The 72,089-nt window shown below is 37.6% G+C and overlaps 4 protein-coding genes across 5 annotated transcripts; 1 reads left to right on the top strand and 3 right to left on the bottom strand.

The window, feature by feature from the left end:
- Positions 1–24,134: 24,134 nt before the first annotated feature.
- On the bottom strand, positions 24,135–24,512 carry LOC137714404 (uncharacterized mitochondrial protein AtMg00860-like). The gene has a single exon (XM_068453629.1). The coding sequence runs from the start codon at positions 24,510–24,512 to the stop codon at positions 24,135–24,137; it is 378 nt and encodes a 125-aa protein (XP_068309730.1).
- A 5,234-nt stretch (positions 24,513–29,746) lies between these two features.
- Positions 29,747–39,687, bottom strand: LOC137715856 (magnesium-chelatase subunit ChlD, chloroplastic). The gene is made up of 15 exons (XM_068455207.1): positions 39,313–39,687; positions 37,144–37,322; positions 35,975–36,059; positions 35,583–35,899; positions 35,359–35,482; positions 34,472–34,564; positions 32,797–32,892; positions 32,177–32,314; positions 31,830–32,054; positions 31,577–31,732; positions 31,190–31,297; positions 30,563–30,697; positions 30,321–30,482; positions 30,055–30,175; positions 29,747–29,967 (listed from the first exon to the last, which is right to left on the bottom strand). The coding sequence occupies exons 1-15, from the start codon at positions 39,613–39,615 to the stop codon at positions 29,882–29,884; spliced, it is 2,328 nt and encodes a 775-aa protein (XP_068311308.1). The 5' UTR covers positions 39,616–39,687; the 3' UTR covers positions 29,747–29,881.
- Positions 39,688–49,663: 9,976 nt separating this feature from the next.
- On the top strand, positions 49,664–50,074 carry LOC137714402 (secreted RxLR effector protein 161-like). The gene has a single exon (XM_068453628.1). The coding sequence runs from the start codon at positions 49,664–49,666 to the stop codon at positions 50,072–50,074; it is 411 nt and encodes a 136-aa protein (XP_068309729.1).
- A 2,585-nt stretch (positions 50,075–52,659) lies between these two features.
- On the bottom strand, positions 52,660–63,027 carry LOC137715016 (DDT domain-containing protein PTM). 2 transcript variants are annotated; one of them, XM_068454215.1, is made up of 11 exons: positions 61,009–63,027; positions 60,287–60,901; positions 58,466–59,426; positions 57,960–58,224; positions 57,730–57,854; positions 57,069–57,529; positions 56,579–56,607; positions 54,576–55,226; positions 54,166–54,377; positions 53,226–53,580; positions 52,660–53,077 (listed from the first exon to the last, which is right to left on the bottom strand). In XM_068454215.1, the coding sequence occupies exons 1-10, from the start codon at positions 62,646–62,648 to the stop codon at positions 53,566–53,568; spliced, it is 4,974 nt and encodes a 1,657-aa protein (XP_068310316.1). In that variant the 5' UTR covers positions 62,649–63,027; the 3' UTR covers positions 52,660–53,077; positions 53,226–53,565. The 2 variants fall into 2 exon arrangements, with proteins under 2 accessions (XP_068310316.1, XP_068310317.1); XM_068454216.1 differs by having other exon boundaries at positions 53,363–53,580.
- Between the last annotated feature and the right edge of the window lie 9,062 nt (positions 63,028–72,089).

Genomic DNA, 72,089 nt, shown 5'->3' with positions numbered 1-72,089 from the left:
CCTCGCCGTTGCCTGCTTCTATCAAGGTTTCCAGAATGGTTGGGTCTGCAGATCTGACCCACAACTTGGATGACTCGACAGGAATGTAAGGCTATTGCCATTCTTGCTTCGTCATCTCTCCTTCTACGCTCCTCATAATCTTCCTTCTCATTTTGGGCCACCTGGAGATTGAACATTCCTTCTGATTGGTTAAACAATTCTTCCCTCTCATTAGGTTGTAGATAAGGCCACGTGGCATGTCGTCATTCGTTAAAAATCTGATGAAAATCTATCCTCAAATATTGTAAACAGATTATGACACGTGGTGCGACGTGTTTGGTTAATAATCTTATCGGAAATCCATCACCAATAATTGTATTTTCGGATAATCACACGTGGCGCAACGAGTACGATTAAAAATCTTATCGGAAATCCATCACCAATAATTGTCTTTTTGGATTTTATGACAAGTGGCACAACGAGAACCATTAAAATCTTATTCGAAATTACAAATAAAATTATTTTGTATTATTTAATAACTTTTCGGATAATGACACGCGGCGCAACGAGAACGATTAAAAATCTTATCTGAAATTACAATTAATATTATTTTGTATTATTTTATAAATAAAAAAATACTAATATTTTATTGTCTATTGCCAGGGCTATTGAATTGCAACGGTGGAGATGCAAAAGGCGATTACTGTTCATTGGGTGGATAACATAGTGTATTGCCTGGGGGGAGGTTTCACACGCTGGAACTATTCTAAAGGGAACCCCCGATGCTGCGACATCTGAAGTGCACCGTGTGAAGAAAGAGTTGGCCCAGGTCAAACATGTAAGGGCCACTGAGTGCGGGATAAATGTAAAATAGATATGTAAGGACATGGCTTCCAGTTTTAGATTCGTTTGGGTGTAAAGCCAGCAGCATCAGGAACATCGATTTGAGCGATACGAGGGGATTGATCTTTAGGATTGAAAGTTGTCAGATGACTTTACTTCTTCCGATCCTATCCTAGACAACGGGTTTGCCTGAACCCGAAATAGGTCTAGTGTTAGTGAAAAATCCGTTGCTTAGGATAGGATAGCAAGAAACAGGTCGTTTAATGCCCTTCGATTTTTAGGATCCATCCCCTTGTACTTTTCATATCCACTAGGTTGAAACCCATACAACAATCGTAAATGTCAGGATCAGCCACAAATTGATGTTCCGAACACTACTGGCTTTACACCCAACCAAATTTGAAACCGAAAGCCATCTCCTTACGTATCTGTTTTATGTTCATCTCACGCTTAATGGCCTTCACAAGTTTGACCTAGGCCAACTCTTCCTTCACACGATGCACTTCAGATGTCACAGCATTGCGAGTTCCCTTTAAATCCGAGATCTTTTCCTTATGCCGTGAAGTTTAGCTTTGCATTCCTTGACCTGCTGCTAATTAAAGCTAAGAGACTCTAACCTAGCAACTAGTCTATTTGATTTTTCCTTTTAGAAAACAGCTATTTGAAAAACAACAAAAACGTTAAATCTTATGGAAATGGTGAGATATACCAAGAATAAGAGAATACCGCCGGAAGACAATAAGACTTATAAGAATCGAGGTCGCCATCAAGCATAGCCTCAAAGCGTCCAGCGTCATTAAGATGAGTCAAACCTTTTGCCATAACAGTAGTAGCACTTACATTGTTATATAGATCATCACTAAGAATGACGAAACTCTCGTCCCCTTTTGTGAACTCAGGTCTCTAAGCTTGAGATGACTCGTTGGAACTATTGCCACTAGCAGAGCCAAAATTGGGAGGGGCCGATTATCATTGCATGGGCGTAGGGTTCATATGAAGATATTCTGTGAATCACTCTTGGATTTTTTGGGTCTATCCACCAAAGGTCATTTATCCGACCTGCCTACAAATCTGGGCATTGGTAGGTTACGAGGAGAAGATGCAGCAAGGCTGGATATGGGAAAGTCAAGAGGCGATAAAGCCATAGTGGGAGAATAATCCATGTCGGAGTCCGCTTTCATTTACTTTGTCTTATCATCTTCCTCGCTTTCGTCTTCTTCTCCTAAGCTCTTTGTTTAGGAGCCCATCCTAAGAACAGAAGATTCTGCATTAAATCGATGCTCAATATCAAGGGCGAAGAGATATTTAAGTAGGGCATCAAAGGACAACAATCGGTCGACCAAATAGTACAGAAAGTAGATGATAGAGTCTTGGAGAGATGCGATATGAGTTAAAGTATTAACAACTTCTCTGGAGCTTCATACCTTCTTTGCCACGAACCTCTTTAACCAGCTTATGAGCCTTCTAATTCCCTGAAATCAAAAGAGGATGGTTCTTCCAATCTCTGGCTCTCAAGGGATCCAATGACAAGAATTTCTTGTGGTATCTAGGTTTAAAATTAAAGAAACTAGCTTTTCCCTTAATGGCGATCAAGTCGAAGAGACATAACAAATCTCCAAAACATAGAGATGCGCTCACTTTTAAACCTAAAAGCTAGGAAGGTCGACATAACCAAGTAAGAGTTCGGGTTCATCTACATATGGTGAATGTTTGTGAATAATAGGATGTGATGTATCATGGGGTGGAGCGGGAAATTAATGGCTCCTAAGTAGTCTGGAGATAAAATAAACCCGGGTGGAATACCAAAACTTGAAGACATATCAGCTCCAGCAAGAGATAGGTTATGGTGCACATCATCTAGAATGTGATATTGGTCATGAATCTTGACGATCTCGAAGTGTGGTGGGGTCCCACTATATTTAGACCAATACGTGCATTTTAACATGAGAAATAAGAGGCGAGGTTTGCCAGCCAGAATCAAGTCGAAAAGGTAAGAAGAGGAATTCGGACCCGTTAAAAATTAAGTGGAAGTTTTGAAGTATTTGACAGTTCCACAGGGAGAAGCTTGAAATAGAAAATTACTGTAAGCCAAGAGGCCACACAGAAATGAGAAATCACAGGCTCATTGGAGAATTGAGCGGAGGTTGTGAATAAAAGTGTGGGTAATCATGTGGAAATGAGAAGTGCAATTTATAAGAAGAGAAAGTCAATGGATGGAAGATAAGTGAAGTTTGGACTTAAACATTCATCCCTACGGAGGATGGATGATACTCCAATTGAGGGGATAAAGGTTATGGATAACCTGATGGATGAGATAAGACGTGTAAGAGGGGTGTCATTTTCTCATTTATATTTGAGTGTGTAGTCACAATCTTGGTCATTCCAACGGGAGACAACAATTTAACAACGACAACGATAGAAGAAAATAACCTCTGTTTGCTTTGGAGCACATATTCCAAAGTTGAAGAAGTGCACGTGATGGCAGAATTTAACTATGCAGGAAATTATGTAGCATGATGACCTGAGCCCGAGGTAATATGACACACCCCAACCTGTAATGTCTATCTGGACTCCGAATCGAGCTGTGTTGGCCAACACCCAGAAGGTGACGAAACCATAAAGTGTAGTGAGGTGGAAAATGTGAATAAATTAAAACCTAAAAGTGTAACATCCCATATCGACCAACAGAGAGGGGGTGATGTGCCTTATATGTACATGCCTACCTCCATATAGCATGAGGCGTTTTGGGAACTCACTGGCTTCGGGTTCCATCGGAACTCCGAAGTTAAGCGAGTTTGGGAGAGAGCATTCCTAGGATGGGTGACCCACTGGGAAGTTCTCATCTGAGTTCCTAGAAACAAAACTGTGAGGGCGTGGCCAGAGCCTAAAGAGGACAATATCGTGCTACGACGGAGCCGATACTAAGATGTGACAGAATGGTATCAAAGCCACTCTGCCGTGTGGTGCAAGTGTGCCGACGAGGACATCAGGTCCTTAAGGGGGTGGATTATAACATCCCACATCGACCAATGAAGAAGGGGTGATGTGCCTTATATGTACATGCCCACCTCCATTTAGCACGAGGCCTTTTGGGAACTCACTGGCTTCGGGTTCCATCGGAACTCCAAAGTTAAGCCAGTTCGGGTGAGAGCATTCTAGCATTCCTAGGATGGGTGACCCACTGGGAAGTTCTCATTTGAGTTCACAGAAACAAAACCATGAGGGCATGGCCAGAGCCCAAAGTGGGCAATATCGTGCTACGGTTGAGCTGGTCTGGGATGCGACAAAAAGTGCCTAAATGCAAGAATGACTTATGAGAGGGAATGAACCCATTTACATGTGTTGTCAGAGCATACGGTAGAGTAGATTGAGAATTACCAATGAAGGTAATCTTTTATACCAACATTGGCCAACAATCCTCGTCGACGCAAAGCTCTACCACTAAAACCATGAGGGGTGAAAAATAAGGGTGAGTGGGCCTAAAAATAAAGCTTTGTAAAAACCTTTTCGAAAACATAATAAACCCTAGCCGTAAAACAAGTATAGTTTCCATATATAACATACTACGTATAGTATGAAAATACTTACCATGGCTAGCAATATCTCAAGAATTCAACAATATTTTGTAAATAAACACCTAACATCCAGTAATCACATAATCTCGCATAAACACACATATCATATCGAGTGCTTATCAACATATGCTAACACATGAGTTCATGCTGAGATATTCTAACATGAACAAGACTGGGTGTAATAATGATATATGATCTAGTACTACAATTGCATGAAAACTGGTGTCATGCGCATCATATACGAGTCTTAATCGCCTAGAGCAATCTAGGATAGGACTGGCACCTACAATGGATCCAAAGTGAGCGTACGGTGTGCTGTGAACATACATGTGAAAGACTAGCCTTGGCCCAGGGCAAATACTAACACTAGTGCAGCACACGATGAGCAGATAATGTAAATATGATCAAGCAATGGTAATTCAATAATCCTAGTCAGTAAAATACTAATCATGGCTATAAATATAATTAAGGCATCTCATAATATTACGCATACCTGTGCATCCTGTAGGATTTATATTGATGTCACAATTCTCATCATTACGACAATTCTTATAAGCATTAATTTAATTATGGCATCACATAGAGAATTCATTAATAGATGTATATATGGAAACTAAACAAATATATATACTATATAAAAGAAAAAACCCACTCACAGATACTTGCGAAGTCGTAGCTATTTGAACAAGGGAATCAAAGTCTTTGATAGTAATTGCACATAAAAATTTGGGAAAACAGAGTGAATTTGGAATTAGGGCATCGAAATACGCTAAGTAGGGTCCCGGGCAATTTTCGTAAAAAGTCAACGGTCAATCCTTAAAAAACCGAGCCTCCCCGATGGTCAACTATGTTAAAACTTTGGGATTTCACTAAATGGATGTCAAAAATGGACTCAAGGTGTCGAAATTAGTCTAGGAGAGGTCCTGGCCAAAACCCCAAAAAAAGTCAATGTTGACTGGTCAACGGTCAACGCTGATCCAGAAGTCAACGGTTGACTCAGCCGAGCAAAGCCATCGGAGCTTACACCGGAATTTAGGATTTTTGACTAGAGATTTGGGCAAATTTCAAAGCTTTGTTACTTCGTCGTTTCTTAACCAAATTTGACCCATAATATATCAAAATGCATGTAGGGAAGTGTAGAACAAAATTATACTTATTTGAAGTTAAAAACAAATGGCCGGAGTTGGCCGGAAAACGCCTGCAAAGCATTGGAGGTTGCAGAAAACTTGGGAAAGTTCAAATGGTTATAACTTATTCAATACTCAACGAAATTGGGTGATATAAAAATAAAAATCATAACTATGGACGAGACAAAGAGAACGGTACCTTTTTCCATGACTGACTCGTTATGGTTCTGCTGAAAAATGGTCAGAAAATTCAAGGCCTGTTTGAGATGAACCTCGCGGTGCCCTTAGTTTGGACAGTGGTGGTCTGAAATTTGTGCACTTTGTGTTCACAATGACAAATTTAGAAAGAAAAAGTGGGGGAAAAGAGAAAATAGAGAAGTGAGGGTGAGAAGAGAGAGAGAGTGAACCGAGAAGTGAGGGAGACGAGAAAAAGAGATTGTGGGCCGCAGTTGCCACATAAATCCTACCTAAAAAAGTAATATAAAAATAAAATAATCATTAAAATAATTATTTTACAAAAATATCTTTTGGATTTGTAGTTCTGTAAAATCTTTGTTGTAACTCCGATTTCAATTTTGCTTGTGCCCACAAGTTCATACCGTCGAATACAACATAAATATGCTAAAAGAATGTTTGAACGTCTCTTTATACATTGGTCAACGAAAGTCAAATCATCGCCTCTAAGGGCATTTTCGTCAATTCACTCTTAAAATTCATAAAATATTTTGATAAAGGATTTTTGTGAAGTTAAAATAGATCCAGCCTTCATCTTCCTACAACTCTGCAACAACAACAAAACGGTGTGCAATTCATCTTTGTCTTTGATGCAGTGAATACTTCTTAACATGGCTATATAATATTATTTGTCTACCATGAAAATAAAAATAGGGCTAATAGGAAATCCAATCAAGAATATATCCCATTCCAAAATTTATTTCTTCTGCCAAGGAAATATGATTCGTCTTCCTCATTCAATTACAACTTTCCTCATAACATTTCAATATCCAACCATCATATGGTTATTTGTGTTGTAGTTTTGTAGACTGCGAAATTTCAATGAAATAAATGTGTCACAAACACATTAAATTTTGACATGTGAGGGCTTACGTGGCATACAAGGGCTTATGTGGCTTATGACTCATCAAGATCGGACAAGTCTCAAGGATACAAGTCACGATTGGTGGAAATTAATATTTGATTTTAGTTTAGATTAAACAAATTAATTAATTTAAATTAAAGAAAATAGAAATGCCGAATTGGACAAGATTGATTATTTGATTTTATTTAAATTAAATAATTGATTTATTGATTGATTGATGGAAATAAATCACAAACCAAGCAACAAATCAAGTACAAATCCATCTGTAGGCAAGGCTCGGAAAGTCTATAAATACAAGGCCCCCAAGGCAAAGGAAAGGGGATCCAAAAAATCATTCAAGCACCCAGACGTTGCCAAAGCTTAAGCACCCAAATCCCCAAAACACTTTGAAGAATTCAAAAAGCTCTATGCATTCTTCACCAAACCTTCGAAGAATCATCAAACACTACTACCCATGCCACTCCTTCAAATTGCCAAGAGTCAAAACCTGGCAGTAACCGTTCATTCGATATTAAGTCATCGCGACCCTTGGATTAACAACCTACACATCCACACACCTTCCGGAGATCGAATAAGAAGAAACTTGTAAAAAACAGATTGTAACATGATTTTCATGTTTACACATTTGGCACGTTGGTGGGACAATCTCTGCGTCTCATCTTTTTCTCCGTTCAAAATTCACACATCGTTGAAACTAATGGATTCATAAAGGGAACAAACTACTCTCGCAACCAAGGGAAGAAATGTTAACACTTTTGTTACAAGTGAAGAATTTGTCGGCATCACGACACAAACCAAGGCAAAGACGGTGACCATGCTTCATGCCACTTCCAAGATAGTGCTGCTAAAGAAGCAAGAGGTGTGTCAAAGGCACAAGCCCGTTAATAGCCTAGCCTCTATTGGGGCACCGAAGCATGCTTCTGCACCATGCGAGAAGACTTCCTGAAGTGATGAAAGCTTCAAAGAACTCAGACATAGACTCAAGCACAGGGTCATACCATGGATCACTGACTAACAACCATCTCAGGGATACTTCTTCATCATGTTGCGACTTATCTTTAATCCAAGTGATGGCCTCAATGAAGCCTCAAGTTGCACGTGTGCATGCAAAGAAGAACATGACTTCTTTGCAACGAAGCGTGACTTAGCTGGCATTGTCTGTTAAGGCAAGATGAATGCAACCCGACACACCACTTTGGCATCATTTCCACCAAAATCACTTGAAGGTCGTCGTGAGAATCAACCAGCCATTAACTTCATCGACTGAAGCGAGTCAAAAGCTATTGCTGCCATGACGTATCCATTAAGTCAAGTGAAAAGGGCAAAGAAGCTTGTCTCTCGAAGCAGTGAAAGGTGCTTGCCAAAAAAATTGAATAATTCAGTTGAGTAGTCACCATTACATATCTTTAGTGTCGGCTTAAAAGCGCGCCCATGCCTAGGTTTTATACAGGTGATGATGGTGGGAGTTACTTCTGTTGATGAACAACTGGCTCAAGCAATTAAGATGCTGACAAAGACTGTTGAGGAGAAAGATATGCAAATAGTGTCGCTCATGAGCAAGCTAGAAGAACGGCATAGCGGAGAGTCAAGCAAATGTACACCTCATCTAGAGTAAGAGACACGTCAGGGATTCACCTCTGACGGGAAAAAGCAATCAAAGCCTGATTTCGTTTCAGTGGCATCTTTGTCAATCCAACAACTCCAAGACATGATCGCAAACACTATCAAAGCACAATATGGAGGTTCTTCCCAAGATTCACTCATGTACATAAAGAAACTTGATAATCTTCAAATGCCAACTAGGTACCAGCTTTCCAAATTCTTGCAGTTTGATGGAAAAGGCAACCCTGAACAACACATCACCCATTTCATCGGAAAATACAATAGCACTGGTACAATGGAAATTACCTTGTGAAGCAGTTTGTCCGCTCACTTCAAGGCACCACATTCGACTAGTAGACAGACTTGGAACCAGAGTCAATTGACAGGTGGAAACAAATGGAGAGAGAATTCCTTAATCGTTTCTTCATCACATGTTGCACTGTTATCATGATAGAGCTCACAAACACAAAGCAATGAATGGATGAGCGAGTGGTCAACTACATCAATCGTTGGTGTGCTTTAACCCTTGACTGCAAGGATCATCTCTCGAAGCTGTCTTCCGTAGAGATGTGCACACAAGGAATGCATTGGGGTTTGCAGTACATCCTTCAAGGGATCAAACCTTGTACATATAAAGAACTAGCCACTCAAGCTCATGACATGGAGTTGAGCATCGTCCATCATGGGAAAATAGACCCGATTGCTGACTACAGAGAAGACGAAGTCCTTGAGCAGAAAATGGACAAATTTATGAGGAAGCCTACCAGAAAAGTAATGGTGGTTAACACAAATTCAGTCAAAATCCCTACACGAGACAAAGGGAAGCGAACCAAAGCTTTTCATGACCAAGAAAGGCGTAAACGTACTTTGAAAGAGCTTGGGGTGAAGACTTACCCATTCCCCAACTCCGCTGTGTTACCATGTTGGAGGACTAGCTCGACAAAAACGTGATCGATTTACCCGAGTGCAAATGGCCGGAAGAGATGAATCGTACCGACAACCCAAGATACTACAAGTACCACCGGGTCATCAACCATCTGGTTGAAAAATGCTATGTGCTGAAAGATCTCATAACTTACCAATACGTTCAAGAAGAAGTCATTTGAAATCGGGTACTAGGCGTAATTTCCTGCAAATAAAAATTAACTTTGCACAATAGACTAGTCAAATGAACTAGTCAACTACTAACAAGTTAGTCAGTGATATAAAGGGCAGCTGTAAGAACAAAACATAACTAACCAATACGTTCAACCAAAGTCTGCCCAGATTAGTTTCACAACAATAATTCCTAAGCTTGAACACATTTACATACCAATTCATTATGCAAACAGTAATAACAAAGCAATTACGAATTAAAGTATGTTGTATTGACTAATCAAGCTCTCTAGTCAACTAAGTACATATTCGTTAGTTGATCAAACGTAAATCTACGAATCAAACTTAGCTCACTACGAGTTATGTTAGTCAACAACAAATCAATTCATTACTCATAATATGCAGTGTAAACTTAGTCTCTCACACATATCAAATAAAAATTCCTAGGATGCATGAAACATATGCAAGTAAATAAGATATGTGGACAAGTTAAGAGATAAAGAAACAAGAAGTTTTTGGCCAGAAAACCCCACCTCTAGGTTAAAAAACCAAGGACTCTCCACTAAGAGTCCAATCCACTAGTGAAAACGAGACTCTTACAAAGTAACCACACAAGCTCAATTCCTAGATCCCTATCTACGAAGCAGCTTGTACCTTTGTGCAACCTTGCCTTTCAAGAAATTGACTCCTTTAGTCTTCACGAAGTGGCAGCTTCTCCTGAGCTTTTCACCTTGTGGCACCGAGACCTAATCAACTTATGCAAATGATATTATGATGAAGTTGATGCAAATCTGGATTTGTTGTCTAGTCAGTTTCACCAGTCAAACATTTGAAAGATGAAACTTACGCGAATCCAAAAAGTGGTTAGTTCAAAGATTTGAAACTTATAAAAACTTGACTTGAAACAAAGATCAAAATCACAAAAGCAATGCTACCCTAATATGCAATGATATGGGTGTTTAGTGCATATATGTGATTTTGTGGCTAGGGTTTTCAAGTGAGAACCAAAGGGCAGCTCTAAGCTAAAATCAACATTTTCTGAAAATGTAAAACACCTAGCCAAAACAAATGAGCATATAAAACGAATTTAAGCAAGCAATTTCAAAGATAGGTTTAGAAATATTCAATGAAGAACATTACCCATAAAATATGCTTGATGCTCCTAGGAGATCTGAGATGGAGATGAAAACTAAAACTTTCAAAATTTTCCAATCTCAAACCCCAAAAACAAAATGAACTCTAGCTTGAACTTTGTAAAAAGGGTTTAATGTTCAAACAGAAAGGGGACCAGAAAAGCCACGTGTCATGTGCAAAATCAATATGGAAAGATCTAGGCTGAAAAACCATTTTTGGGAAAAAGCTGTCAGAAAGCCCATGTGGTTGTCGTAAAGTATGTGCCCAGCTCGTGTGAAAGCAGTGAGAAGTTTTGACTAGACAGAACAACTAGACAGAATGAACTGTAAATAATGGCATGAAATGTATATGTATGAACAGACCTTTGATGAGAGAAGTTAAGTCTTGAAGTGATCTTTCCAGCAGCAAGATCTCAAAGTAGCATTTTAACCCTAAATTTAATTAGGGCATGGTGGTACAGCTTACAACATTTGACAAGGGAAGCTAAACAATAAATCTAGACTTCACATCATCGACCTAGGTCTTGATGATGTAGTGGAGTCAAACCATACCACCGTCACTTTTGGCTCATTCGACTCAACATCCTCACCTTGATCGTTAGGGGCATGCTCCAAAACCATGCCAGTCAAGCCCAGTGAATTTGAGGGATGGATTCTTATTACTCTAGAAAAACCGTGCAAGAAACACATGCCTTATTTACAGGCTGACCAATCAATGAGGAGGCAAAGAAGCTCTTGTCAACCTCCAAAGCACATGAAAATGTTGAAGATGATGAAATTTCAACACAAAGATTGTCCATCCCCATCACGATGTGCAATTTTTTCCCCGAAGACTTCTTTAATCAATCGATCAAGACTCATTGCTACAAAGTTTGTGAGGAACGCCTCTCCAAGATCGCTTGACAAATTCACATCAAAAGCTCCTTGCCTGGACGAGCTATGGACGAGCTAAAACTGCACTAGGCATAAATGCTCCTTGCCTGCATGAGCTGAAACTGCAACTGCATAAGGTATCAAATGCTCCTTGCTTGCACAAGCTGAAACTGCAAATGACATCGAATCTAAGCCAAATGCTCCTCAGCTGCACGAGCTAAAATTGTACTAGGCATAAGTGCTTCTTACCTACATGAGCTGAAACTACAAAACGACCAAATCCACACCAAACGCTCCTCATCTGCACGAGCCTAAAAGACGACATCAAAATGCTCCTCGTCCCCACGAGCCTAAAAGGCAACACCAAAACGCTCCTCGTCCGCACATTAACTGTGTCTCAAAATTTCATTGAAATAAATGTGTCTCAAACACATTAAATTTTGACAAGTGAAGGCTTACGTGGCATATGACTCATCAAGACTGGACAAGTCACAAGGATACATGTCACGATTGGTGGAAATTAATATTTGATTTTAATTTAGATTAAACAAATTAATTAATTTATATTAAAGCAAATAGAAATGCCAAATTGGGTAAGATTAACTATTTGATTTATTTAAATTAAATAATTGATTGATTAATGGAAATAAATCACGAACCAAACCACAAATCAAGTACAAATCCATCCATAGGCAAGGCTCGGAAAGTCTATAAATACAAGGCTCCCAAGGCAAAGGAAAGGGGATCCAAAAAATCATTCAATCACCCAGACGCTGACAAAGCTCAAGCACCAAAATCCCCAAAACATTTTGAAGAATTCAGAAAGCTCTCTTCGTTCTTCACCAAACCTTCAAAGAATCATCAAGCACTACTAACTGTGCCAATCCTTCAAATTGCCAAGAGCCAAAATCTCGCGGTAAATGTTCACCCGAGATCAAGTTATCACAATCCTTGGATTGACAACCTACACATCCACACATCTTCCAAAGATCAAATCAGAAGAAATTTGTAAACATTGTAATCCTACAAATTCATTAATACAATACAATTACTTTGTACACGTGTTCTTGTCTCATTTGTCACAGGATTTTTGTGTTTACAAGTTTCGTTGTAAAAAATCCATGTGATAAACATTATACATGCGATTGTGATGACTTACTTCAACAAAGCAATGGAGGGCTTCCTCCCTCCTTGTTCACATTTGCCGAGTTTACCACTTTAGTTTTTTCCTCCCAAATTTTAACTGCTTGCAATCATTAAATAGCAAACAATAAACTACTCAACATTGTACAATTAATCACATCGTTGGAAGTCAAGAGAATCCTAAACCCCCAATCTCCATAGATGTAGTATACTTTGGTTGCGAATCCACAAGAGTCGAATAGGCTTCTAAGGATTTTGCTATTTGAGCAAAATACCCCGTTTTGTTCGTTTAAAGTTTTAATCGTTATTTGTTTATTTATTATACTAATTATAGTCCACGTTAACATTTATCATTTAATGATTAAAAGTGGAGTCAACATCACTTTTAATTAGGATCATTGGATGTCATAAAATCTAAAGGCTCAAAAGAAATGTAAAAATATTTATCTCTTGATCTTATCCCATATATATGTGTGTGTGTGTGTGTGTGTGTGTGTGTAGATGCTTGTGTGCTTAGATGTGCAGAGATATATAATATACTAACCTCCTTGCACGCGCTCATGCGAGTACTGAAGGCTCTTTTATAATTACGGCATTCTACGCACGACTTATTCAATTTAAATGTATTTATCTACGTATATTTGAAAAATGAATTAAAGATTAAAAGAATGAATGTAACCTTATCATATATTTGATGGAAGCAAAATCTCTTTGTACACAACATTTCTTGTGAAGACTCCCATAAATTAACAAACACATAAAACACAATAAAACAACATAACACACTAATAATTAACAAACCGCCGAAACATGAAAGCACAATAGTTCGAAACTCTTTTTTTTCACAACTTGCAGAGTTGGAATTTTTCAAACACTTGCATTTGTCAAAGGAACTGATCACATTATATCCACTGAAAAAATTTGTTTTTTCAGAGGCTGTAGATAACCTTTTGTTTTTTCACAGCTCTGAAGTAATTAGTCACACACAAATGATAAATAAATTAGGCTAACACTATTAGTAACCCAAAAAAAATTGTAGAAAAATCTACAAAATAGCAAGATATGAGAAATCAAAACCACACAAAACCCGAACATTACAATGATCCTTTTTAAGAAAATAAAAAACTAAAACCATTGCATAAGTCATAAATTACACCGGGAAGAAAAATTAAGAGACCTTTGCAAATTGCAATTAGTCATAAACCTAACATTTATAAACAGTAACACTTTTCATTACAATTTTTTTCCCGTTACATGTTTCAACATAGAATTATTTCTCTGTTTTTTCAAAGCTTAAAATATCACTAACCTACAAAGAAAACATCCAACCATTCTGTATACCCGACAACTAACCACATAAATTTTAACCCATAACACTTATTTCACGACACAATTTACCGTCTTGCCTATTCTCATCTTCTCCCTAACCAAATAAAAAAGGGTATCCCTTAGTAAATAAAAAACTCCAATTTATCTTTTCCAAGCTGTGATAACATGATTTGAAACAACAACAAATAACAATTAACAAAACCAAGCCAACAGTAATGAAACCAAACAAAATAAAATCACAGCTAAAATTAAAAAGTTCAAAAAATGATTACCAATTTAATAAATCTTGAATGATATAACCAAATCTTATCATTTTTACCTTCTTTTATGACGCTTCACTTGACTGATTAAAAGGCTTCACTTCTTTTATGCTTGGTTATACAAAATAATTCTATGTTGTATCATTCACTTTTGCGAGGCTTTACTAAAAAACAAAGAACAACAATTAAGTATTTTGTATTTCCTATGAGCAATCACATAAATTCCAAGTTATTCAATACATTCATAAAACAACATGAAACACATTTAATGTTCAGATCATACAAAACTGAAACCTCAGAATATGCAAAAACAATTATTACTTTCTTACAGAATAGCCTAAAAAGAATAACTCTAAATTACTTATCTTTATTACGAAAATGTTATAATAGCAGAGAAAAAGGCCCCAAAAAATGAAGACCCACAACTCTTGGAATAAAAAAGAAAACCAAATGATACATTCAAACCACCAATCTAAACAACACTCACAAAAAAGGAATTCACAAACAAAACCCATGTAAACACAGAGAACAAATCCAAAAAGGGAACCCAACACATGAAGAAAGTCAAAAAACCGTCACAATTAAAATAAAAAAGTTGAATAACTCATTACCAATTAATAAACCAATAACCAAATAACCAAAATTTTGCATTCTTTAATTTATTCGAAATTAATTTCGTCTCAGTCTTTTTTCAAATCTGATAAAATCTCCAAAACACAAAAAACAGTAGCTAACTATTTTTTATACCCTGTAAACAACGATATACATCTTAACCCATTTAACATATTCATAAAATAACATCATACACATTTATGCACCAGATTATATAGAAGTGAAGTATCACAACATTCATAAAAAATTATTACTTTGTTAGAGAAAAGCTTGAAAAAAATGTAAATTACTCACCTCTATCACAAAAATGTTATAACAGCAGATAAAAAAAAGGCCAAAAAAAGGAAAAGCCGTACCTCTTGAAATTAAAAATAAAAAATAAAAAAAACAAATGACACATTCACAGTATTAATCTAAACGATCTCCATAAGAAAAAAAAAAATGAACAAACAAAACCCATGTAAATATACAAAACAAACCCAAAAAAAAATGAATTAAGCTACAGCAGAGATGATGCAGTTCCTGCGGTCCCTGCTAAAGGTTTTCTAAGGATGAAAAGTGAGAATAACTTTCTCTCTTTTTCTCTCTAGAATAGCCGGCCACCATGGGAGAGTTTACTAGCATCTAACTCTTCCATGGCCACTCATCTTCTTTCTCAACCATCCTTGGTGTCGGAACTTAGAGGTCTCCAACTTTAGGGACTTTTGGAGAACCCAATTCTTCCATCCATATCCAAGAAGACATGGAGCCAAGAAGCCAAGTTCCTCCTTCCACATCCATGGAGCCAAGGAGTAAGGTGACAAAGGAAAGAAGGCCCTCACATGGGTGATTAACCTTTGCTAAGCAAAGAGGTGCTTCAAAGGTATAAAGAAATCTCAACTCTTTCTCTTAGATCTTAAGTTGATATTGGTTCATCATAACTACTAGGCTTTGAATTTCATGGGTAAAGTTTTGTTTTGAGTGCATACAAGCATGATTCCGCCTTTAATTGTTAATTGCATGTTGTAGATGTTGCTCAAATGAACTTGTTCTTCACAATTTTTCCTTCAAGTGGTATCAAAGCCTAGGTCTAGTAGTTGGTGAATCCTTTTGGGTTTTGTAGTTCATAGTCTTTGATTTGAATGTTGTAATTGTTACAAGCTTTATTCTTGCTTCATATGAGCATGAATTTTGGAGCTAAAATTTGTTGCCTTTTGTTTGGGGAAATTCGGCCAAATCCATGGGTGGATTTTTTGGGTTCTTGTTTGTTTTGTTAAAAGTGTTTTAAAGTGACATTAGGAACCCCTAAGTACCCTAGTATGCTAATATGATATTTCCCTTAAGTTTGAGAGGTTTTGGGGTGTTTTTAGGTGAAAAAATGTTCATGGTGCTCTTATGGGTTTTCATGGATGTTCTTCATTGTTCTTGTTATGTTCATAACCAAGAACAAAAAGTTTGTTGTTTTGATTCATAAAGGTGTTTGGTTATTTATTTGTTTTTGTCAAGTGATGGATGGTATGATTTTTCAAACTACACCCATACCTTTTCTACTATTCACACCATACCGATCACTTACAACTTTCAAGCACCTTTCAAACCACAAATCAACTCATTCACACTACCATGACCGGCCACCCTATTAAAGTAGGGTACTTTTGGGGCTTTTATGTAATTACATAAAATTTTGATACTTTTGTGTATTTGTACTTTGACCCGAAAGTTTACATTTTTACGTAAAGGCCCAAAATCACTAAAGGACAAATTGTTTTGCTCCTTTAATGAAGTTTTTTTCTTGTGTTTGTTGAAAATTTTGAGATCTAGTTGTAATTACATGAAGTAGTGGACTTTTGTGTTTTTACAAAGTGACCTCAAAAGTTTATGTTTTGCAAGATAACCCAAAAGTTGAGGTTATTGCATTTGGCCCAAATTAGTTGAGAACAAAATAGTTTTGTATCTTTAAATGAGAATTGGATTTTCATTTAATTTAGCTCCATCTAAATCAATTCTATGGATACAAAAACCAAATGACAATGTTGCATTCAAGTTTAATTAGTTAAAGCGTTAATTAATTAAAGAAAGGGTGATTATGAACCTAAGCCTACGATAATTGAGCTATGTGAAAGGCTGTCTCTCAAATTTGTTTGAACCATGGGAATGTGTAGATTAAATTTTGGTTGTAATTTGATATGATCAAATGTTGTAAAAGAGCATAAGCTCTTCTTTACTTTAAGGTACTCCTTTCTTGTTTTATTTGATATGCATGAAATTGGAGTAGTAGGGTCCAACGCCCAATAAGAAAACACGCCTTAATGTGATTAAACGCGTAACTAAAATCAATTACCATCCCTAGACCGAGATCCAACACTAGGCTCTTGTTGGATCGAATCAAAGGTTCATAGTCATCCTAAGGCCCTAAGGCAACTATATAGTCCATCAATGAATGCAAAGCTTATGTTAGTATACCATATACTCTTGCTTTAAAAACTGTTTTACAAGTATAGTGGGAGTATCATATACTACTAAAACAATCACAAAATTGTTTTAATGAGATTAAAATGCAAGCTTATATGTGATGAGACCTAAAAACCCTCAACCAAACCATTATTAAGTTGATAAGCGTGAGAGTGCTTTGAACACTCTTTCGTGGCCTTCCATTGTGGTAGGCTCCAATCGTTTGTGACTCGTACACCGTATTCATCTAGTTTCTGGGGTATACAAAGTATGTGCTTACATTCAGGAAAAGCCTATAAACATATGATGAAGTGAAGATAGGCAATGAGTATGGTCAATATGATATTCTTTTGAGGCCATTCTTGAACCCCTACTTGAACTAGCATGGTAGAATGACTGATGTGAAAATTAACTTGACACACAAATTAAACCCTATTTGTGACAATTGTAGTAATGAAGTAAGTAGGGATCGTTCTAACCGGGGATTAACTAGGGGTGCTAATCTAATTTGAATTGACTCAAAAACACAAAAACTAAACTTAAAGACTCTTAACAAGACTACTATGACTCAGAACAGCTTTGAAACACTCAAAACTGCCTAAAACAATCAAATTGACTCAAACAGAAACTAGAACTTAATTTGGACGAATTTGAAAGTGTTTATGACTCCAAATGCTTAAGAACACAAAATAAAACAAATTCGAATGACTAAGACTCAGCAAAATATGGGGGGATTGTGGTTGGACGAATTTAAACTAAATGGGTAGATTGTAAAGAAAATAGATTTTAAGACAAAATTGTGATGAATCAATGGATGATGGAATAGCTAAGGGGTTCTTCTCCACACATGAAATATATGCAACGTAAATCAATTTCCAGTTATCAATTCAATAAGTTATGAACCTCGACACTCCAAGTTAATTAGGTCCGCTTAAATTAACCTTCAGATTTCCCTAGAATCATTGAATTGGATGAATATGCATCGCAAACAAATTATTCCTAACAAGTTCTCTATATGAACAGCATGATAAAGATACAAGTTAGAATCATTACGTTCTTTGGAAATCATAAGCATCGACAAGGCATTTGTAACTATGAAAAGCATGATACGCTTGCCAGGAATCTACTTAACATGATCGTGACTAGCAACCTTCACTACTTGTGAATATAAATTCATAACGATTAGGTGAAACAAACTTATATCCTAGCACCAAATTCAAGCATGCAAATTAAGCGTGCACTCTCAATCAATATACAAGAATAAGTTCTAAATCAAACGGTTAAGCAAATTGTATTCAAAACTTATGCAACGATAACTGGAAGTAATCAACTTATTTCACATATATAATCATGGTTTCGAATCACCCCCTAGCTAACTAGGGGGTTTAGCCTCTCATGTTCACAAAAAGAGAAATAAAATTGAATTTAAACATAAGGAACAAAGGATGGATTACACCCAAAACGCCCAAGAAATCCACTTGAATTTCTGCACGTTTTAAAGTCCTCTTTCTCCTTCTCCTTGCTGCGGCAGAGATGGTCTAGGGGTGTTTTGGATGTTATTTTGGGTTGGGGATGGATTTAGGGAGGTTTGGTGGCACGGCAAGGTTGTGGAGTGATGGAGGAAGTTTTGTATGGTAGCTGGAATGGTGGAGGAAGGCACGGCAAAGGCTGGGAATTGGTGATGAATGTCTTGCGGCTGAATGCAATAATATGGTGATGAATGTGTCCTCTTCCTCATGAAGAGTGAATGGGAGAATATATGTATGATGGTGGCTGAATTAATTAATGGGAGAGAATGGGAGTGACAGCTAGGGTGAATGATTAAAGGGTGCGGCAAGGTTGGTGGAAGGCTGGAATGGGTTGTGAAGGCTACGGCAATGGTGGGGAGTTCTTTGGTGATGAATGTGGCTGCCATCATGAAAAGAATGACTAATTAATGCATGTAGGGTGCAGCTAGGTTGGAAAGGTGTGGAAGATGGCTGGAATTAGGGGGAATGCACGGCAAAGGATGGTGGAAAGTGTATGGAATGTGGCTGCAATATGAAAAGAATGACTAATTAATGCATGTAGGGTGCAGCTAGGTTGGAAAGGTGTGGAAGATGGCTGGAATTAGGGGAAGGAAATAGGTTTAATTCAGAAATAAAAGGGCAAGGTGGCTGTAAGGAAAAGGATTAGGGTCTAGGTGCATAGAATGGGCCTAAAATAGGGTGGTTTGCACGGCAAGGGAAGGGGAGAAGGGATAAGCCCACGGCAAGGTTGTGTAATTGGGCTAGGGCCTTGTTTTGTGTCCTAAAGTGCATACAAGGCCTTCAAAGTGGCTAGAAAATACGGACGTTTAAGTTTAGGAAAGGTTACCAAAACGGGAAACCTAGGGTTAACTTTCCTACTTCAAGTAGGAAACCTTGTTTGAGTAGGATTCCTCGTTTTGGTAGGAATTCATCGTTGGAGTAGGAATTCGTCGTTTCTTCAAGTCTTCAACTCATTCATTCCTCTTTCGCTCCAAAAGACTCCAATTTGCATCTTCTTGCACACTTTGGCCTTATAATCTGAAAATACACAAAAGTGGCCTTAAACACTAAAATAACTAAGTAAACACAACATAAATGCACGAGAACAAGCTAATTAAGTCGCATGAATATGCTCCTATCAATGACTTAACTAAGTGCAATGGTGCCAATAACGCACATTTCAAAGGTGTTGTAATTTATTCTTGAATAGTTCAAAATAGTTAGTTCTCCTACTTGAATGTTTGATTCTGTATTAGTAACTATGTTTTGCAATCATTGTAAAAGAGTGACTAATAAAGAAGTAGAAGATTGATGAGAGAAGAGAAAGTACTTCACATTCGGAACATAGATGAAGATATAGATCTCTGAGAAAGCATATAGTACTTACTTCCTCATATGAGCTACCAAAGAAATAGGAAAACCAAAGTTTGTCTTCACATTCCAATTTGAATAAGGAACTTAATTCCATCACTATAGTTTTAAGAGATGGATAAATGTTTTGTTTGACAAAACATTATTCTTTATTAATGAATGATTGGATTATAGTAATCCAATTAATTGTCTCTATATTGTAGAGATGATACGGTAGTATTAGCTGTTTAGAATATAACGATGCTTAAAAAGGTTACAAGGTAGTGACTAACCCTACTGAGTTGTGACACCTCTAAAACATAAATTACAAGTTGGTCATAGATGGATGCTTTGGATCGTTAGATACGGATCCAATGCCTTCTTGTTAAAATTTTATAGAGGCAAAATGTTTGAATCTTTATTCTTTTGAAAAGAAGAAAGAATCACAAAGTTGTTGAGGTTAATTCACTTAGATATTAGTGGCACTTGTCCACAACATAATACTACTCATGTTGCATGACATTCACCAAAGATCACTCTTGGTTGGACTATTGTTTATTTTGACAAGTCCGAATACTTTGCAAGTTTCAAAGAATTAATGAATGTAAGTTGATGAGTAAGGCGTCTAAAGTATTTACCTCCTTATATTTGATCCAAGGAAAAATAACACTTTAGAAGAGTTTCCTTGAAAGATATCAAGGAAAGTAGCATCAAATACCCATATATAGGATATATATTTCTAAGACAATATGATTGTCAATTAGAAGATCTTCCAAAATTTTCATGACTCCATAGGATGTAGTTGGAAAGAAAGACAAGTCTTAAGCGTGTTAAGATTTGAGGTTGTGTGCTAATAAGCAATATTTGCTTGAGAACAATCTTGTGGGATATCCTTAAATTATCCTTTGGATATCACTTCTATAAACCAACTAACAAATGTTATTTTATTTGTTGGGTAGTTCATTGTAATCCTACAATAAGATTGCCTAAGATAGAGCAAATGAACGAGAGATAGAACTCAAAGAATGGGTTCTTTGAGAGACAGGATGATAATCAACAAATATAACAACCTAGTTCCTACACCACAAGCTCCAAGGTAGTCAAGAAGGATCTATAAACCATCTCAGTTGAATGGTTTGAACTTTATGACTATGTAATAGAGTTACACCTCTTAATTCAAAAGAGATAAGAATGAAAATCCTTATGACTACATTGAGTGTATATACGACATATACTCAAGGAAATGGTATACTACCATTTGACCCGAAATAATGAAACCTTCATATCTAATTGGTAGCTTAAGGTGACTACAATCAACGAGATTGGTTGTCTTGGAAGAAACCATCTTTGACGTAGTCTTGGTTTCTATTAATTCAAAGATTGCTAGCTACAACTAAACGGTGATTCAATGTTTGGACATAATATGGGTTTCCCGAACCATTATCAAGAGAGTCTTGATAATATATGTCTAAAACTAGGAATCACAAGACATGTAAGTTGTAGAGATCCATCCATCATGAATCTTAGCAAGCTAGTGGGAGCTATAAGTATCTTATAAGAAAAAGATCAAATAGTTTGATTTCTCATTAAGATGTAAATGAATCTTTTGTTTACTAGGTTTACAAGAGATTAGTGGGAGTTAATCATATTCCTAAATTTGAATATATATATATATATATATATATATATATATATATGTATATGTATATATGTATATATGTAGATGATATATTAATTTTGGAAATGAAAGGAATTCTTCTTCGTTAAAGTTATGACTTTAAATATTCTATAACGATAGAATGTATATGGGAGACATAGTCTATATGCATTGAATGGAAATCTATAATGATAGATTTCAGGATATAATTGGATTATATCTATCCCTAATGATAGACAAATGATGCTAGGAAGTTTCTCATATGATGATAAACTTCAATCAAAAGGACAATTCTAGTGAGGCTAGGAAGTTGCTCTGACGATATCAATGCAAGCCTAGGATCAGAACCATGGCAACTGTCAAGTGAGTCCTTAAGTATTTAAGAAATACTGAAGGATAGATTCCTCAAGAATGAGGAAGAATTAAAGTAATGCAATGGAAGCATAAATGTATTATATTATGAATCTAATATTGTATCCATCAATGGATGTCTCTTCATTATGAATGAAGAAATAATTGGATATCTCTTTATTTTGACTAAAGAGATATTTGGGTGGAAACATTAAAAGTAATGACTTTAATGTGTTTCATCGTGCATACAAAATATATCGCCATATAGAAGCTTACAACATTGTTGTTTGGATGGGAGAGTTCATTTATGAACTCTCCATTCGGTTCCAACCAAAAAGTGTCTCTAGTGTACCAACACTAATGGGGCGATAGCTCAAGCCAGGGAATCAAGGTCCCATCAAGATCTGAACTCAAATGAGAGACTGAACCACATGATTGAGAATCATGTATAATGGTGATGTCGTTATTCTCAAGGTTGCTTCTATGGATAACATATAGATATCCATTGTCTAGGCCTACTACTTAGCCATTTTTGAAATAAATTCAGAAAAGGTATCATCATTGATGACCAAGCTGATTGGCTCTAGTGCAAGTGGGAGATTGTTGGAAATGTGCCCTAAAACCAATCATATGATGCTACTTTATGGACACTTCACATGATAAACTAATCTAGTTTAATATAAAGGGCAAAGATTATTGTTTAAAGTCGTCTCATATAAATGTTATATGCTTAAACGATAAGTCCAAGGAATATGTAATTGGGAGAATGTGATCTAAAGAACTTAGATTCATGAGACCATTCTCTTTCGAATACATATCCTAAATGTTCCTGATCATAGGATTGCCAATTGGGCATTGACAATCCGTCAAGATCAGTACATCCTATTAAGGAGAGTGACTGGTCTCGAGTCATTGGTGTGATTAACAATAAGACAAGCATGTCGGTGCTCAATAGAGAATGAGTCCACTGAAAGCGATCAACAAGGAGTTCTTATACTCATGTCACATAATAACTCATGGTTGGGATAATGCAAAGTAGTCATTTGACCTGAGGCATTATAGTTGTCTTGTGGTTAGGTCCTTGATCTTTGACTATGTCAAAGTCACTCTGTAAAAGTGTGTCCACAACATAGCTAGGGTTAAGCCACTTAGTCATGGAGGCAGGTGAATGTACAACAAAGGATCTCCAACCTTCAAACCGTTTAAGGGAGAATACTCTATAAAATGATTAAGAATCTTTGGCCAGAGTATGAATGAGATTTAGGAAGTCGTTCTAAATCACATTCAAGGTAATCATATAAGTAAGAAAATCACATTGGATAGTAGACATGAATAAATTATCAAACCAAACAATGTGGTCAAGAGTATTGTATTAGAGAAAGACCGTATTGCATTGTAATCCCAAACTGAATAGGTTCTCCAACCTCTTCTAATTAGCTTGGATAACCATGACATACTACTAGGTGTCACTCATTGTTTGTGGAAGCCTTAAAGGTGTATAATCACTAAAGGGAGAATTGAAATGAAGTTTAAAGGATTTGATGGATCGCACACCGTGTAAGGTAATGTTTAAAGGATTTGATGGAGATGAGTAAGGACAATTAAATGGTTTAATTGTTTATGGCAAGGATTAATTAATATGTTAATTAATCAAACGAGTAAGTTCATTTTAAACCTTGAGTTAGTGTTGGGCCTTAAAGCCCAATGGGCTTCAAATCGTCAAGCCCATTAGCTTAAGTTGTATGACAACTTAACAACCAAAATTCAAGAAGCCCAAAACAACCCAAAGGCTTGGGAAAAACCGGCCATAGAGAAAGGAAAGGCCTTTTGGTCCAAGATGCACACAAAAGTTGAAAGCATAGAAGGGATATCTTCCATCCATATCCAAGAAGACATGGAGACACGAAGCCAAGTTCCTCCATCCACATCCATGGAGCCAAGGAGCAAGGTGACAAAGGAAAGAAGGCCCTCACATGGGTGATTAACCTTTGCTAAGCAAAGAAGTGCTTCAAAGGTATAAAGAAATCTCAATTCTTTCTCTTAGATCTTGAGTTGAGTATTGGTTCATCATAACTACTAGGATTTGAATTTCATGGGTAAAGTTTTGTTTTGAGTGCATACAAGCATGATTCCGCCTTTAATTGTTAATTGCATGTTATAGATGTTGCTCAAATAAACTTGTTCTTCACAATTTTTCCTTCAAACAGTTTGCTAAGAAACTTAATGGGGTGGTGGTCCTGTGATAACACTGCACCAGTACCGTTATTGAAGGCATCACATTCAATGGTAAGCGGCTTGGTGAAATCTGGAAAAGTAAGAACCGGCACGGACCACATCGCTTTTTTAAGAGCAGAGAAGTTATTGTCGACTGCAGTGGACCACTTAAAGTTGTCTTTACGCAGTAAGTCTGTAAGAGGTCTGGCGATAATCCCAAAATTACGAACAAACTTGAGGTAATATCCTGCGAGTCCTAAAAACCCATGAAGGGCAAAAATAGTGGAGAGAGTTGGCCAATCAGCAATGGCCGATATTTTAGCATAGTCCATTGACACTCCATTTTCCGAGATTATGTGACCCAAATAAGCAATCGAATGTTGGCCAAAAAGGCACTTTGAAGGCTTCAATTTCAACTGATGGTGGCATAAAATCTCAAACACAAAAGTTAAATGAGCCACATGTCGTTCCTCTGAAGCACTAAAAACCAAGATATCATTAAAAAAAAAACAATGACAGATTTATGCAACAGCGGCTTTAATATAGAATTCATCAAGGCCTGAAAGGTAGTTGGCGCGTTCGTAAAGTCCGAAGGGCATGATAGTGAACTCGTAGTGCCCTTCTTATGTCCGAAAAGTAGTTTTGGGAATGTCGGCCTCGTGCATTCATATCCGATGATATCCCGAACGCAAGTCCAATTTTTAAAATATGACTGCACCTTTTAATTCCACTAGTAATTCATCAATAATGGGAACTGGAAAGCGGTATTTAATGGTGACGGAATTCAAGACCATATAATCCACACATAATCACCAAGAATCCGCATCTTTTGGAACCAACAGTGCGGGCAACGAGAAATGACTAAAGCTAGGTTGGATGATGCCCGCTGATAACATTTCTGCAACTTGCCTTTCGAGTTCCGATTTCTGAGCATGGCTATAACGGTAAGGCCTCACATTGACATAACCCATCCCAAAAGCAAAGGGATACGATGATCAATTTCTAGGTGGGGTGGTAATGTGGTAGGTGGGGAAAAAAAGTCTTCATATTGGAGAAGCATGACCTGCAAGATGTCTGGCGTAGGAGATGCTTTAAAAGGTGATGTAGTGAGACTAGATATCTGATGAATAACACTGACTGGATCACTAAGAGAAGAGTTCCCAGACTTTGATGGTACGAACGAAATTGAAATGGCAATGGAAATTCCCACCAACCTATAATTTCTCCTGTCAATCAAGAATTCCATGATCTTAAGAAGAAAGTTCCATCCAACGAAACCCAAGGTCTCTAAACTAGTCAACGCCAAGTACCATGTCACAACCCGCAACCGCGAAGAGGTGAAAATTCCTCCTGAATGTATAACCATGTATCCACACTGAGACATCGAGAGCCAAACCCGTTGTACGAAAATAGTGACCTGTCGCTACCATGACAACCTTACTAATTGATGAATCAATGGTCAAACCCAAGTAGGCAGCCACTTGAGGGTTGAGGAAACTTTGGTTAGCTTCAGAATCAATAAAAATGTGACAGTATAAGCCCCTTCAATCGCATAGCTCTACTGTGAGAACGCTTACAGGCCGAAATAGCATGGAGAGCAATAGGGTGCTTAGGTTGTTCCACCAAAATCGAAGCAAAGGAAAGTAGGGTCATCAAGCTCCAGTAACAGATCCTAAACTTCATCCTCAACAAGAAGTAGGAGAACATGGGATTGGCGACATTGGTGACCAGGCTTATATTGATCATCACATTTAAAGCAAAGGCCATGTTCTCGACGTGCTCACATTTCCGTCTGAGTAAGGCAGAGCACATGCTTAATGAGGGGTAGGGTAGGTGTTAGCTGAGGGGAGTGAGACATGGAAAGTTGCGTTGAGTGGATGGAATGAGGTAACGGAATAGGTTTGGAAGTGGTGGCAGAGGAACGTGAAAACCCGGGGTGAAAAAAGGAACGATGCCCTTGTTTGGTCTCTCAAATCCGAGCGAGCTCAATCGCACGGGCAAGAGACGTCGGCCTTTGTGCCACCACATCGTCTTGCAGTTCATCTTTAAGGCCCCCTAAAAACGCTCCCAAAAGCTAAGCATCTGACCAATTTGGAGTTCAACACGAAAACCGAATAAAATGACCCACATACTATTCAACTGATCCAGTTTGGGATATGTGAGAAATGGCCATATGAAAGTTCAAAGAATCTGCAAGCTCAAAACGTTACAGCAATTAGGTTGTGAAGGTCGCCCATGAAGAGAGGGGAAAACGCATTTTGAACCACCAAAGCCAATGGGTAGCATCCCCGCTAAGATGTAGACCAGCAACTATGACACAGCGACGATCCTCGATCTCATGATAATCGAGAAATTTGTTAACCATTGCAATCCAACCATATAGATTGTCCCCAAAGAAGTGAGGGAACTCAATTTTCAAATGCTTAGGCCTATTGAAAGTAGGGGGAAGGGAGAGGATAAGGGTGGGAGGAATGGGGATCGTGGTCTAGCGGAGGTAAAGTGGAACCGCCGGTAAAATGAGGGAGATATCTAGTTGTGGGAGGGATGGCTAATGAATGGGAAAATGAGTGAAAGGGTGGTGTGGCGTAGGAGAGGGACGAAGGTCCAACCGTCAAATAGGATATGGATGGGTGGGTGGTAGGGATTGGGTGAGAAGGGAAAGTCCCCCATATGGGTTGGGGAAGGGTGGTATGGATGTTGGGAAAAGGGGTAGACCCAAGGAAAACTAGTATGGAACCGATAGGGATCTGTGAAAGGGTCTGGTTTGGGGGCTGGGTTTTAAGCGAACGAAGCTCTTGGATCACTATTTGTTGAAATTGTTCCTGCCGAACTCAACTAAATGACAGATCCGCGAGAACTTGTTGCAGAACAGGGATATGGTGTTGTAGGTCATCTTGGCGGAGGTTCATCATGGTCACTGTTTCATTGAAGTCATGGAGCTGATTGAAAACTTATTGTTGCTGAAATTCCTAGAGTTCGTCCGCCTCTGTGACATCAGCCATCATCATCGATGCCTTGCTTTTGCCCATGGAAGCAAGCCAAGCTATGGATACCAAATGTTAGGTTTTCAACCACACATGGGAAGAAAGATCAGAGTAAAAGGAAATGCAAAGAAAGCTAAAAGGGTTAATTTATTTCATACTCTTTCACAGACTACAAAAGGGACGTATATATCTATCAGCCACAACAAGACAAAAGACTTGGTGCTAAGTCACCACCTACAACTAATGCAATTACAATGGGAAGTAATTAGCTTAGGAGGGTGTAGTCAAATTAATATTTCATAGGATTTTAATAGAATTCAAAATTTGGGTGTAGTTAATTAGATTTTAAAAAAGCATTTTAAAGGACTTTGAAATCATAGTATAGTCAAATTAGGATTTAAAATGATTTTGAAGAATACATAAAAATTCAGGAGTAGTCAATTACAATTTTAAATAATACATCTAAATTCAAGTATAGTGAAAATGTCAAAGATTTGTTAGGATTTTAATTAGTGAAGGATTTAGATGGATTTGAAGGTGGGTGGTATATATACCAAAGAGCATCAAGAATCCAACCCTCCCTTTCATACGATCGCCTTCAATCTCACTGTTCAAACTATAAACAAACAAATTCCAAGGTAATGGATTGCAATATAGTGTAGGCCAAGGTCATTGCAGAGAAGAAGATGTAGAGCAAGAATTTCGTGGCAACCCTTTGGATCCATTCACCAAATCATCAAAATTGACCAAGCCAATATCACAACCCATGTTCTAATTCCGAAACCCACTTCACATAAACCAAAACCTCCATTTTTCCAACTTGCCCAACATTTCTAAAAAATTCAATACTCACCTAAAATTTCATAGAAAGTAACTTAAAAAATAGGTTCACCTTTTCATGCCAAAGCTAGGGCTTTATGTATCGAATTTTCTTCGATACTATCAGCTTTTAGTGTTTCAACCATTGGAAGGCACTCTCTTTGGAAGTCATTGAAACTTGAAAGGCACACAAGAGAGGAAAATGGGCAGAGGAAGAAAGAAATTTCTTGAATTTTTGTTAATTGAAGGGATGGAATCACTCTTTTTTTATTTAATTTTTTTTGACATAAAAAATTATTTTCTTTTTGAAAATCCTAAGAAATCCATAGAAGACAGTCCATACAAATCTACAGAAATCTATATGGAAATCTATATAAATCTGCCAAAATCCATGTAGAATTGTGAAGTTTATTAAAATCTTTTGAAATCTGTCATATAAAAAAAATCTATTAAAATCCTCTGAAATCCAAATTGACTATACCCTTTAGTGACACTGAGTTATGGTAAGGCCCATCACCCTCTTTGGAAGAAGACTGATGAATGTTGGGCACAACGTTGTCGTTGCCGATAATCAGAATCCCCAAAAGCTTCGTAAACTCCTCGTCGTTTCGCACCGCCAGCTGAATGGTCTTGAAGAACCGGCGACTTGGTCGACTGTGAATTGGAAGCCGATCTTGGTTATGAGGGGGTTGGCCCAGGCGGCTATGGTGGTGGTTGCAGTGGTGGAGCTCACGGTGTTGATTTTGAAATTTTGAATTTCGGGTTTGAAGGATTTGAAGGTGTTTAATTATAAAAAATAAAATCAATTTTTAATATAATTTTCTTTTCTAGGTTTTTAATTATAAAAAATAAAATCAATTTTTTATTATTTAAATATTTTTAATTTACATGGCAATATTTAATTATACGGATCCAGTTACGTGAACACAATTACATAACATAATTTTTAACAGAATTGTAACGGAGTTGCCATATTGATTTGCAAAACCAGTTTTTAAAAACTTAATTGATCGACTTTTTATTTCAGGAACCATCTTGATGAAATGAGTTAATTTTAAGAACTGTGTGATAAAAGGTTATAAACTGAAGTACTTCTCAGGATCGCGGCGGTACAAATATAGCAAAGATTTAGAGAGATTGAAAACTGAGTTCGTCTACAAGGTTTGGCACCGGATGTGGTCTGGGTGGCCATCAAGACCGAATTTCAGCGCGGTTTTCTCCCTTGAATTTAGTTTGGAAATAGAACCAGACTACCTGAACCGGTCCACGATCGAATTTTTTAAATTCTTGGGCGGGCGGTTATTATGATCCAAAAAAGATTTTTATGATTTTACATTTTTCACACCCTTTAACGCTACAATGATTAATTGCGTGAATTATTAGTAATTTAGTGTTGAATCTCTTAAATATAATTTATATGTATTTTATTTTATCTCTAATGTGAGACTATAAGTGCAAAGGTTGATGACGTGTTTAGAGTTTTGATTTGAATATATTTTTATGTAAAGATGGATGTGGAAATGTGTGTTATACTTTGTCTAAGGGAAGATAAAGATTTTCATTATATTAATACACCACTACCATTACATTCCGTGCCAATCATACAACGACATAGATAAACTTTTTTTCTATATGGCATTGAACGACTGACATGGAATGCTACAGTGGCAGTATACTGTATCAAAGAACAAATTCAATTCGTTTCCCTAGTGGTTTTTTTTTATTTTTTATCCTTTGCTGCACATCAAAAGAACAAATGACACTAAACTCGAGAAATATACTTTGATTGGAAACTAAGCTGCTCTGCCTCAATTAAGAATCATATTTTGGTAAGAATTAGTTGCTCTTATAGTCAAATTATCCCGAATAGAACAATATGAACAACAATTTCTAATGCTTCACGTGCTTTTCAGGGCCGATAACGCGTCCTTGGTTGCAGCGGAGATCACAGCATCTGAGGCATTCGGCAAGTAGTAATATTTTCCTGCACAGCAAATGTTATGATGAGATTATGATACTCTTCACAGATGACGAAGAGTAGGTGATATTTGATATATGTTGGACAAAGAACCTTGAGCTACTCTGGCAATCTCCTTAGCAAAACCAGTTGAAACAAACTTATTTTCAGTGTCAATGACGAGGAGAGACATCCCTGCTTTGTAGATTTTACCAGCAACCTCAAGAATCTCGTCCTTCATTAAGACGCACCAATAAAAATTACCACAAGTTAATGCAATAGAGAAAAGCTGAGGGGAAACATGTGCACATCTCAGTAAGGTCATGCGCTGTGAGGTCCAGGCTACAATTAATATGTCAAAGAAAGCAGTCAAGATTTACCTTCAACTCCTGTGACGAAGGTTTTGGAACATCGCTAGCAGCAGCGGCTTCAGGGTCAGTGGATCTTTTTAGTGATATATTGGCTCTACCATCCGTTATTGCAACAATCATTATGCGTCCAACATCACCACTCTTCTCTGCATTTATTCCAACCCTAACAGCCTAAAGCAGTTTAAATTTCAGATTACAGTCAGTTACGAGGGTGTGGAGATGCCAGTACTCAAGAGGGTTTAGTAACATACCGTGGTCAGACCATGAGCAAGGGGAGAACCTCCACCGCAGGGAAGTCTCTCAAGACGGTTTCGTGCCATTGAAATTGATCTAGAAGGAGGCAGAAGAACTTCTGCTGAATCTCCACGGAAAGGAATGATAGAAACCTAAACGACATTACCAGTCAACCTGTTACAAGGATAGTCACCAGGACAACACACGCTCACGAATATCTTATTATATTTGCTTTCATGGTTTGCTGATCCGAAGCACACGTTAATAACTAAATTAATAACTAAATTAAATTCTTATAGAAATTTGGGGATGGATTCATTACATGTATGAAGAAAAAATGGAAATCATTGTTTCCTTTATGAAGTGCAATCACCAGAATTTGGTTGGGTCCTATATCCTACTGTTATCGTCTATTATTTATTTTGATGAACGTGTCATTAATTGAAATTTTCTTTTCCTTTTCCAGTCAATAAATAAAAGCTCTAATTCAACACAATCAAATTTCACTGTTTACTTGGTACAAACTCTGCTTTTCTTCTACTTTGTTTTTCTCGTTTTCTCGCCAAAAAAATGACAAAGGAAATCTTCTTGAGACTAAACTAGTGGTAGACATCTTTTAAATCAAATATGAAAGTTTATGTCACCTGATCTCTGCTCGTATAACTTTCTGCTAGTAACTTGAGTGCTGCACCTTTTGCATTCTGCATTCTATTCAATGCCATGCTTCCACTTGCATCAACAACAAATATAACCTGCCATGAAGCACATTGAAAACTGCTCATCTATATTAAGTATTTGCAGGAACACTCGAATAATTTAAGATGTCAATAAAAAAGATTCACTGTATTGGTCAAAGTTTCTCAAATCCTAGGAAAAGCTGATTATCAAATTCTATGGATTATGAGAATGGCAACCTATGCCAAAACTGAGGTTCAAAAACAATAATACAAAAAATAGGGAGAGCACTTTTGCATCATAAGCTACCCACGGCGGTGAGAATGAATCATGTAACTAAACTAGGGAGTTAATACCAGTGCTCCTGCTTTTCGTGCCATTCTCTTTGCTCTCATATCAGATCTTTCAACAAAAACTTTCCTACTGCTTTGGGTGTTCCTTTCCCTACGCAACTTTTGATATGGTGCAGCAGCTCTAAGAGTTGCATCAACAGCTAGTCTCTTTATTGGGCCCTGTAAAATCAAAGCTTGTCAGAAAAGTCAAGCAAATTTTTTAAACCAAACAAAATTTTCTAAAATTTCTGAAAGTCTACTAGATGGGGTGGTCAACCTTTGGAAGCATTGGCTTAATATATCGACCTCTATCTTCTGAAAATATTACATTCTTTGCTCTCCCAGCCTTTCCTTTGCGTCTCTGCGCTTGCTGTGCAAAAAAGAGTAGCTTCTCATCCACCAAACCCCCTTCTGCATCAAAGATAAACTCTTCAGGTATTTGGTCTTGCTCTTGTTCATTCTCTTCATCATTCTCTTCATCATTCTCTTCATCATTCTCATCCTGGTTACATTGGGAAGTTTGCAGAATAGTTAAACTTGTGTTTCCCTCTGTAAACAAAGGAATCCGTCTGCACCAATTTCAGTGTGAAGCTTAACTTTTAATCAATGTTATTGTCAACAAACCTCTTTTTCTTCCTCTGCATTTTGTTCCTCCCCAGACTGTTCATTTTGTGGAGGAGGTGGTGGAGGTGGAGGCTGTTGATTTTGCTGTTCTGGTGGGTTCTCACTGATGATTGAACGAGGAAGAATGACCAGCTCTACCTGAAGTGGGTAATACCTCAGAGCTAAAATTCAGTGTATATTCCCGCAAGTTGCAAAATATAATGATGCAAGTACTGATGAATATAAAACTATTAAGATGTAAAGTGGAAAAGCCCTTTCATTATTCAAGTTGGCTGCTAATTCAAGAAAAATGATGAACAAATTGAGCTACAACGAACAGCTGCTGCTTTTCTTCACCATTCTTATTGTTCTCCACAAAATCATAGCAACTTCAACTCAATAACATAATAAGCAGTAGTACATACGGTAAGTATGGCCATCAAAGGAAAATGACTTAAGATTACTGCTACCCCTGGTTGGTATATGATATAGCACATCTGTTTTGAATAACAATATTTTGCAACATGCAGAAACACGAGTGCATGTGCGTACGGCATACGCCGAAAAGATGTGCACTGCCTTTCAGAAGTATAATTAACAACTTTATTTTCCTGTTTTGATAGAAGAGAAATATACTTAACAGCTTTTTTGAGGTCGTCAACATTAACTTTTTCTCGTCCATCTAGCGCAGCTAATGATTTTGCAACACGAGCAGCATATAACTCAGCTCTATGTCCCTGTTATTTCACAATGAAATTTGAAGTTAATTTCTGGCCCAGTTACGGGAAAAAGATAACATGTTAAAATCAGAAGCATAAGAAAAGAAACAAATAGTAAGAGTTTGGCCAAGTTAAGATATTAGAAATTTTCTTTACTCCTTAAGTCCACATCAATAAGATGAAGAGATGAATTAAAACAGGTAAAATAAATTGGATTGGTCCCCTAGGCTATTGACAATACTAGGTCTGGTTATGGCAAGATGGATGAAGGCCTACCCCGGGTTTCAAAGAGGTCTTTCATCTGACTTGGTATGACCCATGGCGGCTTGGGTAATAAATATCATGGGAGCCAAATTCTGTTTCCCTTGTGTTTCCTAAGTTGTAAGAATCAACATTGATTTTTATTTTTACTCTCGACTGTTACAGATCTCACTTTTTTTTTTTTAATTACATTATGTTTTTCAGCGATATTATCAATCACTGCAACCAATCAGCCAAGTTTCAAGCTTGCTCCCTCAAATCCTGAGCCTAATAAGTTTCTTGAACGCCATTTCCAAATCTGGGCACCGATTTGGCATCAACAAGGACATGATGATTGATTCTGAACTCCATAAAGCATTTCAGTGAAAAAGGCACGTTAATTTCGTTAAAGTCCCACATTGGTGGGGTGAAAAGAAACCAAGGGGTTTAAATAGAATTACCCCACTCTAACTACTATCGAGAGGCCTTTTGTGGTAAAACCCCACACCTAACGGATTGGGCAGGTGCTAAAGTTGGGGACAGTATCGATATCGTTAGAGTGAGGAGGGTCTGGCGATCCAAAAATTCCAACAAATTTGGGAATCCAAATTGGCAAAATTGAGCCCAATTTTAGAACATGTGAACCAAAAAACTTCACTAGGGCATATAACCATAAAGCTTCCCACATTACTCCTTCCACACTGCCATTTAATGTGTATGGCATCCCCGCATGCATTATGCATAAAAAAATTATAGTTCCCTTTAAGTTTTGTGCTGCATTCAACTCCTACAGAATGAATGCCAAACTAAAAGTTGGGAGATTATGCAACAATAGGTAAAATAATTCATATAAAAACTCTTACCTTATAAAAACCAATGATTGTGAGTCACACTTCACTACCGCATAGCCTATGCTAATTGTTAATCTAGCCCCAGGTCGTTTAGGTTCAAGGGTAGCAATGAGGGGTGGGGAGAGCCTTGGTACACTATGAATCTTAAACTCAGTTGGCAGCTTAAGTGGCAATGCAATGGAAGCATAATCATGGCTTCACATAATATTGTTTAACTTCGAATGATTTTAAGAATTACTCTCTTTCTCACATACTGTGGGATATGTTAGCAGTTGTAAAGTGATTTTGGTTGAGGTTTTCCTACTTGTAATTAGATCCTCTTGAGAGATTTTCTTGTTCTGTTCTTGGTGGATTTCTTATCCACCTCTGTGTATTTCACTTTTCTTTTTTAATAAACTGTTAATAGTTTCTTCTCAAAAAAAAAAACATTATATTGTTTAACCAAAAGGAGAGAAAAACTCATGCAAAATATGTCGGATCTTAATAACAAGTTTCACAGAATAAACCTGGCAACCACCTCGAAGAGCTTCCAAAACCAGGTACTTTAATTGTTCTCTGCTGATAGGAACATCCTTTAGATACTCTCGTGCTAAAATGATCTGAAACATATAAATAATATGGAAAGAATCAAATAAATTTCATCTTCCAACATCACAAAGTTCGATGAGAACAAACCATCAAATATATCATGATATTCAACGATACAAATCTATTGCCTACAAGTTATGGGTACACATGCTTCTATGTGACTATATCAATAGTCCTTCAACACATATCTAAAGACTAAAGTTAGAATTCCAGTTTCATCAGCATGGTTTCTTGACTCCTTTTTTACATACTTAGGGATAAACAGCTACACAGGACTTGTCTGAAGCCTTTTAGAAAGTACATCTCTATCTTTAAGCAAACTTAGTGCTGCAGATGATATGGAACATCAGGGTGGCATTCTAGGATTTATAAAGCTGACCCCACTTAGTGGGATACGGCTTTGTTGTTGTTGTTGTTGTTGTTGTTGTTTTTGTTTCTTGCATATATTTTCTGTCACCAACTACCATCTGAAGTATTGCATAATACATACTACTAGTAATCTCTTACAGTCCAGACATATAAATAAGACTCATAATGATGCAAGGACCAATAGAGAAATTAATCCCCTTTTATCCCCAGTCATGGAAACAATAAGTCAATAAGATCTAAAAACCAACGCAGTTTAAGGACCATTCTTTCTTCCATTTCATTTTTCTAGTTAATAAATTTTATCAAATCGTGTAAGGTGTAATGTAAATGGATAATTTTTAAATCTCGGCGATTTCTATACTATGATAGTCATGTCATTACACCCAATGTCTCTCATGAGAATGACAATCTAGCGAACAAAAAAACCACTAACTACCTGAGTTTTCACATATTCTGTTTCTTCTTCAACCATTTTAAAGACTTCAGAACTGTGTTCCTGGAATTGTGTTGCAATCGCCACAGCTGCAACACGATCATCAAAACCCATTTCAAAATCTGCACTGCAAAATAAGTGTGCATCATTAGTAAAATGAGAAGGCTTATTAAAAAAAAAAAATAGATAAATTGTTTTGTTCCACTAGGTAAATACAAGATCTGTACCTCAAATTAATTGCAATACGATCTAGTAAGTGTTCCCGAACAGAACCCTCTTCCGGATTATAAGTAGCAATCAAGAGAGGCTTGCATGGGTGTCTAAAGCTGATTCCCTCTCTTTCCACAATATTAACTCCTTCAGTTAATACGTTAAGAAGCAAATTACTTATACCCTCATCCAAAAGATTAATTTCATCAACGTATAATACACCTCGATGAGCTTCAGCAAGAAGGCCTGGCTGGAAAACAGTGGTTCCTGTTTTTACAGACTCCTCAACATCAACAGATCCAATAAGTCTGTCCTCCGTGACTCCAAGTGGAATCTACAATGTGAAAATAGGGTATTTACATAAATGAAAATCATATGAATATGAAGGGATGTTTCCATGAAAAAGTACCTGTACAAAAGGAGACCGGACAATCTGAGTCTTGATATTACCCGCAGAATCAAACTCCATGCAGTCAGCTAAAGTATTTTCCCATCTTTAAGAATTACAACCAAACCATTATCATTAAAAGAGACTTACACAATATCAACTGGACAAGTGAAAACAGAACATCTGATCAAAACTTCGTGTATGGGGCTTTCTAGGACATAAAAGAGAAGTAAATATTTAAGCTTCAAATCAACAGCCACTACCCACTATTCCCATCAAAACTGCACATGGTACTGACTGAAAGAGAATGGTTACAGAAAAGAAGGGTTCTTTATTTGTTTTAACTTTTAATCGATATATGGGTCATTGTAATGACATTGTGACAAGAAATGGATCCGAGGGATATAAGCATCATGAATTAAAAATAGTTACTTGAAACATTTCCATTCTAATTTTGAAGATTCACATAAAAATTCTTGTGGACTAACATTTTCTATTGCTGATCCAATTTAAATTTCAAAAAAGAGTTTCTTGGGCAGAAAACATCATTTACTATTTGAGCAACAAAACATGTCTTGTTCTCTGTGGTTCTAACCTAAAAAATTTCTCAGAAGATAGACTAAGAAAAGATTGAGAAATTTTCTAAGTTCTCAGGGACACATGTAATAAGTTAAGAGTGTATAAATATATTTTAACAACACCAATATATTTAGATTCTGATCTTAATATCGTCGGTAAGTCCTAAGGCAGGTTCTGAAAATGAACTTTCTGCTTGTCAATTAAGTCTGATTTTGTGAGCAAAAAAAAGCCATTTAAGGTTAGAGGTACCTAAGCATAGAGTGAACCTGCAGATGATGCTGAAAGTCCATTATGAAATGCATTTTGGGTTGGGGGGTGCCGGGTATATAAGGAAAAATGATCTGGTGTGGGAAAAATTGAGATGTAAGTTGTAAATGTGTTCCATAGATGTGTTTCTTGCTCAAGTCACCTCAATTGTGTCAAACATTCCAAAGAAAAGTACCATAACTTGTCATGTGTGAAAAAGTTTGCAAACTGCATTAGCCAAAATTCGTTTTTGCTATAGTCAAGAAAACCAAGCAAATCATGTCATAACAAGGAGTTTACATCCATATTTATCCCCTCTATCTATGTTGATCACAAAATAACCCGTAAGCATTCAGTATGCTTACTCTTCGGGGCAGGCTGGATCAGCATTTGCCATTGAACCAACGACTACTTCAATGGGTGGTAAAATAGCATGCAACCCGCGTGCCATTACTGTCTTCGCTGTTCCCCGCCTTCCAGAGATAGCAATTCCTCCAATTTCACGGTCTATAGCCCCAAGCAACAAAGCAGTTTTGATAGCATCCTACAAATAAATAAATAAAAAGTATTCATAAAATGTGCATAAATGGAAATTTCACTGATTAACCAATGACAGAAGTTGATTGTTATACAAGGATTTAATATAATACTAAAACTTGGAAAAAGTTCAATTCAGCCTGACTTGAAACAGAAGAGAATAAAAGAATCAATAATGCAAAATGACAGAAGAGAATAAAAGAATCAATAATGCAAAATGACAAACATTCAAAATCAGAACAGTATTTCTGAATGCACGCCTACGCCTCTTTAGACAGGACGGTATTCTAAATTACTGGAATGGGTTGAACTTGGGTGCAAACTGGCAGGCACATTGCCTTGCCAACTTGCCGAATCCTCATATGCAACGGTTTAACCATAAATATCTGTTGACCCTAGAAACTACTAAGCCTACGTGGCACGCAGGCCGAATAACTAATGAGCTAACTACGTCCTTCGGTTGAATGCGGTTGTGCCAACTCGACGACCGGGCTCAGTCGATGAGTAGAATGAAATGTGGTGGTGGTGTTGAACGTGTTGTTGACTTCAGTTATCCGAGTGATTGCAGCAGAGGAAAGATCCTGAAGACAAGGCTACTAGTCACTATGAAGTTCAAATAAAATTCAGCTTTCAATGTGCTGAACACTGAGTAACTGGGAACACCTCACTTCGCCGAAAAAGCTAATGAAATGACCTCTTTCAAGAAGATAGAAGACTCCTTATCGGCAGAGACATGGATAAATAGCCAACAAACTCAAAGCAGTTTAAAGGTGCTCCTCATTCGCTTGACTATATGGCTCCAGTGCTGTTAATCCAAAGTGAAGATGCCAGTTGCCAACACAGTGACAAAGTTAGGGAAGTTAGTGTTTTTCTCAAAGATGAGAAGATTTCGCTTGGAGCGAAAATTTGTGCAGAGCAAATTTATGTGTTGTGTTGAAGGTCCTTTTCACATTGTCCACCCCAATTGCAGTGTTGCGTTGAAGGTCCTTTTCACATTGTACATCCCGATTGCAGGTGAAGACTCTGTATGCTATATCCCTTAACCTCCTGAAATAATTCCAAGATAAGCTTTCTTGAAATTTTACCAAGATAGGGTATCCTATATCCCGTAGGCTTTCACTTGCTTTCTCAACCAACACATAACCTTTAGTCAAAGCCTTTCTTATCTTCCACGTGTATGCATATTTTTAACCTCCCATCTTTTCCTAATGCCATGTACTCATCACCAAACCTCTAATTATAATTAATTTGAGTAATTTAAAACAAAGGTAATTATCTTCACCCAACCAACCATCATCACTACGTGCTGCATACTCCTCAAATCAAATGTGATGAGTTCAATCCCTTATTCCATTTAGTCCTTCCCCATCTTCCCAAACCCAAACGATATTTTTCAAGATAATTACTAGGATAAAAATCAATAATATCAAAGATAAAATCTCTTTTATCTTTGGAGTCATCCAACGGCTTCAATCCAGACAGTACAGAATCAGGTCTAAACAATATCCCATTTACAGAAAATTTAGTTACAAAATTGTTCCTGATGAAATGTATACCAAGTATATTATACAGCGTCCAATCCACAGAAGTGGGTAAACTCCAGAACCCCATAGGCAAGTGGCCCTCTATCACAGTGGTGGAGAGGAATGTTACCCTTGGCGTGGGTTCAAATCCTGTCGACGGCTAATCTAACATCTAAACTAACAAAATCTTTGACGGAAAAAAGAAAAAAAAAAAAAAAAAAAAAAAAAACACTCCAGAACCCCAGAACACCAGTCACTTATGAAAAAATCATCCCAACATGATAATACCCAAATGAAAGAAAACCAACCCAGAGCAGCATTCACAAATAAACTTCCAAGACAGAACTAATTCCTTGAAGAAATTCAAAAAGCTAGAAAAACCCAATTCAAATTTGGACAAGAAAATGCAGAATAAAAACTCCAAATAGCATTTGCGAAGAGAAAGAAAGATGGGATTTTAAATTTTGTGTGTACCTGGCCAACAACCGCAGCTAAAGGAAAAAACTGTCTTCCATAGGAAATGGAGTCGAAGCTCTTTTCTGGGGTGAGTAAGGCCCCGTTTCCAGACTCAATAGTGGCAGCCGCCGCAGAAGCGGTGACGCGAATGCGAGTGCGACGGCTCTCGAAACGTTTTGCACTGAGAGAAGAAGAAAAGGAAGGAGAGAGGAGAAGAGGGTGCTGTAATCTGAAGAGGGTAAGTAGCGAAGAAGAAGAACAAGAAGAAGAATGGAGGTGTGAGAGAGATGTACACGGCGAAGATGTTGGTGAGAAAGCCATTGAATTGAAACTCGGGAGGAGAGGAGGGAACTTGTATGAAATGGATGTGATGGACAGGCTTGTATGTTGCTCTCTTATCCTCTATATAATCTGTTTCGTTGACGGAAGCCCAACACATAAAGAGTTTGTTGGAGAGCTTTTGGTAGTATATAGTCTTGCAATTCTATTTGGAATAAGAATATGATTGTGTAAATTCTAGTGTATTTAGAGATATCTTTTATATTCTCTTTAGTAGTTTAATTCCTATTAAGAGTTGTAATCCTAAAATGGTAAGGATTTAACTTATCATAGCACTATAAACAAAGACACAATGAGGTGATACAACACACACCTCACAATTAAATCTCTTTTCTCTCTCTCGCTACCGCCCGCCTCCCTCTCTCTATTCCCTTAGAATAGCTCAGTTAAATAAGCCTACAATACGTTACCAGGACGCTCTTGCCAGAAACTAAGGAACTGACATATCGTAGGAGGGGGTTTTCTTCCACAAAATTCAAAGTCTTTTATTTGTTTTCTGTCAATCAAGTATGCTTAAAATAAAGGAAGATATTTGAAATGACCATGAAGCATGAAACCATTCCACATAATGCATGAATCCCCTATGTTTATATTTTCCTTTCGATAGATATATATATATATATATATATATATATATATATATGTATGTATATATATATATGTATGTATATATGTATGTATGTATATATGTATGTATATATATATGTATGTATATATGTATGTATATATATATGTATGTATGTATTGTATATGTTTCATATATTTGTCAATATATATATATATATATATATATATATATATATATATATATATATATATTTAGGGATATAAAGATATCCCTAGTTATGTTTCGTGCATTACGCCATGATATTGCTATGTGGAATTTGTGAGTCAAAGCATATAAATAAATTAGAAGCAATTTAGGGTTTTTAAACCCTAGTTATGTCTGGAAAAAAATAAAAAATAAAAAAATAAAAACTGGCAAACAGTGTGGCACTGCCGCTGCACCTAGGGATGGGCACGGGCCGCGCCGAACCCAAATTTGAAGGAACCTGGCCTACCCGTTTTAAAATGTAATGGGCCGGGTAGGGATATTTTGAATTTGGGAACCGAACCTAACCTGGCCCGTTTCAAATGGGCCGGTTCGGGACGGGTCCAACTACTTTTTTTTTTTTTTTTGCAATTTTTTTTTCTTTTTTTTTTTCCCGATTTTGGGCATACTATCACCAACCCGCGACCCCCAATTTTCCATCACAAAGTCCGCTTGCCACATCTCACCGATCAACAAACCATAGATTAAACATTTTTCTCTCTATAAATGCAACCCTTCTGATCTTCTGAAAAATTTGTAATCTGGGTTATGCAGTGGATCAAACATTTTTCAAGCATTTCTCACGCCCCAACCCCAACCTAAATCCCCAAATAGAACAAATAAATAAATAAATAAATAAAAATCTTCAAATACAATTTCAAATTCATCAAAAAATAAAATAAAATTGAATCCCTAATTAAGCTAAATCCCTAACATTTTTTTTGAATTTTTCAATCAAATTAATTGAATCCCTAATTCCTAACTCCCCAAATTCGAATTCAGAATAAAACTGAAATTAGATGCCAAGAAGAAGAGAAGTAGGAGCCTAGGACAACCTCGTTGAGTCTACATTCGTGCTTGAACCCAACCACACCAGCAGCTTCGGTTGGAGTCGTTAACCCTGACACATAAATCAAACAAGAGACATCGTCTTCCACAGATCCCACCCTCGCCATTACAAAATCAGAAAACCACAAAGTCATAAACCCACAAAATCAGAAACCCTAATCAATCGAAAAGCTTAAGTAAAAACCCTAAATTCCTAAAACAGAAACCCTAATTCATAAATTACCTAGGGATGCCACGATGGGGAGTCAAGAGAGGATGCCACAATGGTGATGGTGGTTGGCTGCTATGATGTCAACGCAATCGAGGTCGACTCAATCACTACGGGTGGGAGGGATGAGCAAGTGTGGAGAGTTGATGTATGGAGATGGAAGCTTGGGCTCGAGATTGAGCTATGAGACTAGAGAGGAAATGAGATTCAAGGAGAAGAGATCGAGGGAGAAGACTCGGAGTCCAAATAGAGAAAAAGGGTGAAGGGAGAGTTTGAATGAATTGCATCTTAGATATAGGTTGAGAATAAGAGAGGGAAGGTGATAGATTGATATACAGTAGAGATTTAGGCAATGAACGGTCCTGGCCAGGGACCCGTTTTCTTAAAGTTTTAGAACCAGCCCGCCCCATTATTTACTAGGAACCGGCCCACCCTGCCTCGTTTTGTATTTTTAATTTTTGGACCCACCTCGAACCGCATAGACTCGTCCTGACCCATGGGTCCAAGACCCGTTTGCCCACCCCTACTGCACCACCATAGTGGCTCTGTCGAACCACCGCCGCTGGCATAAAGCTTAGTCGCGTGGAGCATATCATAGAACGGTGTCGTTTTGACACCTTGGACCACATGGTAATAGTCTTTGGGCTTTGCTGCGCTGACCTAAACACCCCAGGCCTTCAGCCTAATAAGCTTCATGGGCCTGAAGTCCCTTAGCCCAACTAAGAAAGCCTGCAGCCTTATTTACCCATTGTCCCGCAAGTCCCTAGCCCAACTCCAGCAACCCAATGATGCTGGGCTTTTATTTGTCCCATGATTTGGCTTACCCGAAGCAGCCCATAGCTAATTGGGCTTGCCCTAATGTTCGACCCACTTGCTAGCGGCTTTTATTGCTAAGCTTGGTTTGCCCCGACCCAAAAACCTGAAACCAAGCTTCAGTTGGGCTTCTCTGGACTAAACCAAGGCCAATTTTCGATAGGCCTGCACCCATGTACAATTTTTGGCCCAAAGCCAGCAGTTATTACTACTAGGCTTCCCAGACCACACGGCATGAGGCCTGCATCCCTCACCAAGGCCCAATCAACCTGCAGCTAAACTGCAGGGCCACTCTCGTATTTTTTGACCCGTATGTCATTATTTTGCTTCTACAATCGACCCTGTTTAGTCCCGATATATTGAACTAATTAAAAATGACCTACAGTCTATTAGTCTGATAATTAATCCAAAATTATTGACCTAAAGATCACTTTTGGACATTAACGATTTAATAATTTATTTTTATACTTTGAACCGTTGACATCCTTTCGTAGTCCTGAAGCTCTCACACTTGAGTTCCCGTAGCAACTCAAATCCACTACACTTAAATTAGCATATTGCATTCTATGTTCTTGCAGGAACCTCTCCTTTATGAACTAAACGTTCACAAAACTAAATTGAACCTGTAGTTTCATATTTAGTGCCTTTGAAACCTGAAGTTTTCATTCAAAACTTACCACATGAAACTTGTAGCTTTCATGCATAAATTAAACCAATACATATCTATAGAACCCAAATGTTGTACGATATATATCTATGGATCACCATATAACTAACCACGTTTTTGTTGTACCCTCGATCTCACCGCTTTGGAAGTATCTGGAAGAAACTACTTGAAGTGGGTTCAAAACGTGAAGCTCCAACTTACTGCAAAGGGTATTAGAGCCACCATCGAGGCACCTATCAACGATAAACCTGTCAACGAAGCTCAAAAAGCTAATGCAATGATCTTCATTCGAAGACACATCCATGATGCACTGCAGTCTGAGTACCTCGATGAGGAAGACCCACGCTCCCTCTAGCTTGCTCTGGCCGACCGTTTCAATCACCAGAAAGACATTTATTTGCTTGAAGCAAGACATGACTAGCAACATCTTTGCTTCAAAGACTTTAAATCCGTGAATGAATACAACTCTAAAGTTTATAGAATTCGATCATTTTTGAATTTCTGTAAAGTAGAATTAACTGAATCAGATCTCTTGGAGAATACCCATTTGACCTTCCATGCCACCACTATTATCCTGCAGCAACAATATATAGCACATAAGTTCACCAAATTTTCGGATTTGATCTCTGTTTTACTTTTCGCTAAAAAGCAGAACCAGCTTTTGATGAAGAATCATTAAGCTTGACCGGCTAGCTCGAACGCCGCGCCTGAAGCGCATGTGACAAATTCTAGCAGCCACAAACAACGTAAAAATTATCATGGCCGTGGCAATGGGCAGCAATCCCAACCACGGGCCCAAGGTCCACTGAGTTAAGGCCCACCCTAGGGAGGAAATTTGACCCAGAAGCGCTAACCCTTTGCCCCTAAGGCCCCAAACTTCAAGAAGGGAAAATATATCGTCCAATCGACTTCCACTGAAATGGACATGTGCAATAGCTGTGAATCAAAAGATCATTGGTCAGGCATATGCAGAGCTACCCCCGAGGCCATTGCCAAGTATCATTCCTGTCGTGAGTCTAACTTTCCATATGTGGAACATCCGGAAAATGCTACTACATCCATGGAGATATCAGATTTTCAAGAGGCATAGCTCCTATGGACGAATAAATTTTAGACATGTTTTATGGTGTTTTACCCCTAGTGGCCGAACCCATTAGGAGTGGCCAAACCTTCCTTCTTATTTTTCTAGGTTATGGTTTAATTTTGGACAATTTTTCTAAGTATTTGGAATAATTTGTTTGGTTTTGGTTTGTTGTGAATTATGGATAATTGTTTTATGGATATTATTTCTCGAATTGATTAATTGAATGAATGAATTTATATTTATGCATGTGACCAATTCAATCAATTTATTTCTAGGTATATGTCTAGTGAGGAAGTTAGTTGTCGGGCTGATACTGCTACCACGCACACCATATTGCGTGAGCGATACTATTTTACTAACTTTGTACCTAAGTAAGCACCCTTGACAACTCTCTTAGGCTCATCCAACCTGATTGAAGGATATGGAAAGGCCCATATCATGTTGTCGAATGATACTGTCTTAACCATTAAAGAAGCCCTATATTCTCCACGTTCCAAAAAAAACGTTGCTAAGTTTTACAGATATTTGAAATAATCAATATCATATTGAAACCATTGAAGATAATGGATCTAAATTTCTTTGTATCACTTCGTACGAATATGGCCATAAACGTATTCACGAGAAGTTGGAACGTCACCTGAGTGGGTTGTACATAACAACCATTTGCGGCATAGAAGCCCACCATGTGGCCGGCCCTATGCCTGAGTTCCAGAGCACTCTTGACACACCCCGACCCAGAAAGTCCACTTGGACCCTGAATCGAGCTGTGCTGGCCGACACCTGGAAGGTGACGAAGCCATAAAATGTGATAGTGTATAAAAAGTGAATAAATTTGAATCTAAAAGTGTTTAAGTACCAGAGTGCGCTATGAGTGGGAGCGAACCCATTTCACACGCGATGTCAGAGCATAAGTAAGGTACAGTAGTGTGGGTAAGAATCATACCCTCAGAAATATCCATTAATACTAAGATTCACCACAGATTCTTGTCGATACAAACTCAGCAGCTAAAACCTGGAGGGCACCAAACAGAAGGTGTGAGTAAGCAATAAAATCAAGCTTCCCAAAGTTACTACCTCTTTAAAAGTAATGCCCCTAAATGTAAAACCCGTATCGTTTTCCATAAGATAGTACAACATATATACATATATCCAAACCATACTCAGAAATGACCAAAACCACGGTTTGCCATCAAATCCACCATACATTAATAAGTAGGCCAAATGAACTAAATCAATACAAAGTGATATATCAGTCAGAGTCATCTAAAATGACGTGTACAACTTATCCATATCTCATCAATCATGGCTAGCATATAAGTCGGAGTCACCTATAGTGACCTGTACGACTTATCCATATCTCATCAATCCTGGCTAGCATATAAGTCGGAGTCACCTATAGTGACATGTACGACTTATCCATATCTCATCAATCCTGGCTAGCATATAAGTCGGAGTCACCTACAGTGACCTGTACGACTTATCCATATCTCATCAATCACTTATCCATATCTTATCAATCATGGCTAGCATATAAGTCGGAGTCACCTATAGTGACCTGTACGACTTATCCATATCTCATCAATCCTGGCTAGCCAATAGCTCAATAAGTATACCTGCACATGAGTCGGAACCACCTAAAGTGGTCTGTACGACAGGACTGGGTGTAAATAAATACGCTCAAGTGCTACGATTACGTGAAGACTGGGCGAATAATCGCAGGTCACCTACGAGTCGGAACCACCTAAAGTGGTCTGTACGACATGACTGTGCACCTACCTTGAATCCAAGGTGAGCGTAAGGTGCGGGAGGTGAACATCACGTGAAGGACTGTGCCCTGGCCACGGGCGGGAGCACTAACACCGGGGTGCAGGTTTATGAGCTATACTATGTCTCAACACAATCGTACTCACTACCATCACTAACATCAACATATACTCACCTGAAGCTTACCTGGGTGTCCTGCGTCTACCTTTGCACTTGAAAGCATTCCCAATAATTATATGCAAGTAGTATACATATGGATATACCATGATGCAATCTAAAACTCAACCATGTTGTAGCATTTTCAATCATAAACAATACGGTGTGAAATGTACAATCAATAACGCTCTACTCCCGAACTACTTATTTTCAGGGATAATTATCCAAAATAACCCAATTAACACTAATTAACTAACTAATTCACAAAACTAAAACTTGTCTTTATCAATTTCCTTCGCATTACTCAATTTCCCAAATAAGGCTTTTGTCTCAAATATTTTATGGCTGCATCTAACGTCTCGTTAGACTGCCTACGTACCCTAAATAGGGATCAAGCCATTCGTAGTTCATATAGGTACTTCAAGCATTCACAATAATTATATGAAGGTAATATACCTAATCAATTTAAAAGTATCGATAGAACTCTCAATAATATGCACAATAAAAAGGAAAAGATCCACTCACCTGGAGTCCACGCTATACTTCTCTAGCACGCGCATCGAGGCGTCCTGAATGATCGATCCCTGCCACGAAGTCCAAAAGTGGACGGAAGATGGTCAATTTTGCCCACGAAGCCGGCGGGTGCCTAAAACTTCCCGACGTCGATTCGTCGTCTACGGTGGTCCAACGGGGTCAAGGTTGGTTGGGTTTTGCTCCTGGGATGATGGGCTACAAAGCCCAAGTGGTGGCATCGGCCATTGCTTTGCCGATTTGCCGGAAAATCGAGAAGGGTGGCCGGAGCACCATTAATTTTCGTCAACTTTCGTGGCCTCAAACTTCCACATCCCATGGTTAATCAAGGTGGTTCTTGGGTGGGTTTTGTAGAGGGGAATGAGAGCTTCAAGATGGTGGTGGTGGCATCGAAAAACTCCACCGGAGTTGGCCGGAATCGGCCTTGGAAAATGGGCACCCGCGGTGGGTGCGGGTGGACGAAAACCCATTTCCCTTTTTCTTTTTTTTTTTTTTTTTTTTTTTTTTTTTTTTTTTTCCCTCCATTTCTGATTGGGCTTCCCCCACAAAGTGGGGTTTTAATTTAAATAAACACTAACCTTGAATAACCAATTTCGAACGTCCGTAACTATACCGTTATAATCCGGACTCGCAAACGGCTTTCGCCTATAAGTTCGTACCAATGAGTACTACGAGGATATGCTAAAAGAATAAGTCCCACATCTTTCAAGTCAATGGTCAACGGAAGTCAAAGTCCTTGCCTCTAGGGCAATTTCGTAAATTCACGCTTTTAAAATAAAATAAAAACGTAAAATTTGGAACGGGTTGTCACAACTCTGCTACTTTGGCATGACCGTGTGGGACATCTCAAACATGACATGATGCACCGTATCCTCAAATCATCACATGGGCATCATTTACCTCCCTACGTTGGATTCCCACCATGCAAAACGTGTTCTTTAGGGAAGTTAAATACTCAACCCTCGATTACAAAGATTATTCACGACCCTCATAAGTTCCTTCAGAGGATTCAAGGGGATATTTGTGGACCTATCCAACCAACATGCGGACCATTAGATATTTTATGGTGTTGGTTGATGCATCGATACAATGGCCACATGTTTGCCTGTTGTCCACATGCAACACTGTATTTGCGAAACTCCTAGCACAAATTATTAAGCTAAGAGCTCACCACCCTGATTATTCGATTAAGTCGATTCGACTGAATAACGTTAGAGAGTTTACGTCACAGACTTTTGACGATTATTGCATGTCATTAGGGATTAAAGTGGAACATCATGTACCCCATGTTCACACCCAAAACGGCCTGTTATAAGCTTTCATTAATCGCCTTCAATTGATAGCTCGGACTTTGGTAATGTGAACCAAACTACTAGCATCTGCCTGAGGCTATGCAATATTGCACGCAGCTATGCAGGTCCGCATGAGGCCCACCGCTACCCAACCTCATTCACCATTACAGTTGGTTACTGGATACGATTCTGACGTCTCGCATTTACATGTGTTTGGGTGCGTAGTTTATATGCCAATAACGCCGCCACTACGTACCAAAATGGGTCATCAGAGAAAAATGGGAATATATGTCAGTTATGATTCGCCATCAATTGTTCGCTATTTAGAACCCTTGACAGGAGATCTCTTTGCTGCACGTTTTACAGATTGTCACTTTGATGAGATAGTCTTTTCATCATTAAGGGGAGATAAACATGCTAAAGCTCTAGTAAAATGTCGCGAATTGTCGTGGTATGCTCCCACTATGTCTCATTTAGATCCCCGTACTGCCCAATCTGAAACTGAGGTGCGACGAATTATAGATCTTCAGAGCATTGCTCAGATCATGCCAGATTTTTTTACTGATCTAGCAAAGGTGACAAGATCACATATACCTACTCCAAACACACCTGCAAGGATAAATGTACCCCTTGTACGTCATAATCTTGCCTGGGAAAGTCGGACCGTCCCTAAAGGTGGGGAGCCGTACCTTCCACGCAGTCCGGTACATTGGCAGCTAGCCAATCATTTGCTCTGACCCTGAAGCATGGTAGACCCCTTGGTTCAAAGGATTCACAACCCCGGAAGAGGAAACCGGCACCAACTAATGACCTTAGTTTAAATCTGACCATTGCTCACTCATCCGTTCCAATGCATGAGGTTATTCTAGATTATAGTGATGTCTTAGATGAGACAAATCGACCTCCCAGGAATCGTGAGATTTCGGTCCACTACGCAGTATTGGATTAGGTTTCGAATCGGAATAAGATGATCGTTGACGATGCATTTGCATACACAATAACTACTGGCATCATGCTTAGCGATGACATTAAACTACATTTCGTTGATGAATGCCAACATAGAACAGATTGGTCAAACTGGAAACAAGCAATCCAGGTCGAACTTGATTTGCTTGCAAAACATAAGGTGTTTGGACCTATAGCTCCTACTCCACCACATGTGAAGCCCGTGGACTACAAGTGGGTTTTCGTAAGGAAACATAATGAGAAGAATGAAATAGTGCGATACAAAGCATGCCTCGTAGCCCAAGGCTTCTCTCAACGCCCTGGGATTGATTATGAGGAGACATATTCCCCCGTAATGGATGTCATAACATTCCGCTACGTAATCAAATTGGTAGTTTCAGAAAAACTGAATATGCAGCTTATGGACGTGGTAACCGCATGTCTCTATGAGGATCTAGATACGGAAATCTACATGAAAGTTCCAGAAGGACTTCCATTGACTGGTTCAAATAGTTCTAAACCACGGAACACTCTCTCTATTAGATTGAGGACATCACTTTACAGATTGAAACAATCCTGGTATAACCGTCTAAGTGAATATTTGACAAGTTAGGGTTATATGAACAACGAATTATGCCCATGCGTGTTCACAAAGAAGTCACATTCTGGATTTGCGATCGTTACAGTTTATGTCGATGACATGAACCTCACTGGAACTCTAGCAGAGCTTGAGGAAATTGCCGCTCACTTGAAATCGGAATTTGAGATGAAAGATCTTGGGAAAACTCTATATTATCTCGGCCTGGAGATCAAGCATTGTTCGGATAGAATCCAAATACATCAATCGAACTACACCCAGAAGGTGTTATGATGTTTTAATAAGGATAAAGCAAAGCCTTCGAGTACACCTATGGTCGTTCAGACTCTAAATGCTAAACGAGATCCCTTCCATCCAAATGAGGAAGAGGAAGAGATTTTGGAACCCAAAGTTCCATACCTAAGTGCAATTAGGGCTTTATTGTACTTGGCTCAATGCATTAGACCCGACATCTCCTTCATTGTTAATCTTTTAGCAAGATACATCAATGCGCCCACACGCAGACACTGGAATGGTATTAAAGACATTTTCTGCTACCTCAAGGGTATGATAGATTTGGGCTTGTTATATACCCGCGAATCTTCGAGAGTTGCCGCCCTTATCAGTTCTCGGATTAATTCCTGCCTTGTTGGTTACACAGATGCTGGATATCTGTTTGACCCACATAGTGTATGTTCTCAAACAAGCTATGTCTTTACCGTTGGAGACACTGCTATATCTTAGAGGTCTATCAAGTAAACGCTAGTTGCGACTTCTTCGAATCATGTTGAGATTTTCGCCCCGTATAATGCATCACGTGAGTGCTTTTAGTTTAGAGCAATCATGGAACATATTCGAAGCACTAGTGGTCTTACTTCCATCGTTGACCTTCTTACAACGATCTTTGAAGACAATGGAGCATGTATCGAGCAGTTAAAGAAGGGATACATCAAGGGAGACAACACCAAGCACATAGCGTCGAAGTTCTTTTATTCTCATGAGCAACAACAACATCAAGACATTGAAGTTAAGAAAATCCATTCCCAGGACAACCTGGCCGATCTCTTCACCAAGTTATTGCCCAAGTCTACTTTTCAGAAGCTCGCCCAAGGAATCGGTATACGTAAATTATCTGAGTTGAATCGCTTGTAGTTCTCTTATTTGGAAGTTATGTCTAACTCATAGGGAGTATCCAGAAGCATACTCACTTGATCTTAATGTACAATTTTTCCTACGACTAGGAACATTTTTCCCACTGGGTTTTTGCTATCTAATGAGGTTTTTAATGAGGCACCCATCATGGGATGATCATACTCCGTTGAGTTCACTACTTTCGTCATGTTTGAAGTTTGTTTAATACATTATGCATACTTCTCACTTTTCTCCTTATTCTATGGGTTTTCCCTATACCTTGGGTTTTACCATAGCAAGGTTTTGTGAGTTTTACTACCAATGCATACTTTCTTTAAATTTAAGACTTGCATTCACCTGTTGTGCTGACGACTTCATCAACTGTTCTACCTTATCTGCTAAAGATCTGATGCAAAGTTTTGTTGAGCATTTACACGCTCAAGGGGGAATGTTGCAGTCATATTTGGAATATGAATGTGATTGTGTAAATCCTAAATGTATCTAGGGATATCTTTTATATTCCCTTTAGTAGTTTAATTCCTATTAAGAGTTGTAATCTTAAAAGGGTAAGAATTTAACATATCCTACTACTATAAATAAAGGCACAATAGGGTGATACAACACACACCTCACAATTAAATCTCTCTCTCACTGTTGCCGGCCTCCCTTTCTCTATTCCTTTAGAATAGCTCAGTTAAATAGGCCTACAACATGTAGGATAAAATAATGGGAGACGTGACTGTGAGTGTGAGTGGATTTGAAAGCGCGTGTGATGTTGTGGACGATTTTCATGAGCGGCTATATCGTACTCTGCTTAGGTGCTATGTGGTTGGTCACTATCTCAATTAATTTTTAGAGGTATTTTAATACAAACACCTGAGTTTTGAATTTCATAGACTAAACATCTATGCTTTTCAAGTTTTTGATTCAACATTTTTTATATTAATCAACAGACAACAGACTTTTTGTTAATTCAAAATCATGTGATTTAGTAATATCTACAATAATAAATATTTATCTCTGATTCAATTAAAAGTTGCTTTAGAGACTTATCTACAAAAAAACAAAACTATCTAGAGCATTGTGTATGAATCAAACATATTTTTAAACATTCCAAAATGATGAATATTCATTTTAATATGGTTTATAATTGGGTACGTTTTAATTTGGGGTTGGTACGTTTTCATTTGATGTTGGTACGTTTCATTTGACGTTGCACGTTTTCATTTAACATTGGTACGTTTCCATTTGGCGTGGGTGTACATTTAGATTTGAAAAGTATAACTTTTTAGACTTAAATATAGTTGAAATTGTTTAAAATATATAGCAGATATTTAAATGTAAATTAATTTCAATTAATCTGAAGTAGTTCAAGTTAGAGTATCTTAATCAAATGTTTCAAAAGCTTAATCAAAAGCTCAAAAAGCATAAATGTTTAGTCTATAGAAGTCTAAAATGAGGCATCTAATTCTAATATGCATTTAAAAATAAATAAAAAAATGACGCCACTTAATACTACGGTTTAGTGGTATTCCTCTTCATATGTAAGGGGTATTAGGTTCGATTCTCGCTAAAGGCAAATTTGAATCACATTATTGCTAGCTCACTGTTAGGCTAAGACCATCCCTTCCCTCTTAGTGTAAATAATATCGTTTGTTCTAAAGAAAAATAATGGCACCTAACTCTGCCTAGACGCTTTGCCTAGCCCAAAAATACTTGCTTAGAATGGTTTACTGTCACAACTCACTTAGATAGAAAATAGTTACCTGTCACTTTGCATTTTGTTTTTTTTTTTTTTTCTTTTTTGAACAAATGATAATATTTACACTAAGGGAGGTTGAACATTACAATGGACTTGCCATAATAATTTGATTTAATTTCTCATTTGACGAGAATTAAACCTAAAGCTTTTCACTGATTAAATTAAATAAATAATGAAATGCATTCGGTGCTTCTGTTTGGCCCTCATTATCTTTCACTGGACTACTTATTAATGTAATCTTGTGTTTGTTATATGCAGGGACTAAATTTAATGAGTTAAGAGGGGACTCGCATGAACGCCCACCCTGCCTGGGGAAACCAGGGGACTGCTAAGGCCTTGGCTTCGTCTGCTCGCGTCTATATGTGCTCTCTGTTCTCATCGCCTACACTTGCATGGGGGAAGGCTAACATAGTTCTCTCAACTTTTCTTTTAAACAACGATGCTATACTCCAAATGCAAAAATTCTGAGACGCCTATACAAACACAAACCCTTGATCATCCCCATACTTTTTTATTTTTCTGGAGATATCTGTACAATATCATTGCAAGTTGTACCAATACAAATAAATCAAGCAGACTAGAGAATCTCAAACTTGTGAAACTGTTTCATACTCTTACCAACAATCTAAAATCTAATTAGTTAGTTTGATTGAAAGAATAAATAGCATCTGCTGTCTATCGTCCATCGTCCCTAACACGAAACTAATCCTCTCCTAATAATTGTTAGCATCACCTAATTGAACTAAGTCCAAACCTAAACAACGTCAGATAGCAACTCCACCAGGTACGCAGCCTCAGGTCGTCCTCAATGGTTTCACGTTACAAGCACAACTCTTATAAAGATAATTAAAAACCTGCAACAAGAGAAAAATAACACATGAGTATCCAGAACAAATGTCCTCTATCACGAGATGCAACAGTAAACAATAGGTAACCGCCACAGTCACACATGACAGTAAAAAAACAATAAGCCATCACATAGTGCACAGAACACACACATACAGATCTTGTAGCAAGAAGGGGACATTCTTTTTCCTATGTTGTACCGCTTCTGCCTCTTTTGTCAGTTCCTTTGCTCTTTATGATGGTTCTTCATATATGGCATTGTTGCCATAACTTCACACAGGAAAGTAACTTACCTCACGATATTCCCCTTCGCCTAAGAAAATGGTTTCCTTCACTGTCACCGAAAATCTCGAGCTGAGGATCCTGAAACCCATTCCTTCCCACAACTCTGCCTTCAATTTTAATCAATGAAGTATCTTAACTAATAAGAATGCCTTCGTGTAGAAAGAACAAATAGAACACTGATGTACCCATCTTGCAATAATGCCAAAAGTGTTCAATTGCATGTGATCTGCAAATCGTACAAAGGTAATTGGTAAGTATCTCACAAACTTTGAACTACCAATGACAAATATTTTCACTCCCCCATCAACTACTCAACTTCTTCTAAACGACTTTTTTCAATTTTATATGAAACATAAACTTTACTTGAAAGAAAATTATAAGAAGCCACAATACAGATGAGGTGTCATCGACCTCAAAACCCAAACAGATTATAACTTCAAGTACAAACCCCTCCAAAAAAAGGATAATAAGAAATTAAAGTTGGCACTAGGAGGAACACCTACTAAATTCTTTGACAAAGAACACCGAGCAGAAGCTAAAAATTTAATACCAAAGAACTTCTCAACGCCTTGGAGGTTACTGTTCATTATTATTGTTGTTATTATTTTAATAAAAACCAAATCATTACAAGAATGGCCAGGGGTTAAGCGCACTGTTGATAGTAACGGTTAGAATGAAGGAAACTGAACCAATTACAATTTAATATGATATAAGCCCAAATTAAGAGACATAGATGTTCATTGTACGGATGCTATTACATCAACACAACCGGCACAATTTATTAGAGCCAAAGTTTAAAACGCATATATACCTCACTTAAAGGTGGGACGGAGTTAGGTACTTCCTCAGCACAATCAACGGTACCATCAATTTGAGCTTCAGCCAATTGAGGGACATCAGTTTTCACATCTTCCAAGTGGGGGCAGATAGGAGGGTTCCCTTCACGACACATGTGGCACTTAAATCCAATCAGCTTACCAATGTTCTCCGAATTCAGTCCAAAAGCATCACCGTGAAACCACACTGCATGGTAGAAAAGGTAGTGAAGGATATGTTAAAATATGTAAATTGAAGAGGAATTGGATCCAAACTGTGGAGACTAATAGCATTATGGCATACCAAATCAGAGAGCCAACAATTCAGCTAAAACTTGCTGAAATCATGATAACAATATAACTAGAATTACATTTAAAACTACACTTGCATTGCTAAGTCATTTACCTCCACATATTTCACAAGAAATATAATTTAAAGAAGACGAATATCTTGCTTCACAACAAAGGTGGCATTTGAGTTGATCAAGAATGGTTGACGCACATTCTGAATGCACAAGGAGTTTCTTATCCCTAAAATGCATAACACGTTCATCACTTGGCTTTCTGGACAACAGCAGACCATTAAGCCAGTAACTGTGATAAACTTGTGTTCTCTTCTTCTGCCATGTAGCTTTATTTGGTTTCTTATATGTGCCCTTATTGGATTTGCCCTTTTTCCCTTTCTTGCGTTTGCTATGCCTTTTATTTTGCACCGGTAAACATTTAGCTTTTCTAGGAGAACGACGTAGGGGTACACTTGCTGGAACTGTTTTGCTATTTTTCAATCTTACTTGTCGTCCTCCAGCTAAAGCTTTTTTTTTGTTTTTCAAACGCATCGATCTGCGACCTGTTTGAGAATTTGTACACTTTTGTGACTGTACTTTCCCTCCTTTCGGTTTACATTTATGTGGCTGTACTTTCCCTCCTTTTGTTTCAACTTTCCTTCTTTTTGTGTCAATCTTCGGACGCAATCCCTTCTGGCATCGGTGGCATGTATATTTATACCGAGCCACCACTGCCCCAGCAGACTTCCTGGCATGGCTTTTGTGAAAAAATCCTGAAATTTTATACCTTACAATGTTAAGACAATGAAAATCCCTGACAGGCATCAAGCATAAAGTTGTAGGGGCACCCTTCATTCATTAGAAAGTAACGAAAAAACATGCTGTGTCAATAAGTAATGCCGCCTCTTAATGGGTCTAACTTGTATGTACATCAAAAGTCAAAATGAAAAATAACAGAAAGAACCGATATTACTACTTCAACATAGTTGCCAAAATGAAATGGAAACAATACGGAAAGAACTGTCCACAGAAAAGAACTCCAACAATGATTCAGAACATTAACAGGAGCATAATTATCAACCAAATAAAGTTGGATAGTGTTCCATATGAAGTCTAGTGTCACAAATAGTTCCCATCAATGGTACATATTACATATTTACTTTCTATCAGTTACTTTCAAGCATGAAAGATAACTACAGGGCTCCGTGGAGAAGCCTGAAGGAGGGCCAAGAGGAAAGCAAAAAACCATTAATGGAGAATTTAATATACTGGGATTATAAGGCCTTTAATCGTGAGGTTGATGAGTTGATAAAATAAATAAAAGCTTGAAGACTTCACAAAATACTAATACCATGTGTTCCACCAGCAATGTTACAAAATAACATAACAAAGGAACAATGTTTTAAAAAACTAGTATTGAGGCTAGCCTAGGCGGTTTTTAGGTGGGGCTATCAACAAAACGCCTCTGCCCAGCGGGAGTGGGCTTTAGACTAGCCTAAATGTTTGGGAGACGCGCCTGAGGTGTTGTTGAGGTGCCACCTGGGCGTTTGAATTTCTTATTTTTCTTTCAAAAAGGCCAAACCCAAAACAATGTCGTTTTGGGTAGGGTTTTCATAATATTCATGCTAATTTTATGTTTCTAACTTAGTTTCTATTAGTTTATTACAACTTTATGATGAGAATTAGAGAAATAATAATAATAATAATAATAATAATAATAGTCAAATATTTGATTGCTTGGCATGCTTGCTTGATTGTTTGACAAAGTATTAAAAAATTATATATATACAGGCCCTTTAAGGGAAGGGAAATGGGGACACCCTCTTGACCATTAGATTTGACTTTAATGAAATTCTGTGGCTGAGATTAAATCACAGGCCACAGAATCTCAACCACAAGATTTCATTAAAGCCAAATCTAACGGTTAAGAGGATGTCCCCATTTTTTTTGTAAAATGGGGCATCCTCATTTTTTTTTGCAAAATGGGGATCCCTTCCCTTAAAGGCTTCCAATATATATATATATATATATATATATATATATATATATATATATATATATATATATATATATATATATTATAATGGAAAAAGGAAAAAACCGAGAGGGAGGGAGGAAACCGCACCTTTGCAAGACTGGCAACTCACAGCTTCCCTGTTATATTGAAAATAAGCTTATATAAGATGATTGGTAAAAACATAAGTAATACAACATTTAACATGTACCATGACAATATAATCTCAAGAATTGGTCCCTTAACAAGACTAGGAAGCCACAAGAGATGCCCATCTATTCATATCATAGAACTTACTCCTCAAACATCACAACTATGAATCTTCCAAATACCTCAATTTTTCTTAACAGGAACCTCAATGTTTTTTGACAGATGAACCCATGTGAAAGGCTTACGATACTCCACTAGTTTAACGTTCATTTCTATCCAGTAGATATCAGACGTAAAATTATCTCAAACCGATTTTGAAAATCAACAGTTCCAGAAAAAGGAATTTCCTAGTTTATTTTAATCGGAAGCAAACGAGCTATTTTGGGAAATATAAGCAATGACAGGCACAATACGAAATGAAAGTACATGGAGAATAACAAATTTTTATTACCTTATCAGGACATCTTTGTTGCAGTGTGCACATTTATAATACTCAGATCTTTCAGCTTTCGAAAACAAATACATAAATCCCTTTTCTTCCCGGGGCCTCTTTGTTACTCTAGCAACCTCAAGAACTTTACCAGATTTCACATCAGTACACTTGCGGGCAATCCTTTTCTCCTCAAAACTTTTCAAAAGATGCAAGGGAAGATATGATTCATCCAGCCAATACTTTTTCTTCTCACTAGACAGTTCTTCAACCAAAGAACCAAATCCCTTCACAATGTCAGGGATAGCTCTTCTCTTACCAAAATCAAGAAGATACTTAACTGCTCCCCCTTCAGAGCACTTCCTGCGGACAATAACTTTCTTGAACAGCTTGATTGATTTTCTAGATTCTTTGTCCAATGTTGGCAGAGGATGTGAATTCTCAATATCATCCCATCTAATGTTTGAATCAAGCTCTCTAACCTGAAACAATAACAATTTTTACGGACCCAAATTTCTAGACTACTTATTCAAGAGAGTGAATTATCATGGGGACCCAAAAATGTTAAAACTGAATCACTCAGCTTTGGGGCCAATCAACAAAAGAGAAAAACTAAATATTTAAGAAGCCAGTGAAACATCTAAACATCGCCATTTTAAACGAAAAGGTATGGAAAATATACCTGTAAAGCAAGCTGTTCTGCACTAGTTGAGGCCTCAACAGCAGCTCGCCAGGCAACAGATTTGCTTCTCTTAGCATATTCTGAATTCTCAGGATATAATATACCCAGTATCTTTGTACACCCAGCTGCAGAATATTATAACTTCGAATCAATTGAGAATAATTATTCAGATGATGATTTAACTGTAAAAACTAATTACACATAATAAATAGAAATAAAAAATAGCAGACCTTGTCTGGCAGCCTTGGAAGTCAAGGAATGAGGCAAAACCTTCCAACTGAAAACCTGACGAGAAAGCCTACCACCCCTCCACCAAAACATTCCCAATCCACTGGCAGCATTTAAAGAGGGGTTGGACTCACTATCTGAACACTTGGGCCTTCTTCTGCTACGTAATGAAGTCACAACATGAGAAGCTGAACCCATGGTATTAACAGAATCTACATGTTTCAACCAATCTGCTGAAAGTGCACGATGACGCAAATTTGCCTCCAACTGTATCATGTATATCCACCAATGTTAAGAGATGGAATTAAAGAACAAAATCAAGATAGCCAAGCAAGTAATGGTAATACAAAATTCTCTTTGCAATAAATCAATGAGATACATTAAAAAACCAAAAAACCAGAGCATAATAACAACAAGAAGTTGACAGGAACACCAGCTTAAAAGTTTAGCATATGTAAATTAACAAATTTTATACCATAAACAGATTAAAATTAAATAAAATCCTTACCATGAGAAGTAAATATTTAATGGAGGCAATGCCAGATACATCAAGAAGGTATTTACGCCAGAGTTCTGTGTGAAGTGGATTCAACCATGGGCCCAACAGAAGTCCCTGCAGACGATCATGAATAGAGAGGATTTGACAGCTGACATCATTAAGATGACCTTTCCCATTTTTTTTGGATTGAAGGCCAACTCTATCACTATTAGAAGCATCCTTAATAGACCCCATACTCATGATAAACAAGCAATCCTTGTCATCAGCAGGAGCTTTGCAAGAAAAGCACCAACCACATTTCTCTTTCTGTGCACCAGTATTTAGGTTCTCAATATTTGGCCAGAAAAACTTGGAAGATTTTTTTAAAATGGTCTTCATCTGTGCTGATACTATTTCCTCTTCTGTTACTATTTTATCTTCTTTAATTTTGTCTGATGGTTTACGCGTCAACTCCTCAGCAACAGATGAAGCAATTTGGCCAAAACTGTAATAGTTCATATAACCAATTCCACAAAGCATTTCTGAAGTTCCCCCTTTTCTAGCGATTCCTTTTCTGACATGCAAGCTAGCAGATGGTAAAGAACAGTCTTCAGGCTGAAGTCCCACAAAATCAGGTCCATCTGGATCGCACGGCATGACTGACCTTTCCACTTGCATGGTTTCAGCTGACACTTCAGAAGCTATATTTGGAATTGCTGTCACAGTCCCTGAATTCTCTTGCAATTTTCTATCTTCATCAGTCTCCTTCTTAACAGCACATGTTTCTGAAAATGCCAATTGGTACGGGGGCATCAAGCAGCCAATTTCACTATGTGCTCCATCAAAGCTAACAGGAATGTCCCAGTGCTTGCAGATGGCCACTAATATCCCACCATAGAAAAAACCTGAAGACCTTAGCACTTTAATAACTTTATTCAGATCATCTCTGGTGTAATAGTTGAATGCGGACTCGCTACCAAAAGAATCTGATCTGCAAGAGAAACAACCATAAACAGATGAAGCCAAACACACACTCAAATATGATGAGAAGTAGTGGTACATAATTTAGAGATGTAAAATACAACATTTTAAATCTACATTTAATCAACAAATTATTATCCCAAAAGAAAAATGAACATATCATTTCACATAAGGATCTGAGAATAGCTCAACCACTAAAGGCCCATCTGGTAACCATTTTGTTTTTAGATTTGAGTTTTCATTCCATCATTTATTATGCTAAGATAAAGGGAGAGATGTAGGAGAAAGGAAGAATAAAAAAGGGTGGAGGAAGGAATGGTGCAAACAATGTATATGATATGCATGTGGAATGTCACACACAATGAAAACTATAAACCAAACATTGAAAACAACTTTATGATGTTGAGATTCTGAAAGGAAAGAATAAGGATAATAAATAGACAACTTGTGCAGAGGAGGAATCAGAGGAGAAAAGATTCCCTATGTTAATTGACTAGGCAAAATGGAAATAGAGTTGATTGGTCTAGCAATTAATTATTTAAGATCTAAGACCTTGTTCAGTTAGATGTCCTAGGAAGAATCTTTAGATGACTTGTTTTATTACACATTCACCATGACATGACCATGGGACAACCAACCAATTCCACACTTCTTGATAGGTTTTCCAAAATACGTCAATGGAACTCGGTATGATTCATGTTTGTTTCTCATGAATAATGATTTTAAGGAACATGCTTGTGTAGGCGAAAATTAAGAGCAAAATGACCCATGAATAACAAAAATAGCCATCTTTGCTATTAATTAGTAACATCAGCAGCGATATAATACTAACTTACTAAGCCATGTAAAGATGAAAAATGATAGACTTACACCAAAAGGTACCCAAAACTTTTAAAATATAGCCGACCACGAGGATCAATTCCTAATAACTCTGCACCTCGGAGTGACTTCTGCAATTTCATCCAAGGTCTATGCCTGTCAATCAAACACTCAGGGCAGTACCAGTCACCCTCCGGCAAAAGATCATTAGAAACTCCAACACATTTTGAATGATATGCAGCAGGACAGCCATCACAGCAGATTAAATTTCCATCCATCTTACAGAGGCAGCATTCATCACTATTCCAGTCAGTGGTGTCATCATCAACCTCATCATTCGAATTAGAGGTACCAGCAACCTCCACTAGAGCCTTCCTTTTCTTACAAACCTCGTAGTTCAAATTCCGGTCATTGACCATGTCAGGCTCAGCAGCCAAAGACCTTCTATTAATTTCTAACCTCATGGCTTCCACTTCTATCAAATCATCACATAGACACCGCAGTATCTCAACTTTTACAGAAGCAGATTGTGTGTAGTAGTCAGTTTTGTATAACTTGAAGCAACTGAGATCAAAACCTGGCTTCAGTCCCGAACTATGGATCAAGAAATACTCAACCATAAAAATTGGCCACGTAATCAAGTCAAGAAAATCCCAATTAAGACTCCTGCATTGAAGAACACAAAATGTTCACAAATCAATAAAGGAAGTTCCAAGTAACACAAGCGGTGACATCAGATTAATATGTAAATGGGGAAGGGGGTAAGAATATACCTCAGACAATCAGAAGCTGTTTCAGAACCATCATTTGCAAGCCACTCCAAGTGTTTTCTCAGTGTTTGCAAAATAGAAACATGAACATGATCAAATAATGAGCTAGGTGACTTGCACGTCAGTGCAGCCACAAAATCCTCCAACTTGAAGGGACTCAGAAATAATAGAGTGCTAAATGATCTTAAACAAGCATAAATAGAAAAAACATCAAGTATGGGAATTCCATCTAGATTTAAATGTTGTGATGAAGGAGGTAATTCCAGCTCCTGAAAAAGAACACTAGGATTTTCAGCCTCTTCACAACCAGAAATCGATGGTTTTTCCTCTGTTATTGCACTCACTGCAGAAGAGGAAAATGGATCGCTGACAGAAACATGATTTTGAGCAGAACCTCTACGAGCACTTCTCCTCAAAACTGTCTCTGTAGTCGTAGATATCAAATTATCCCGTAGTTTTCTTCTCTTTCTACGGCTACTTTTTTGAATGCATGCACTTCCTGAATCGCCTAGGTTTCCATGAGTCGTTGGAGTGCGGGCCTCATAGAGACTATCTTTCACCGGAACTTCCACCAATCCACTATCATTAATGCAGCTAGTCTCAAAAATCCCAAGAGAATCATCAGCCTTCAGATCCTCAATGGAACAACAATGTGTTTTATCAAGCCGTTCACCAGCTGCACAGTCAATGGGGTCATCAACGCTCTTCATGGGAATATCTTCATTAATATCAATATACACTTCCTTCCAGGTCTCATTAGAATTACCATCGTCAATAACCTTTTCTTCAGCATCTCCACTCCTCTCTTTCTTTAGACTTTCTTCAACCAATTCAAACCTGGGATTAATCTTGAATTTTTCTTCACAGTCACCTTCTGTATCCTTAAATTCCTCATTAACTTCCAAATTCAGATCGAAATCGCATCCCCTCCTCTGAGTTCGGTGGGTGACCACAGCTGAACCCCCCAAACTATCCACATTCTGATCCTCAACAAACTCATCATTCGCATCCAAATTCAAATCAATACAATCTCTTATCTCTGCAATTTCTTCCTTACCAACATTTGGATCAACATTCAAGTCACACCCATCATTCAAATTCATATTAAACCCAGCATTCAAATCAATCCCATTTTTCAAATTATCGACTTGATTCACATCCCCATTAGCAATCAACCTAGTTTCCTGCTCTAGTATCTTATCCACTACATTTCTAGAATCAACATTTTCATTCACAATCCCACTAACCGCAACATTTTTCCTCAAATTCCCTCCAAACCCCAGTTCAACTTCCAATTTTCCCTCAGACCCATCACTCAAATTACAATTTTCATTCAAATCCCCACCAAACCCAGAATCATTTCCAAGAGCAGCATTACCTCGAATTTCTCGCTTCCTCTCAATACGGCGCCGTTTTTTGGGCTTCCGGCCGAGGCGGCTCAGCTTGGCGGCGACCTCCACGAGGTCAGCCTCAGCACCACCACCAAGGAGCAGAGAGACCTCATCGAAGCTCAATTCCTCAGTATTTCCATCTTCATAGACGACCTCGAACAACCCAGATGCGGCGGCGTACGATTTCACAGTTCCGGTGAAAAAACCATGGCCTTTGAACTCTTTCCTCACACTTCTTCCCACGAACTCCATTTCCTGTGATCCGCCAGCCCGAACCCAGTTCAAAAATAGGAAGAAGACCCTCTGCTTTTCTCTCTTTCTCTCTCTAACTGCCTTTTCTTCTAGGGTCGTTGAGAGAGAAAGAGAGAGGAGAGAAGGAAATTTGGTAACTTTCTCTCTCTAGAAATGCCTTCAGCTTACATAGAGGGAGACAACAAAAGGGGTTTGGGTTCTTTTCTTCTCCCTCTCTCTAAAACTGCTCGACTCTGACTACAATTTCCAAAGAGCTGTGAGAGAGAGGAGAGAGAAGGTAAGCGCGACTACTCCCTCTCTCTCTCTCGAAATAAGGGTGAGAAACATCGGAACTTCGTCTCCGTTTCAGGGTGGCATTTCCCCTTTGTTTTTTGTTCTCTATTTGTCAAATGAGCTGCAGCAAAGATAAAATAATAATCTCAATTAAATTTAGAAAGTGTAAGGGATTTTAATTTTTTAATGAATTTAGGGGTATAAAATTAGGATTTTAAGTAATTCTCTGAAATTTAATGTGTATTCAATTAGGATTTTAAGATAATTTATTAAAATTCTTAGAAATTCGGATGTATTCAATTAGAATTTTAAAGAAGTTTATAACATGTGTATTCAATTAGAATTTGAATTTAAAGAATTTGCAAAAGTTAAGGAGTTAAAGGGAATTGTAGAGATTTTATAATGTATTTTAAGCATCCACAAATCTCATCTCTCCCCATGAGATTTCGATGGAATTGAATCAAAATTTTACTTGAAATCTCTATAAATCAATTAAACTACATAAAAATTCATGGATTTATTTATAAATCTCAGTTTATTAGTCGAAATGCCTTCTGAAACTGTCATTGAATCTCAGTTTATCTTTCGAAACTGGTTTTATCTCACTTTGCCCCTTATGTTCATGGACTGTTAAATTTAAGAGTATTTTAGATATTTCAGTTTTTACACATTTATTTACCTTTAGCCTCTACACTAAACAAGTCTCAATTTTATTTTTGACACCTCTAATTCAAACGTATAAATTTTGGGCATTTTTAAAATATATATATATATATATATATATATATATATATATATATATTTTGTCAAAGGGTATTTAAAATAAATTATTGAATCAATAGAAAATTCCAAGCAACAAAATCATTGTATCAACCAAAATAAAGGTTACATTTGTCTATAGAGCCATTTCACTTGTAAGGCATTCATGTATTAGCTCGAAACTTTGTAATTGAGAAATATTCATTACAAAAAAAATCATTATACCATTAAGTTATCCTATCCAAAATACTTCCCATACAAAAAAAAAATCATTTAAAGCAAATCTGCACAGTTTGAACAAGCTCATGCCTAGTGGAATCAGTACTCAACAAAAAATAAAATTGAGACTTGTTTATAAAATCTTTTGATACCAATGTACTAAGACAATAATCTCGCTAAATCCGGTAAGGGAGGCCAGAGCTTGAATGCAGATGAGCCTAGAAGATGGACCAAGTCTATGGAGAAGACAACGCAAAACAACGTCGTTTTGGACCTAAAGGTTTGGATTAGAACGACTTGGCTTCTCGACTCTAATCGATGACTTAAGTGGCTTGGCTCAACGGCTTTAGAAAGTGGCTCAAGCGCTGCTAGTCTTTAAAATTTAGTGTGTTATTTCTCCCTATCTTTATTTATAGTAAACATAAGAGACTTACTTGCCCTATAGGTAATAAGAAAGCTAAGATCTTCTAGATTACATAGGAATCCTAAACACAATATAATAGGATTTACATAATCACACATGTGCTATAATTTTGATTACCACACTCTAAATTTTATCGCACAATCTTGTTTTAATTATGTTTGGGGATTGATTTGATGTTCTTGATTCCGTAAAAGTTACCTGGTACTTATTTGAGTTTTCCACACGGTGGAGTCTTTTTACTATTAAGCTAAAAGGTAAGATGAAGATGAATGAAGAGATGAAGAAGAAGACTAATTAACTCGACATGCAATGGGCCTGAGAGAAATGTCCAAACAATCAGAGCTCCTCACTTGCTTCATTTTCTTTAATGAAAGGAATACCTGGTACATTTAGCTATTACATCTTATAAAAGGTTGTCAGTTGTGGGTGATTATCAAGTTTGAACTCATCAGCCTTTAAATTTTCGAAAAACATGTAAATTAGTGCTTTACTAAATTGAAACCCAAAATTAATTTCATATAATGGACACAATGGCTAGAAATTCAATGACCATTTTAAGAGAGAATTCAATGACCATATGTTTGGACATAATTTTATACCATCGACTCATGCATTTTAGGCTGTTGGATGGAGAATAAAGCAAGATGTTCTTCATGATTTCCTTGATAATTATTATGTTTCCAGAATGATAATTATATTTGATATCCATTGGGATTATCATGAGACGTTTTTGGAAATCAAATGAGCGAGATAAATATAATGCAATCAAAATTGATTTGAGATTCCAACACATATGAACCTGTATTATTTTGTGATAGTGATTTCTGAGAGTCCTCCTAACAATTCACAACTTGACATTCAGTTTATCCTTCTACCAATTTATAATATTAGCATTTGGACCATTTATCTTCAGACCGTTTGACTTATGTCAAAAACATTATTGAATTTTCTTTTTCGCTAAATAAAGTTTGCGAAATTTGTACCTTAGCAAACCAAACACATTTACCTTTTGGTTCTAGTTCAATTTACATCGCTCTACCATTTGCAGTAATTCATTGTGATATATGGGGTCCACACAAACAATATTATTTATTTAGTGCACGTTATTATTTTACTGTGGTTGATGATTATACAAGATTTACCTGGAATTTTCTCATGCAACATAAGAGCTCCTGAAATCTTTTTTGTTTACGCACAAATACAATTTGATTCCAAAGTGAGATAAATACATTTAGACAATGGTGAAGAATTTCATTTCCTCTGTGATTTTCTTAATGCTAATGAGATCCTCCGTGATTTTTTTAATGTTAATGAGATCATTCCCCAACATTCTTGTGTTTACACCCCTCAACAACATAGGTGTTGTTGAACGCAACCATCATCATCGTTTGCTTCATGTAGCTAAAGTATTGATTTTCCAATCTCATATTCCTCTTCAACTTTTGGGGGAAGGCAACGTCACCACTACATACATTACGCTCCCTACCAAAACATTGTCCAACAAAACACTATTTGAACTTTTGTATTCCAAATACCATTTTTTCTTGTATGTGGGCTTTGGGGGCCTCAGTTCTACCATTAATGCTCACCCGACATCTAAAATGATGCGCGTGCTTGAAAATACATTTTTATTAGTTACCCACATGGTCAAAAGGCATGTAAATTATACGTTTTGCAGAACTATAAAATCTTCATAAATTGGAATGTTCAATTTTATGAAAATTTGTTCTTTTCAACCCGCCATCATAACATGTTTCTACCCTATCTAATCCACTTTCTCTATTCCTTACTTGTTTTTACACCACAATACATTTCTAATTTCCTACTAGGCCCATAGGCTCCCACACCAAGCCTAAGTGTTGCACCCACGCTTAGCCTACATGTTGCACAATATCCAGTCCATCTTCCCACACCAAATACTTCTTCATCACCTGACACCCACACAAACTCATCAATGCTTTTAACTCAGACCCCACCATTGAAATAATTGGAACCAAAATTGCTCACGTCCGCGAACGAAGGTGAAATCCAGTCAGAATCATCCATAACTTGGGTAAGGGGAGAATGAAATTGATTGGGGGTAAGGTTGGGCAAGGGCCGGGCCCAAATTTGGAGGAACTTGGCCTTATCCGTTTTAAAATGTAACGGGCAGGGCCGGGCTAGGTATAGGTATTTTGAGTTTGGGAATTGGACCTAACCTGGCCCGTTTCAAATGGGTTGGTTCGGACGGGTGCATGAGTCCAACTACCTTTTTTTCTTTTCTTTTTTTCGGATTTGGGCATACTGCCACCAGCCCGCGACCCTAATTTTCCATCGCAAAGTCCGCTGTGTAAAGGCATCGCCACCATCTGCTTGCCACATCTCAGCGATCAACAAACCAGAGATTTCCAAAACATGCGATTCATCTTCTACTTCCTCTCTCTGTAAATGCAAGTAAATTATTTAACTCCCAGCTAATTTGATTTGCAACTGCAACCCTTCTGATCTGGGTTATGCAGAGGATCAAATACCAGGCTTCCCAGAAAAAATTCAAATTTTTCAAGCAGTTCTCACACCCCAACCTAAATCCCCAAATATAACAAATTAATAAATAAAAAATTCTTCATATAAAATTTCGAATTCATCAAAAAATAAAATAAAACTGAATCCCTAATTAGGCTAAATCCCCAATATTTTTATGAATTTTTCAAGCAAAATAACTAAATCCCTAATTCCTAAATCCTCAAATTCGAATTCAGTATAAAATTGAAATTAGATGCCAAGAAGAAGAGAAGTAGAAGCCTGGGACATCGTCGTCTTCCTCACGGATCCAAGACGGCTGGGACAACGTCGTCTTCCTCATCGACGACTACGATGAGTTACGGTCCATCGTCTGGTGTCTACAACCGCCGCTCAGTTTCTCCATAGCCATTGATTTGCGACGACGCAGCAGTTACGACTCGACGACTGGGATTAACAGCACGGCTTCTCCATAGAACAAGGTGGTTTATGAGGTGGTTATGGAGTGGTGTCGTCTGAGACTCGGAGTTTCGGAGTCGGGATAGAGAGAGGGGGTGAGAGGAGAGTTCGAGTGAATTGCGTCTGATAAGAAGAGAGAGGGTGATAGACAGATAGACAGTAGAGATGTAATTAGGCAATGAACGGTCCGGGCCGGGGGCCCGTTTTCTCCAATTTTTAGAACTGGCCTGTTTTGTATTTATGATTTTTGGACTCGCCCCAAACTGCATGGAACTGCCCCGACCCGCGAGTCCAGGACCCGTTTGCCCCCTACTTGGGGGTGTGATTAAATCTAGATCGGACTACCTATGTATTTCCAGGGAAGGTGAATCAAATCATTGATATAGTTCTAGAGAAGGACTATGTATGATGTGGGATAGATCGGAATACATCCTTTGCGAAAGATCGGAATACATCCTTTACGAATAACCTATGTCTTGGCGTGTAAGAGATGTTTCTCCATATCTATACATAGACGACAGTGTGTAGAGAGTATATGTATGGTAAAGAGTGTCCATCCTTGTAGAGAACATGAGATGCTTGGAGACAGATCCTTGGTAAATACCCAAGCTAAAGTACTTATAAAGATCTTGAGAGTTCTTGTACAAAGAGTAATCCCAATTAAATCGGGAGACTATGTAGAAATGAATATATCCAATCTTTTTAGGATTACGATTACTTGTCTGATCCCAAAGATATCTTAATTTGACTTGAATTAGAGTTTCCTTACTTTAGGGACAAGTAATATTTTCAATGGGCTTAGAGCTAATAAGCTCACTCTAAGGCTTTTTGGTCATTCCAACCACCTTGAGTGCCACGTGTCATGAACTAAAAAATTCATGGTCCAAAAAAATGCCCCTAATCGCCTATTCTGTGGTCCGAATAACAACCTGAGAGAATCGAGTCGTAATAAGCATGGCTACGTTGGCAAAGACTAACGACATTGAGAAATGGCCCCTTTGTTCGAAAGCTTCTAGTTCACCATCCGACTTTCAAAAAGTTTATGCAACTTTAAGTTATAAGTTATAACATTCAATCCTGGGCTTTGGGCATTTGAGGGAATGACCGAAAGAGTGAACTGAACTACATCCCTAAGTACGATTACTTCTATCTCCGACCAACATACTAAGTCAAGTACATTTTGCAGCGATCCCGTGCCTAAAGCAGGTCCAAATAAGGCATCTGGAGAAGGAAATCCTCAAGAGAAATTTTATTCCAAGAAACTTTACAACTTTTCTCTGCCTCAAGATGCAATAAGAAGATATTATGTGAAAAACTTGAAGACTCTTCAATTCATAGTGCATGCAAAATTCAAAATGGTTTTGCAGGCTACTCATTACAAAGCAGAATTAAAATAAATTCATGCTACGAAAACCAAAGAAGCACAAGCAAGATGGTAGAAGCAGAAGAAGAAAGTCTTGGCCTAATTACTGAAGAGACAAAGATAAATATTGAAGCTTTGGGATAGCCAAATGAGATTTTCCAATTTGGTCATTGTGCAACTCGTGGGATTCTGAGTCTCACACTATGGCACAAAACCTTGGGCTAGTTAAAGAAAAAGTAAATCAAAGTTCTTTTTGTCAAGCCCCATTAAATTATTTTACCAATCATACTAAGTTGGCTCAAATTAATCAATGAGCATTTTATTTTGCCTAATTAGAACTGCTCTCCTAAGGTCCTCATTTTCAGGACATGTGAGGTCATTTCATATGAGCCCTCAGATTTATCTTATGGTAGATTACGCTATCAACTTAAATAATCACTGTTACACCGAAACATATTCTGCAAAGTGATTAACTTAAAATAATTTCTCCCATGAAATCTTTTATCTTCTTCCCCTACTGGTTTTCCCCACATATGTTCCTCTCTCCATCTCTCTCTCATGATCATTACTCAACTTCTCTCCTTCTGAGTATTTTGTTATTTCCTTTTTGCCTATGAAAAAAAAACAGAGGGACCTGTTTCAAAATTTTCACCACCTTCAGAAAATTAAAATTTTCACCACCTTCAGAAAATTTCATCTGAAAAAAAGGGTTCACGCGTTCAAGGAGAAATGGATCCCAATTTTTTAAAACCATACAATCTCAAATTTTTTTGTGCTTTGAAACTAACTAGGTTTCAATATTGTTGGTAGAGATTGGATAAATTGGATGTTTAAAAGTATTAAGTTTTTACGCAATTGGATTTGTTGGGTTTAAATATTCCATGAGGAGAGGTAGGTTTTGCAGATGGAAGGGATTTGATATCGCTTGAAACCTTCTTCTCTATTCATTTTGTTTTTGGTTTTATCAATTTGTGTTTTGTTTATGTGTAATAGGATTATTTTAGTTGATAACTTAATCAACCGTAAGATTAAGTGTTTATATGAAAAAGAAACTTACAGGTCCTCAAAATGAGGACCTTAGGATAACAGCTCTCTTTGCCTTGTTTACCAAGTCAACAAATCTAAATCAACTTATTTGATTTACACCAATTTGATTCTGCCAGGGATACATAGACAGTCTTGTACCACATTCTAGATGCAATCGCACTCTAATAAAATACAAATATTTTTAAATTCCAAACCCGAATTTAAATCACTTGGGAATTACGAGTGACTTGATCCCCAAAAAGAAGATATAGGCAGCTTAAGTCTTTACCTAAATGCACCCTCAAAACTACACAAACGCAAGAATCCTCGAATTCCATATTTACTTCATGTTAGAATCAAAAGGTATTCATTTGTGACAAGGGATTTTGATTAATAGCCGTTTAGTCTTGAATGGGTCGTAGTCAAAATAATAAAACCCTTCTCTACGAGGAATAAAGCATGAAATTATGTTGGGTCTATTTCATTATGTACAATTTTTGTTCAATAAAGTGAGTTCACAACACGTTTATGTCATTGCCTTGTATTGACCCAAGAGACTCTTCTAACAATACTACTTTGAAATCTTAGACTTGCACTTTTGCAGAGTTTCAAAGTTGTGTGATATTTGAGAAATTGGGGATTTTCCAGTACCACAAAGAATGGTGTAAGAAGCAATAAACAAAGTCATGCGAGGATTTGAAAAGATCATTCCCAGCTTTAGAGTTTCATGTCCTAAATATGCCTTTCCCAACGTTGGCCCATGCTAGGTGCCCGAGTCATTGCATATGACATTATTTTTTTGACAAATTGTCTTTTGTGTGGTCGATTAATGGAATTAGACTTGAACCAGTCAGAGGCTTATGAGGTAGAAGCTGCACATGATTGGGGCTAACTCAATTCAAAGTGTAGCTCATGCGCGTGGGTCGTTATGATCCCATGCCCCGATCTTATTTGAAAATCTTTAAAATATGTCAAAATTTTCATTAATCATGTATATAATAAAATAACCAAAAGTGATTACCTCTTTAAGTGCTACCATGGTTTGGACCATAGTTGTTCACCTGACAGATGGGTCTTCGAAGTGCATGGGTTGTTATGATTTCATGCCCTAGTCTTGTTTGACAACCTTTGAAGTATGTAAAATTCTGCATTAATCATTTATATAATTAAACAACCAAAATTGATTACCTCTTGGAGCGCTACCATGGTTTAGACCAAGGTTGTTCACCTAACAGATGTGTCTTCGATTATTTTCCTCGTCGGAATTCAAATCATAAAAGGTGAACTATGAAAATCCACATGAAGTCTCTATTTACATTGTTTGTAGTAACATGTCAATATTTTCTTCATTAGGGACTAGAATTATAAGTCGTAGAGTGCTGTGGAAAGTTGACATTGTAGCTTTCCAAAAATATAAGCCTCATTGTCCAATAATGTTTGAGAAATTCTAGTTTAGTCCGCAAAGTAGACTGATATGCTTCTAAGTGTACGCTCTGCTTGAGGATGAATCCTTCCAGAATGATATTTTTTGAAATACATATCGAAATTACCTTCGAATCTCTTGCTTGATTCGGAGCTAGCCAAGCGGGACTAGCTTGTCTCTCAAAGATCTAATCTTTCAGAATTCCAAATTATATTGCAGATCTCTAGTCGAGTTGAAGAAAAATATTTTCTATGTAGAGATTATTTGAGCAACACATGCATATATTAACAGCTAAAGTAAAGATGAACTCAAAACTAATCTAAGTCCCAGAAATTCAAGGCCTAGTGGATGGTAAACCAAGACTTTTCACAAAAAAAATAAAAAATAAAAAAAAATGAAAAAATAAAAAATAAAGAAGAAGATGAAAGATTAAGCTTTCATAGCCTTGAAGCTCATCCTTGTTTTCACAAGGTTATCATACATGTGAGGACCTTCATTCCTCTTCATATGCTTCACGGATTTGGCTCCTTGAATCATTGGAACTTTGCTTCTTTCTTGCTCCTTTGCTTCTTGAAGATTTGGTGAAAGGATTCACTAGGCACCAAAAAGATGGTGCCTCTAATTCTCCACATCAAGGGTGAGATGTGAAGACAAGATGGAAGACTAGGGAGATGTTTTGATAATAGTAAAACTTCCCTTAATGGCTGGCCAAATTAAGAGAGGAGGAGTTCATGTGCCTCTTTGCATTTTGACATTTTCACTCCTTCAACTCAATTGTATGTGGCTGGTGAAGAGAGGGGAATGGGGGGAGGAGATGAAGTGCTTGGGGTTGAGCAGGGCCGGTAGGGTTGGGTATTATTTTATAAAAAAATGACATGTGTCATTTGAAGAAGTGAAAATGTCCAAATGCAGAAGTTAGTGCAAAGGTTGCTAGCACTCCCATTTCAACTTTCAATTTTGATCTCCAAGATGACCATGTGTAATTCCATGGTTGTG

This window comes from Pyrus communis, chromosome 14 (assembly GCF_963583255.1).
Source record: "Pyrus communis chromosome 14, drPyrComm1.1, whole genome shotgun sequence".
NCBI lineage: Eukaryota > Viridiplantae > Streptophyta > Magnoliopsida > Rosales > Rosaceae > Pyrus > Pyrus communis.
This window is presented reverse-complemented; position numbering and strand designations above follow the sequence as displayed.

What these genes read in the sequence shown, in the direction of transcription:
- LOC137714402 (XM_068453628.1), top strand. Translation starts at nt 49,664, where the DNA reads ATGGTCGTTCAGACTCTAAATGCTAAACGAGATCCCTTCCATCCAAAT.
- LOC137714404 (XM_068453629.1), bottom strand. Translation starts at nt 24,512, where the DNA reads ATGGACTATGCTAAAATATCGGCCATTGCTGATTGGCCAACTCTCTCC.
- LOC137715856 (XM_068455207.1), bottom strand. Translation starts at nt 39,615, where the DNA reads ATGGCTTTCTCACCAACATCTTCGCCGTGTACATCTCTCTCACACCTC. An exon ending in TTGACGACCTCAAAAAAGCT is followed by an intron (nt 32,315 to 32,796) that starts GTTAAGTATATT and finishes TACCCACTTCAG; the next exon opens with GTAGAGCTGGTCATTCTTCC. An exon ending in CTTCGTCACAGGAGTTGAAG is followed by an intron (nt 30,176 to 30,320) that starts GTAAATCTTGAC and finishes GTCTTAATGAAG; the next exon opens with GACGAGATTCTTGAGGTTGC.
- LOC137715016 (XM_068454215.1), bottom strand. Translation starts at nt 62,648, where the DNA reads ATGGAGTTCGTGGGAAGAAGTGTGAGGAAAGAGTTCAAAGGCCATGGT. An exon ending in AGTTTTGGGTACCTTTTGGT is followed by an intron (nt 59,427 to 60,286) that starts GTAAGTCTATCA and finishes TTTCTCTTGCAG; the next exon opens with ATCAGATTCTTTTGGTAGCG. An exon ending in AACAAAGATGTCCTGATAAG is followed by an intron (nt 56,608 to 57,068) that starts GTAATAAAAATT and finishes TCAATATAACAG; the next exon opens with GGAAGCTGTGAGTTGCCAGT.